Raw genomic sequence first — 72,089 nt, 5'->3', positions numbered from 1 at the left:
TTCCAGAATCTATAATCTTCCATCAAACCTGTATACCGAGTTCTTAAATTGCTTCAATTCTAACATTTGAAATTGATTATTATAGAATCCAATTACAGAATTAAAAATTTCCTTTTTGTATAGTTTATCCATGTTTCCTCTATTACTGAATTTTTTTTTACTTTTTACTTAAAATTTATTTATGCAATGGAGCTGTTACAAACAATGACATGATGAAGTTTAGTAACAAATGAGGAAAACTAGAAAAGACCATCCTGCGTAGGTATTCCAGACCAGGAAAGACAAACATGGATGGTATGTACACATTTATAAATGGATATTGGCCATAAAAGATAATCATGCTACAATCTACAGACCCAGAGAAGCTTAAGGGCTTTATGAATATAACTGTGAAGGGGAAATAGAATAGATATAGTGGGTAGATGGTAGTAGATGTCTGAATTAGGGATTAGGAACAGAAACAGGAGAGATCAGATGGGCAGAGGGCAGAAGATAGTAGTGGGTGAGACAACAGGAACATGAGAGCATCTCCGGACCAAGCTAGAAAAATAGTGAAATGAAATCTTTCAGGATTCTATGAAGGTGACCTAGGCTAAGAGTAGTAGCAATTAAGAATATGAAGCCTGAACTGGCCATCTTCTGTAACCAGGTAAGGCTTCCAATGGAGAATTTGGTACATGAACCCAGCTTCAAAATCTTCATCCTACAAGATGGGGTGGAGTGGAGAAATCTTCACTTATATCTTGACCTCAGTTTCCCCAAACATTAGGCAGAACATGGAGCATCCTGCCAAAGATGGGAAGGAAGAATTGTAAGGGTCAAAGGAGTCAAAGACATCACAAGGAAATCCACAAAACCAACTAACCTGGGTCCATAGGGGTTCACAAATTGCCAACAAGGTTGCCTGTATGGCCATGAACTAGGACCTCTGCACATAAGTAAGAATTTATTACTGACAGAGTTTATTACTGCAGGAATTTAGAGGCAAGAGCTGGTGCAGAGGCCATGTTCCCCATAGCATACACAACTTGCATTCTTGTAGAACCGAGGACCTCCATCCCAGGAGTGGCACCACACATGATGGGCTGGGAACTCTCCCTTCAGTCACTAATTAAAAAATGCCCTCCAGGCTTGTGTACAGTCCAACAGTATGGAGGCATTTTCTCAAATGAGGTTTCTTCCTTTCAGATGACTTTAGCTTGTGGCAAGCTGATATCAAACTAACCAGCACAACTATAATCATCTCCTTTTAGCATAATTGCCACTTTAAGGGCACTGTCTGTAGATATAGTCACGTTCTGGCAATAATAGGGGCTGGGACTTCAATGTAAGAGGTTTTCATTTTTGAGGAAGGAGTGTGGGTGCAATCCAGTATTTCCCACAGAAAGTTCAGGGCACACGACTTTTGAAAACACTCTTGACCTATCCATCACCAGAAAAAGCAAACTGGAAATATTTTGCCTCTTTTGTTTTGATATTGATTTAATTCTGTGTGCATGCATATGTGCAGGAATGGTATAGTATTCATGTGGAGGTCAAAAGGCAAGTCCTGGGGGAGCTACTTTCCATTGTCTGAGTTCCAAAGTCTGAACTCAGGTTGTCAGGCTTTGGTGTCAACTGTCTCTACCCACTGATTCATCTTGTCAGTCCATACACTGTAACTCTGACTGGCTGAGTTTCCTCCTCAATCTGACTGTTCCCATATATTAGAAAGCTAAATGACACAAGGTAGAGACTTCTATCTTTCTTTGACTGCCCATTCTTTTATTTCCTTGAGCAAATATGACCAGTCTCTTGGATCCCTCACAGAAGCCAACTCTCCAAACACAATCACCATTTCCCAACATCCTTCGCAGCTTGAAGCTATGTGTAGTCATGTGAATAACGTGATTCTGACACCTGGAGCTTATGAGTTACTTCCTTCTTGCTTCTGCCCTTCCTAGAGGCTAAACTACTCTGTAGTATGATGTGTTTGTCTCCATTATATGGGACAAGGAAGGTACGTTTAGAGGATGATGTAAGCACAAGATACAAGGTACACAGCTCTTTTTAAAGATGTTACAGAGCTAGTCTTCATACTCTCCATTTGACTTTTTGCTCAACAAACAGAGAAACTTCTATGTTGGGGTGGGCCAACTTAAAGCCCTGGATCTGGACCTGGGTGGTAGCTGATTTGGTTAGCCTGACAGTTCTTCCATGCTCACACCAAGGTGAGGGAGCAGTTCCCCCATGCTGCCCAGGCAAGGGGCAGAACCCCACTCCTGAAGGTTGCAGTTGGTGAAGAATGGGCCAGCTCACTGGCTCTCATGACCTTGGGACAGGGTCAGCTCAGCATAGCCCTTTGACATCAGCATGGCCTCAGGTGGCAGCCCAGACTAAGGGACATCTGCGTCGCCTTTGGTAGTAACATGGGCCATGGACATTGTTGCAGACCCTTACCCCCACCACGGCTACAGGGCCATGGACCCAGACATGACCCTTGGCAGCAGCCTGAGGCAGGACCTCACCATGGCCTCAGATGGCATCACAGGCTATTCACATCAGACTGACTCTCCAGTTCTGCCTCTATTCACTGTGCACACGTTCTTCTGTTTCTTTTTCTCTTCCATCTCTCCAGCACTTACTTGCTCTTCTTAGTAGTGTCCAGGGACTCTTGGTATCTTCCATGTAGTACCAGGCAGAGTCCTCTATAGTGTGCTCTGCCCCACCTCACCACACTGGTTATGAGCCACCATGTGGGTGGTGGGAAGAACACCTGGTGCTCTTAACTGCTGAGCCATCCCTTTAGCCCTTCAGTTCATTTATTTTTATTTTTATTTTTATTTTTTAAATAGTCTCTTAAACATCTACCACGCCTGCCTCTCTATCTCATGACTACTGAGATTGTAGGAGGGTTCTGACATGCCTAGAGTGCTGGACTTGGAAACTGGGGCTTTCTGTATGTTAGGCAGGCACTATATCAGTTGAACTATAGCCCTGAACTCTGTTATGTTTGCGTTGCCAAGGCTGGGCCTAACAATGGGGACATTCCAAGAGTTACCCTTTGAAGAACTCTGAAGCAAAGTCCTCATCATTTATCTCTCTGACTTACCCAGATGAACTCCTCCCAGTATTCCCACAGTGGGGAAGCTTCCCAGGCTCCTCCTAGCTTGGCAGGACTTCTTAAGGTGCTGATTTGGACATTGGTCTGGATGGCATCCAGCCTACCAGATGTCTGGTTGGGGCAATTAGAGAAGATCTGATGGGACTGACACAGGGCCAATGTTTTGGCTCCTTCCTGGGAAGGCTGATAAGCTGTGTAGAGTGTTACCCTCCTACTGTGGGGGTCTTTGCAATGGTCGTGCCCTGTGTTTGGGTTAGTGTAGCTTCTGTCCTGAGGGCCAGCAGTGACCAGACTCAGTTCTGGGAATCTTATTGAATGAGCATGTGGGGAATGGAACCTGATTTCCCTCTCTGTGCCTGCCTCACGTTTTATTTCCTGGGGCCCCTTTCCACATTGACCTTTATTTTGTTCATAGAAAGAAGAATGATAGACAGCAAGACAGGTTGGTGGTGGGCTTTTGCAACCCAAAACCGAGGCCAGGCATGCAGGTGCGCACCCAACACTTGGGAGGTAAATAGAGGTCAGGAGATCGCTGCCAGTTTGAGGCCTGGGCTGTGTAGCACCAGCCTGTCTCCAAATTAACAAACATGGTGAATGAATAAATAACCAAACCAGAAAAGGAAGAGAAGGAGGAGGAGCAACAGCAAGGTGTGTGCAGCAGGAGTTCGTTAGCCAACTGCTTGTGCTCAGAGTGAAGTGGCCCACAAAGATCCTGTGAATTACACCACATTGTTGTTATTCATTTCTCCATTGTTGGATACACAATGAACTTTTATTTTAGCCATAAGGTATGAAGGTATGTCATATGTCAATGGATGCAATCAGAGCCAATACATTAAGTGAATTAATCCAACTACAGAAAGATGAATACTGCATGTTTTCTCATATCTGTGACTCCTAGACTATATATAATGTACTATATATAATATATATATGTACATATTATATAGGTATATATGGCATAAAAGTAGAAGAAAATTGCCTAGGGAAAAGTCTGGTGAGTACCAGAGGAAGAATTTTTCTTCCAAGATTTCCCATCTGACAACTTGTCAGTCTACTTTGCAGGAAAAAAACAAGACAATGGTGTGTCAATGATAGGTTGAGACCAGATCTTGAGCAGACTGCTTATTTATTCACATGTTTTGCCTGCTAGTTAGACCTGAATCTCATGTTAGGGCTCTGAAGATAGACTCGAGGACAAATTGTCCCTTTGTTTATTTCTCTTCTTCATAAGGCCACACTGAGTAGATCTTTTCTTTCTGCTTTTAATTAGTATTTGTCTCAATGTAAAAAAGTTTTATATAATTTATTATATTTTATATATACTATTGCTTCACCTATATGTATATGATATTAATCATCATTCAAGAAATTCTCTTCAGAGGCTAAAGGAGAATCTTGGATCCCATAAAACTGGAGTTATAGATGGTTGTGAATCACCATGTAGACACTAGGAGCAGTACCTAGGTCTTCTACAAGAGCAATACATGTATGGCTTTTAAACTCTGATTCATCTCACTAGCCCCTCTTACTTATCTGTTTTTAATCTTTGTGGTGTGTGTGTGTGTGTGTGAGAGAGAGAGAGAGAAAGAGAGAGAGAGAGAGAAAGAGAGAGAGAGAGAGAGGGAGAGAGAGAGAGAGATAGCACTCATGTGCTGTGATATGTGTGGAGGACAACCATGGGTATAGATCCTCACCTTCCTCCTTGAAACAGCCTCTCTTGTTACTACCCAGCATATATACTATTATTACCCAGCATATATATACCATTATGTGCACTAGGTTTTCTGGCCCTTGAGCTCCCAGGGATATTGCTATCTCTACCTATCTCAACTCACAGTAGGACTACAGTGATAATACTTGTATGCACATCTGTATCCAGCTTTACTTTGGTTCTGGAAATTTGAACTCAAGTTCTCACCCTTGAGTGGCAACTAGTTTCCTCACTGAGCCATTTCCCAACTGCCCCTTACATGTCTCTGTTAATGGGAAGGTTGGGGGTAGGTAGCTGTGTTGGCTAGTTTCATGTTAGCTTGGACAAAGATAGAGACAGCTTGGAAGAGGGAAATGCATTCAGCAGACTGTCCTGTGAGCAAGTCTGTGGCGCATTTTCTTGAATGGTGATTAATTTCACTGGGATGATGTCCTGAGTACTAGAATAAAAGCAGGTTGAGCAAGGCATGAGGAGCAAGTCAGTAAACAGCACTCTTCCATGGCCTCTATATCAGCTACTGCCTCTAAACTCCTTCCTTGAGTCCTTGCCCTGACTTCTCACAGTGACAGACTATAAGTTAAAATAAACTCTTTCCTCCTTGAGTTGCTTTTGATCATATGTGTTTGATTACAGCAACAGAAACCTTAACTAAGGCAATAGCCAAACCTATCCTGTTGGGAATGTTACAGCTTATTCTTACCCTTAACTCCACTTTTTGTGCAGTGGAATCAAAGCTAGGGTCTCTCAAGTCAGTCCCAGATCCCAGTGGCTGCCCCATCCTTATCCACACATTAGCTAGATGACCTTGCCTTACAGGAGTCAAATAAGACAATCCTTTTGAAAGTCCTTTCAGAATGAAATACCTTTGTTTGGTTTGATTCCTCAATTGGGATAGACGTGAGTGTTTCCCAGATGCAAAGTACCTTGCATTCAGCCACCTGTGCAACTGAACTTTGTCCTGATCAGGATTTGCGCTAATATCTTGTATTCCATGTTCAGAATTACTCCTTGCTCAGAATTGTCCCACTCCACAATCTTCTCTTAAAACTGCAAAAGTTAGACTCCAGAGAATCAAATAACCCTATTAAAAATAGGGTACAGAGCTAAACAAAGAATTTTCAAGTGAGGAATATGGAATGGCCAAGAAGCACCTAAAGAAATGTTCAACATCCTTAGTCATCAGGGAAATGCAAATCAAAATAACCCTGAGATTCCATCTCATACCAGTCAGAATGGCTAAGATCAAAAACACAGATGACAGCAGATGCTGGCGAGGATGTGGAGAAAGAGGAACACTCCTCCATTGTTGGTGGGATTACAAGCCTGTACAACCACTCTGGAAATCAGTCTGCGGTTCCTCAGAAAATTGGACATAGTTCTACCGAAGGATCCCACAATACCTCTCCTGGGCATATATCCAGAAGATGTCCCAACCAGTAAGAAGGACACATGCTCCACTATGTTCATAGCAGCCTTATTTATAATAGCCAGAAGCTGGAAAGAACCCAGATGCCCCTCAACAGAGGAATGGATACAGAAAATGTAGTACATTTACACAATGGAGTACTACACAGCTATTAAAAATGATAAATTCATGAAATTCTTAGGCAAGTGGATGGAACTAGAAAATATCATCCTGAGTGAGGTAACCCAATCACAAAAGAACACACATGGTATGCACTCACTGATAAGTGGATATTAGCCAAGAAGTTTGGAATACCCAAAATACAATTCACAAACCACATGAAGCTCAAGAAAGAAGACCAAAGTGTGGATGCTTCGGTCCTTCTTTGAAGGGGGAACAAAATACCCATGGGAGGGGTTACAGAGACAACATGTGAAGCAGAGACTGAAGGAATCACCATCCAGAGACTGCCCCACTTGGGTTTCCATCCCATAAACAACCACCAAAAACAGACACTATTGTGGATGCCAACAAGAGCCTTCTGACAGAAACCTGATATAGCTGTCTTCTGAGAGGCTCTGCCAGTGCCTGAAAATTACAGAAGTGGATGCTCTCAGCCAATTGGACTGAGCACAGGGTCCCCAATGGAGGAGCTAGAGAAAGTACTCAAGGAGCTGAAGGGGTTTGCAGCCCCATAGAAAGAACAACAATATCAGCCAACCAGACCCCCCCCCCCCCGCCAGAGCTTCCAGGGACTAAACCACCAACCAAAGAGTACACATGGAGGGACCCATGGCTCCAGCCGAATATGTAGCAGAGGATGACCTTATCTGGCATCATTGGGAGGAGGGGCCCTTGATCCTGTGAAGGATCGATGCCCCAGTGTAGGGGAATTCGAGGGTGGGGAGGAGGGAGTGGTTGGGTGGGTGGGGGAGCACCCTCATAGGGGGAAGAGGAATGGGATAGAGGGTTTCTGGGGGGTGGGACCATGAAACGGGATAACATTTTAAATGTAAATAAAATATCCAATTAAAAACTGTAAAACTTGTAAAGCCACTATAGAAATATGTATGGAGCCTTCTCAAAAACTAAAAAATGGACTATCATATGACCCAGCTATATCACTCCTGGGCATATACCCAAAAGACTCTAAATCTGAAAACAGAGATACTTACAATCCCATATTTATTGTTTCACATTTTTCACAATAGCCAAGGTGTAGATCAGCTTAGACATCCATCAGCAGATGAGTGGATAAAGAAAATATGCTCAACAAACATGGTGGACTTCTATCCACTCATAAAGAAAAATGAAACCAGGATATTTGATAGAACAGAAAATGATTACAATAAGTGAGGAAATCCAAGTTCAGAAGACCAAGTGAGGTATGTTTTCTCTCATATATGGTTGCTAAAATATATTCTTATTTATGTGTACATATGTACATGTATGTGTATAGGTCATGAAGGTAGAATGAAATCTGTGTCGACAGAGAGAAAGAGAATAGAAGTATTAAATGATGGGTGAGGGGACAAATGAGGATAAAGGTTACTTGTGACATGAAAGCTGCAGGGTGATTGGGAGAGTGAAAAAGATGTTCAACAATAAGTAACAAAGTAAGTCTGGGGGTGTCACACCCAAACCCTTTATTTTGTATAAAAAATTAAAAACCTTAAAATCAAGTTCAAAAAAAGAAGAAATCTTTAATCAATCTAAATTATACAAAATAAATAAAACTATAGATTTTTATCTCCCGGGATTATTCATCAGATGGACAACCTGTTACCTACCTGGATTCTCAACACAAAAGAGCTCTAGACACTCTTTCTTCTCCAGTTACTGCTGAAGGAAACTAGGAGCATGCAAGTTCAGAAAATTGGTGAAATGTCATCTTACATCTTATCTTATGTTAAGCTACTGTCTTAGTTTGCTTTCCATAGCTCTGATAAACGACATGACAGGACCAAAAGCAATCTGGAAAGGAAAGGGTTTATTTCAGCTTTCATCTTGCAAGCCCTCATGGAGGAAAATCAGTAGAAGAACTCACAGAAGGAACCTGGAGGCAAGAAGTAAAGCAAAGGCCACAGGGAAATGGGATTGACTAACTTGTTTCCACGGCTTGCTCTGCCTGCTTTTTTTTTTTTTAATATACCACTCAGGAACAGCTTCCCAGGAGTGGGACCATCCACAGTGGGATGGGCCCTTCCCAGCCAATTAATAAAAATAGAAAGGTTTCTCAAACTTGCCAACATGAAATGGAAATGTCTGGTTTCTTTGGACACTCAGTTGTGTCATGTGATGTATTTCTGGAAACTGTCTTATGAAAGGATACATTTTGCTGAAGCAGGCACATAGGAGGATGTTTCGCTGAGAACAGACATGGTGTTTTTCTGAAAGCATCCTGGAAAAGGGGCACTTGCTCTTTTGCTAGAGCAGATGTTTGAAAGAACACATGATATTTGGGGAGGGTAGAAATATAACCCAACAGACAGTGAACTACAGTTTGTGGTATTGGTTCACCTTGCCACTCTTTGCTGGTTATCATTCACTGTGACTTCTTATCGAGAAATGCTACCGAAGGACTTCTGGTGGTGTTCTGGCAGCTTCTGGCCAAAGACTTGAGCCAATTGACAGAGACTCATGGTTTCTTTTATGAATGGTGTTTGTGAGTGAGTTGAGCTACCACTGCTGATTCATGTGAACCGAATTGCTAATATCCTGACAATGCAGATTAGATTTGCTACAATGAACTATTTCTAAACAGGCCTACATCCTCCTTTGCCCTATTACCCTTTCCTTTCCATTACCTCTGGTGGATGGTGAGCTACAAGGGAGCTTAAAGCACGTAAGCACCCTTATTAAAAGTAGGTTTTAACCAACCAAAGAGCACACATGGTGGGACTCATGGCTCCAGCTGCATATACAGCAGAGGATGGCCTAGTTGGACATCAATGGGAGGAGAGGCCCTTAGTCCTGTGAAGGCTCTATATCCTAGTGTGGGGTTATGCCAGGACCAGGAAGCAAGAGTGGGTGGGTTGAGGAGCAGGGGGAGTGGGGAGGGGATAGGTGAAGGGTGTTTTTTGGAGGGGAAACCAGGAAAGGGGATAACATTTGAAATGTAAATAAAGAAATTATCCAATAAAAAGTAGATTTAAAAAAATATAACCTTACACCTACAGGCCAATTGTATGGAGGTATTTTTTCAATTGAAATGTACTATTCCTAGATGGTTCTAGCTTGTATGCAGTTACAAAAACATTAACCATCGCTGCCACCATTGACTGTTTTTCCAAGTATGTGTGTGTGTGTGTGTGTGTGTGTGTGCGCGCGAGAGAGAGAGTAATAGTGTGCAGATGCACACTCCCATTCATAAAGACTAGTGGGGGATGTCAGAGCACTTGCTCTATTATTCCCTGAAAACAGTCTCTCACTAAAGCTAGGGTTATGCTGGCAGCCTGCAAGTTTCAGTGATCTTTCTGACACCACTCCACCTCCCACAGTGATGGGATTATAGACATGCATGCAACCACACCTCGCTTTTTAACATAAGCTCTAGGGAATCCATCTCAGGTCTTCTTGCTTGTTCAGCAAGTACCTTCACCCCCCCCCAACTGAACCATCTGCCCAGCCAATAGTCCTTAATTTTACAAAAGTAATACATGTTGTATTGCAATATTATGTCACTTTTCCTAATGAACAAATCTCCTGTTCGTCCTCTGTCCACATATGTGCCACATTTAACTTTTTTTTCCTTATGGCAAGTTGTTTGATGTAAGATAATTGACAAACTCCTTGCTGTCTCTGTAACCCAGTGGACCGTGTTTCTTCTGACAAAGACAACAATCAGTGAAAATCAGCTTGCTGAGTTTTCTTTCTTTACCTCTTGTCTGAGAATGCATCTTGACTTCCATTAATCCAGAACAGTGGCCCCACAGATGATTTCAATCATCTCCTTCGTGATGACAGCCTGGCAGGTGCGGCTGAACATCAACATCAATTTGGTAATCATATCAGAAGGGCGCTTGCTGGCGTTGTTCACAGCCATCATCCTGGCACTTGTGCTCATTGCGGCAGACTCCTTCAGGTAGCAGTAGATATCATTGCTCAGATTGTATTTCTGGTAATTCTGCAGCACATCAGCATCCATGTCATCATAAATGTTCATGCTCTCAGCAGTTGCAATGATATTGATTGATAAATGGGCTTCTCTTCCGTCTTATTGGAGATAACAGACTTGAACTGCTTAAAAATGATAAAGCCTTCATCAAACACATATCCAGAATTTAACAATCCAAGGACAATGGCTGATGAGTCTCTGAAAGTAGGGGCTTTTGCCCCACATCTTGGAATAATACCCAAAACTGGTCAGAGGGAGTCCCATAAAATATGCCCCTGATTTTTTTCACCAATCTAACAAGCATAACTTTTTTTCCATCAGCCGTGATAGTAGCCACCAAAAACTGGATAGTAGTGCCACAAATCCCTGGATCTGAGGACATACTAATACAGAATTGTGTGTTTCTTCTTATCCTCATACTCCTTACTATCAGCCTACTTTCTCATACAGAATCAAGGAACCTGTTTCATCCGCTTCAGCCAGCTCCATCTCCCATTCAGCATGGATATATTTCTCAGCTAGCACAGTCGTCATAGACTTGGTAGTTTTCTGGATGTTTCTGATGCACTTCAGTCTCCTGGTAATATTTTTATAAGTTCCAATGGTTCAAACTTAGAGCCATTACTGCTGCAAGGCACAGGCCAATAGCCCTTCCTATGAGAACATGGTGGAACCTTAAAGGTCAGGCAATAGAGCCTCATTACACATGCGCAGAAGTTCCCACCTCATTGACCCTCTTAGCTTGTGTACTTAACTTTTAATTTTTAATTGTTTCCATGTTTCTAAATAACACAAATATACAGTTATCTTTTCATTCATTAGCATGGGACTATTGCCATCTTAAAGTAGAAGGTGAGGATTTAGTCTACTTAAAACCTCATCCATACAACTATAGAGTTATGCCACAATGCAAAGCTATCATATTGAGATAGTGGAAATACATTCACTACTGACCCAAGGAGTTAAGCTATGATCACATTTTCCTTAATGTTCAATGACATGTTTCAAGGAATTTGAGGTTATGTATTTCTTTTTCTTCCTTTGCATACTGTGACCAATCTAATATCTTCAAATCATCATGCCTCCAGCAACACATGATCACGAGGTTCTTAAGCCCTTCTGACCCAATAATGATTGGTGGCCTTAGTCAGAAAATCTGCTCACAAGCATAATATTGAAACAGAGTGTAAAGGGTGCTATGTTAGTTTTCTATGTCTTCCATAGCAGAGTACTATCATATGAACTTTGGATCTTTTTATAAAACATATGTTTCTACAGGTTTATTTCTTTTTATATTGTGCATATGAGTGTTTTACTTGCATGTGCATATGTGCATCACATGTATACAGTGCCTATAGAGGCCAAAATAAGGCATAGATCCCATAGAACTAGCCTTAGAGAGAGTTGTGAGGCACCATGTGGGTGCTAAGGACCAAACCCAGCTCCTCTGTAAGAACGGTTAGTGCTCTAAACTACTGAGCCATCTCTCCAGGTCCAGAAAATCCATTTATCATCTTTACTGTTCTGTAGATGTGAACTCAGTCTGGGGACAGTGTGGCTTGGATGGTTTCTATGCTTTGAGTGTCACAATGTCTATGACATGATAACTGCATTTATATCTAGGACTTAGGAATGGATTTGCTTTCATGCCTGTTCAGTTGTTCAAGCAATTCACTCGCTTACCTTTATAGGACAGAGGTCTTCATTTCCTCACTGGATGCTAGCCAGAGGGCAATCTTTGCTCCTGCAGTCTGCCCTCATTCCTTTCTCACAGTTTTCATATCACCTCTCCCTCCAGCAAAAGGGGATGTAATGGCTGGGACTTGCTCTCACATTTCACGTCTGACATTTCTTTTTCATTTTCCTCTCTCTCTCTCTCTCTCTCTCTCTCTCTCTCTCTCTCTCTCTAGCTCTCTACCTACAGCCAAGAGAATTTCTGTGATTCCAATTGGTCTGCTCAGATTGCTCAGGATCAGCCTGCCTGTCTTGAGGTCTATAAACTGTTGAATTTTGAAAAGTCCTCCTTACTACACAGCAGCATGTTTAGAGAATCCAGAGACTATGGCCTGAATATCTTTGGTGGATATTCTGCCTACAAAAGATCCATCCAAGAAAATGAGTTGTTCTAAGCCAAAGTCTAGAAGGAGGGGAAACATGAAATTCTGGGCAGTTCACAATGATGGGGGCATGTATGAAAATTGGGTTGGAGTGGCAGGTGTTGGGCCAGGTAATAATGGGTGCTCACTCTTTCAACTTTCCAGTGTTCTTTTTGGGTTCTTTTGGGTACACTATATCAGAATGTTACATTACAGCCTTGTCATAAGCTGGTTATTAAATATGTGTCCTTCCAACCTGATTCTCTTCTTCAACATGGCCTGCTTTGCTACCAGCCTTCAGCCTTTCCCTTTACAGTTATCTCACTGCTCATTGTACTAGCAAGGAAGAATCTTTGCAACTAGAGGATTTGCCATCTGGACTGCCATATGTAATCCCATAAATCCTATTCTAATTGTCCTACAACACTGCTTTCTTCATGCCGTTATGCTGTTCATTGGATCCTGATGCCTTTCCTTTGACCATGGAACTCAAATCAAATGTGTGTGGACATGTACACACACACATACACACACATATCCATGGGCACATGGAAGTCAGAGGAAGACATCATTCAGTGACCATCTCCACACAAACCCCTTAAATCAAACTCCTCTCTCCCTTTCCCTCTCCCTCCCCCTCTCTCCCCCCTCCCTTCCTATCAACTTTCCTTTTTCTTCCTCCTCTTCTACCTCCTCCTCCTATTTTGAGAAAGGGTCTCACTATATAGCTTTGCCTGACGTGGAACTCACTAAGTAGACCAGGCTAACCTCAAACTCACAAAGATCACTGCTTCCTGAATGAGGGGATTAAGGACTCAGGGGCCACCACACCCAGGATCAAACCAAATTCTCAAGCCATTGCCAAAAAGACCAAGTGTGACTCTAACAGGCCATGCTAACCTTCTCTCATACTCTGTCCTAGGCAACTGTGCTTCTTTGTCTTTTCAGCTTATGTTGCTGGGGTTTTTTTGTTTGTTTGTTTGGTTGGTTGGTTGGTTGGTTGGTTGGTTTTTGCCTCCTTTGTTAATAAAAATGTCCATTCCCTTTTATTTTATATGTTCAAACTGTCAAGCTTTCAGTCACAGTCTTCCTCAGGATCCCAACTCACAATGTTCCTTCATTCCATTTTTTTTAAGCTTATAAAAACTTTTCTGTTGATAAGCCAAGGTCTTTCTGTGTGCCCAAGTTAGCTTTGAACTCACCATTCTGCCATAGCCTCATCAGTGATGGGTTTACTGGTGCATGACTTCACAGTAGGCCTTTGTCCATTTCCTGTCTTTCCAGAGCTTAAGATGCAGGTCTTTAACACAGTTAACTTCAACTTCCTCTCTTCCTCCTCCTCCTCCTCCTCCTCCTCCTCCTCCTCCTCCTCCCCCTTCCTTCCCCTTCTCCTCTCCCTCCTCCTCTTCCTTTTCTTCCCCCTCCTCCTCTTCCTCCCCCTCCTCTTCTTCCCCCTCCTCTTCCTCTTCCTCCTCTTCCTCCTCCTCTTCTTCTGCTTCCTCCTCTTCTTCCCCTTCCTCCTCCCCTCCCTCTTCTTCCTCCTTCTATAAGCTACAGAAAATCATATCTTTATCAGTCTCTTTTCTTATTCTCTCATATATTACATATATCTCTCCCACTCACCTCCCTTCTCCCCTAGATCCACCCCCTCCACCTCCCCTCAGAAAAGAGCAGGCCTCCCAGGGACATCACCTATACACAGCATAACAAGCTACAGTAAGATCAGGCACATACCATCACATCAAAGCCTAGACAAGGCAACCCAGTAGGAGAAAAAAGGTCCCAAAAGCAAGCAAAAGGGTCAGAGACAGCCCCCACTCCCACTGTTAGGATTCCTACAAGAATACCAAGCATCCACACCATAGTGCAGATGACATAAGTCAGACCTCTACAGGCTCTCTAATTTCTGCGATCCCCAATGAGTGTCTGTCAGCTGACTCTGTGAGCCATGTTCTCCTGGTGTCTTTGACCCCTGAGGTTCATCAGATCCTTCTGCTGCCTCCTCCCCAGGTCTCCCAGGGCTCTGTCTAATGTTTGGCTGTGGTACTCTGCATCTGCTCCATTCTGTTGCTGGATAAAGTCTCTCTGATAATGATTATGTTGGGGCTTTGGTCCCAGCACACACTGGAAACAGGACAAACTATAGGTCTGACATTCTGTGACTGGGTTGGTGTTTCATTTTCTCCCCTTGAAGCCTTGCCTGGTTACAGAATATGGCCTGTTCAGGATCCATGTCTCCCATTATTAGGAGTCTTTGCTAGGGTTACTCTAGTAGATTCCATGGCGGTTTCACCTCACCCCTGAAAGGCCTCCCAATTCCAGTCTAATCTCCCAGTATTTTCTCCATCCTCCCCCACTACACCTAGTCCCTCCTGTTCCCTGGAATACAGTAACTTCTATCCACTTCTCCCTCCATCATGACCCCTCGTTTTAGTTGAATAAAAGCTCCACTTTCATCTTTTCAACTGCATTATAATTTATTTGAAGACAGGCCACATGTCCTACTAGATATTTGATAAGCTTTTCAACTTCTATCCAGGTGTCAAATATTCTATTTTCAAAGGATAGAAATATAGAAGATGCATGTATATTTCTGTCCCACCCACAAATCAGTAATATGAGCTGAAAATAAAGCATGGGGAACTGTCCCTTGCTGTCATTTTGGTTCAGGGTTATAAAATATGTATCCGTGGCTTTTACCAATTTTTACCAATTCCTTCACATATATCTCCAAGTGAATGAATGTATGTACTTCTCCGAACATTTTCTAGCTTTTCCCACTGGCCAAAGTTTTGCCACTTGGCCAAACATGCAGATGTTGTGAGCAGTGCTGTTGTTTCATTCAACTCTTACATACTCTTCACTGGGCAATGGAAGAAGAAGAAACCTATCCTTTGAAAAATGTACCAAACCCTTCCCTATAACATTTTACAAATAAGAGATTGAATTTAGTTCACAGCTCATTTGGTTGAAAGAGTTTGGGTCCAAATCATGATCTCCTTAAGGTTCTAACTAGAGGGCTTTAGAGACTCAAAAACCCGAGTCTTTCTTTGAATCTAAGCAGAAAACTATTACTGGAAATGCTGACAGTTGATAAGTTTGAGACATATGGTGCTATTCTATTTCTCCAAAACGAGAATGGTAGTTTTAGAAGAAAATTGATAGTGTAAGTAAATCTAACACTTGAAAGAATTTAATTAAATTCCCCCATCTTTAGTGTAAACAGCAGACAGAGTCTATCCTTCTGGTGAAGACAGGTAATGGAATTCCCCCCATGGCAAATGGCTGTTACACTGGACCAGCTCCTGCTGAAAAGGCAGGAGTGATGTCCATGCAAGATAGCCTGTAGTCAACAACAGATAAAGACTCTCCAATTCTGAGTGGGGAATTTATCACAAAAGGGCACTAACATGCCAGCCTCCTAGGAGGACTGAGCATCCATCCCTCTAATCTGGAACACAGTAGCCCATAAGTTCCACAGTGAAAGGGAAAGAAAGGCCTCTGCATCACCAGACTGGCAAACAATATTATACTTGAAGTCACAGAGTGGAGGTAAAGAATGTCAGCATGGAGAGTACAGAGTTTACTTGAAACCATTTCCCAACAATTCTAACCTTTAGTGGGCTAACTACTGATTCAGAGCTCTAGAAGCCTGGTTGGTAAATTGAATATGTTTTCTACCACTGTTTTTTCTAACAACTAAAGTTCACACAGAAGTAGACACTAGATGGTACAGCCCTTGAAATTCAGTTGCAACACTCAGCATCATGGCTTTGACATGGAAACTGTTGTCAACAGTTTTAGAAACCCAAGTGTAAGTGAAAGGATTTCCGACTGAGGATGGGTGGGAATGGATGGGACTTTATGAAGCAGGGGACAAGGCAGATGGAAAGATGCTCTGCATCTAGACAAAGATAGGAATCCATCACATTCTCTGTGTCTCTTCCTGGGAAGGCCAGGCTGATTCCATGACAGGCTTCAAATTGGCAGTTAAAGAGACTAGGCCTAAAACTCTGTTTCCAAGAACTGAGCAAGTCCAGGCAAGGCCAGGCCTCAGAAGCTGCCTGGCTATCTGGCCTGAGGCAAGGACAATGGGTCAGCAGCAGTTTCCAGACTTCCTCAGCTACTTCCTTAGTAACAGTTTCCAGACCTCCCCAAGCAAGTTTTCAGCCCTCATACTGCAGTAATGGAATGTCCACAGAGATGGACCTAGCAGATTAACATAGAGGTCACCTACCCCAGAATTCCCTAATGTGCTTTAAATCAGGCCTGCAAGCTCACTTGATTGTCTCTCTATCTTGTAATGGGAGACCCCATCATGCTGGACTTCTGCAGAATAAAACACTCTTTGGAATTACCTACTATTTGAGTCGGGGATATCATTCTTCAGCGACTTCCCTTCTGCCAACTCATGCCTGTAATGCCACCTGCAACTATGTAAAGGTGGCTGCATCCTTCAACTTCTTTGCTTCTGTGCTGTATCCATGACCTTCCCTCTGCTGGAAATAACCTTTGGCTCCCTGCTTCCTGTTTGCCTTAGAGTTTTCCCTGTCCCTTACTACTATGGTGACCTCTATGAACTTTTGCAGGGAAAGATCTGGATTGGAAGGACATTGAGACGGAGATATCAGTGTCACAAACAGATAGATAATAACATGGTGAAGGCCTTTAGACTCCCCACTGAAAACCCTCTAGTGTCTGTAATTACAGCTTGTACTTTGGGATCACATCCGTATACATTTAATTTCTTCTCCAGAGAGATGTTTTCCTGATAGCAGGAACACATTTTTATTTCCTTATTTATCTCTGTCTCCTAGCTCAGGGACTATCACATAATAGTTGTCCAACAAATCTTGACTAAGTGAAAGAAATAATTCAGTATCTTTAGTTTAAGGAACATAATGAATGTGATACAAAGCTGTGGACCTGAAGGTGATTGCTTTATAATTCAATTTCAGCCCAGTAGCCATATACTTGATTTGCCTTTTGAAATAGTATGCTTGCCTCTGTTTTCACTATCATTACCCATGATTCTTTCTTTCCATCTTTCTTAGAAAGTTTTGTCTTGGTAGTAGTATCACATGTCTTTAAACCCAGCACCTGGGAGGTGGAGACAGGTGAATCTCTGAATTTCAGGACAGCCTGGTTTACAACGTCAGTTGCAGGACAGTCAGAGCTACACAGGGGAATCCTGCCTCAAAACAAAAACAAAAACTAAAAAAAAAAAAAAAAAAAAAAAAAAAAAAAAAAAAAGGAGGAGGAGGGGAGAGAGAGAGAGCCATTTCTTAAATGAAGGCATCTGCCTTATTTATTATTATGGGGAGAGGAGTGCCTGTCACATGCTTGTAGAGGCCAGATGACAACTAGTCTCATGATTTTCTACTTCACAGTTCTTATTTATATATATTCTATTCTTTCTCCAATGACTGACACTCTCTCTCTCTCTCTCTCTCTCTCTCTCTCTCTGTGTGTGTGTGTGTGTGTGTGTATACAGAACTCAGGTCCAGAAGCAAATATCAACTGATGAGCTATTTTCCCAGTCTTGGATAGGTGTCCCCTCCCCTCCCCTCCCCTCCCCTCCCCTCCCCTCCCCTCCCCTCCCCTCCCCTCCCCTCCCCTCCCCTCCCCTCCCCTCCCCTCCCCTTCCCTTCCCTTCCCTTCCCTTCCCTTCTCTCCTCACACAAGATGGGTGAGGCTCTCTCTCTCTCTCTCTCTCTCTCTGTGTATGTCTGTCTGTCTGTCTGTCTGTGTGATGTTGTGTATGTGGGTGGTACATGCTTCTGCAAGTTCAAACACAAGTGCATGTAGAGACCCAAAATAGATCTCAAATGTCTCTCCTTGATCACCTCTGCTTTTATTTTTTTGAGACAAGTTCTTTCTGTGAACCTGTAACTTATGATTCTGCTAGGCTGGCTGGCCAAGGAGTTTCAGGGATGTTTCACCCTCTCCTGAACCCCTCCTATCTGTCACTACGGCATGTGATTCATTCTTGGCTTTTTATTTTGGGCATTTTATGTGAGTCCTTTTGTGTGGATTCTGTGGATTTGAACTTGACTCCTTGTGCTTGATTCAGCGGGCACTTTTACAACGGAACCACCTCCCCATCCCCATGACTACCCATTTCCTTGGGGCAGGTAAATGGAAAGCATAAGTTTTCTTTGTGTGCATTATACACAGTAGGCAATCAATAAGCATATGTTGAGCTAATACCTTGTGTATGGCTCTTTGCAATTGACAAAGCGTCTTACAGTGTTTCAGTGTGACAAGAAAACCAAGTGTTATTCCTCTGTCCACTCTGTTCTTTAGTTAAAGAAAACAAATAATCCTAAAGCTGGAAGCTTAGCTCATTACCAAACAATGGGCAACAACTGGGCTGAATGCTCTGGGAGCCTCCCTGCTTCTAATGCTGAGAGTGTTTGCTTCTTCCCTTTGTTTCCCTTCCATAGGCCAATCAGCTTCTCCCTGCAGGGAGCTCCTTCTTGAAGAAAGTCCCCACTGGGTTCATTGATATAAACCACCTCATGGAATGCTTCAGACGTGGAGCAGTAACAGCTGCTGGACTTGATTATCCCAAGGAAATTCTGAGCTGGGACTTCAGTAATGTGCGTGTGACTCCTTTCTGCTTTTCTGAGCTAACACAGAAAGTAAGCTTTCTCCGGAGTCAGCTCAGAGCCCAGATCAAATTACACACATCTGAATCCACGTTGCCTACATGTTAGTCAATCACATAATCGCTAGGGGGAAAAATCCTGTGCATTTTGGAGCATATATTATGCGTCTTCAATGTCCATTCAAATACATTACCACATTCGGATCATCCATCAGTGCCCCCAGGGGCAGCAAGAGGCAATTTTATTCCCAGGTGCCAGAAGGAAAACATGTTCAGAGTGATTAAATACATTACCCAGAGTTAGATAGTTACCATTTTCTTGGTTGTGATTTTTTTTTTTTGAAGCCTGGAGACTAAGTAGTCCAGACTTAAAAGAACAAAGAACATTTATTAGTAGTCACAATGAATATGTACTGTGGGTCAGCACATCAAACATGCAACAAAGAGGGAAAAGCTTCCATAGTCAACTGACAAAGGAAGTTGTATGCTTCATTTATTTGGTCAATAAATAAAACTCGTTTTTTTTTTACCACATTAGTCCCTGGCAGGCTTCTATGACAGGCAAGTTACACTCTAGTCAGTTAGAACACTGAAAAGGGGCAAGTCTATTGTACCGAGGACGCTTTGTTAACCACTGAGCAAGAACTACTCACATATACCACAAAGAAGTTCACTTTTCAAACACCGAGGAAGATTCTGTTGTTCGTTGACACAGCATTTAATTTCCCTGGATCTTGGTTTCAACATCTATTAAACAGGATACATGGTATCAACTTCTCAGAGTGGCTATGGGTGTTAATCCTGTACAGTAGGTAAATAAACACCTGAAAGGAGGGGAAATTGAATATTGTTTTCAAATTCTGTTGTGCTGAAATAACGAATGTTCCATACGCCCAAACCATAACAATGAGGATAAGTTGGGTATAATACGAAACTCTTTGTAGGTCTCACTATGTAACTGAAATAGGCCTGAACTCAATGTATATCACAGGCTCTCCTCAAATTTGTGAATCTCCTGCCTCAGCCTGCTAAGTGCTGGTGTTATGGATGTATGCCAACATTCACAGCTTGATAACTCTTATTAAGCTAGTAATTCAAATTCAACAAGACTGGAAGTCATAAGTATGCCAAGTAAGTACTGTTGCTTTTCCAAGACGCCTCCCTTGGGAGATGCTGTATTTAGATTCATGATGCTTAAAAACATCTCCAGAAATAAAATTTACTTTCAGAACCAATTACAAAGTCCTAAAAAAAAAACAAAAACAAAAACAGCAACAACAACAACAAAAAAACCCCACCAAAACCAAACCAAAACAAAACCCAAAAAACAAAAACCAATTTCATGTCTTAATGATTGCACTTCAGTTTTCATTCAAAATGTATGGACCAGCCCAACCACTCATTCATTTGACTAGGCTTTAAATGTGGTCTGGCTATTCCCAAACCCCTAGTCTATTGTGATGTGAAGCCAGTGCGAATGAATGCACTGGAGCCAGGTCATGGAAGGAAGAAAAATCTCTCTTATACTTCAGAGACTATACACATGCTTGTGTTCTTTAATAGCAATTGTTAAGTCAATATGCTATGTTTTCAATGCTATTTTTATTAATGCTTTAAGTTAGTATATGAGATTATATTTTTTGATGTGACATTCTCATGCCTATATCATTATACTTTATTCTATTTTAGGTATTTTTTCTTATGTATGTGTATGGTGTGCAACCTATGTGTACATACGTGTATGTGTGTGAAAGCCAGAGATTGACATTGGGTGTTGTCTTCAATTATACTCCACTTTATTTTTTGAGACAGGGGCTCTCCCTGAACCCAAAACTGTGTGGTCCCAGCTATTATAGCTAGCTAATGTGTCGCAGGGATTCCTTGTCTCTGCTTTTGTGCTGGTAGGGATTATAGGCAGCTGCTCAGCCTCTTTAATTTTTAAGTGGGTTCTGCGGATCTAAACTCTGGCTTTCGCATTTGTATTGTTAGCATTTTATTTTTTTAAATTTATTTTTAATTTTTCTTGTTTTCTTTTTTCATTATCTTTTTAAATAGGTATTTTCTTTATTTACATTTCAAATGTTATCCCCTTACCTAGTTTCCCCTCCTAAAACCCCTCTTCTCTTCCCCTCCCCCTGCTCACCAACCTTCCCACCTCTGCTTCCCTGTCCTGGCACTCCCCTACACTCAGGCATAGAGCCTTCGCAGGACCAAGAGCATCTCCTCCCATTGATGACCAATTAGGCCATCCTCTGCTACATATGTAGCTAGAGCCATGAGTCCCACCACTCATTGGTTGGTGGTTTAGTCCAAGGGAGCACTGGGGGTACTGGCTAGTTCATATTTTTGTTCCTCCTGTGGGGCTGCAAACCCCTTCAGCTCCTTGGGTCCTTTCTCAAGCTCTTCCATTGGGGACCCTGTACTCAGTCCAATGGATGGCTGTGAACATCTGCATCTGTATTTGTCAGGCACCGGCAGAGCCTCTCAGGAGAAAGCTATATCAGGCTCCTGTCAGCAAGCACTTGTTGGCATCTGCAATAGTGTCTGGGTTTGGTGGTTGTTTATGGGATGGATCCCTAGGTGGGGCAGTCTCTGGATGGTCATTCTTTCAGTCTCAGCTCCGAACTTGGTCTCTGTAACTCCTTCCATGGGTATTACGCTGATATGGGTTCCTTCTGTTTCTACTTTCTTCCACCATGAAGGGATGTTTAACTTTGTCAAAGTCTTTGTCTATGTCTATTGAGATGACCCCATGGTTTCTGTGTTTAAGTCTATTTATTATTGCTGTTACATTGATTGGTTTGTGTGTATTAAAATAACCTTCCATATCTGAGATGAAAAACACAGTCATGGTGCATGAGATTCATGACTTCTTGAACTCAGTTGGCAAGTATTTTATTGAGAATTGTTTTTTCTGTTAGGTTCATCTGAGAAATTAATCTGTAGGGTTTTTTCTTGTGTCCTTACCTGGTTTTGGAATAAATTTGTTGGTATTTCCTCTCTTTCTACTTTGAGGACTAGTAAGAGGAATTTTAGTGTTAGCTCTTCCTTGAAGGTTTTGTAGAATCAAGGGAGTCTGTCTAATCCTGATCTTTTTTTGTGATAGTAAACAACATTTACTATTGTTTCAATCTCAATGCTTATTATATATCTGTTTAAGTTACCTTAATTTAATTTTAATTTTATTCTTGTTTTTAAAATAGAAGTTTTCAAAATATTTTCTAATGATCTGCTTGATTTCATTGGAATCTCTTATAACAAAATCCTCTTTCTCATCTCTATATCTATTAATTTGGGCCTTCTCTCTTTTGCTTAGTCTGTCTAGGTGTTTTTCAATCTTGTTTAAAATAACTAGCTCTGTCTTGATTGATTCTATGCATTGTTCTATCAATCTCTAATTCACAAAGTTATGCTCAAATTTTTATTATTTCTCGCTGTATACTGTTTGGGGGGTTAATTTTTTATTATTCTAAGTTGTTTGAAGTGTATCATTAGGTTATGTATTTAAGATAGCTCAGGTTTTTAAATGTAAACTGTTATATCTATAAGCTTTCCTCTTAAAATTGGTTTAGTTCTATTCAAAAGAATCTGATAAGTTGTAGTCTCATTTTCATTTGAGTCTAGGAAAATTTCAAACACCCTTACTATTTTTTCAGTGACCAATCTGTCACTTAAGACTGTAGTACTGTAGCTGTCTCGAGTGAGGCTATGCCAGTGCCTGGCAAATACAAAAGTGGATGCTCACAGTCATCTATTGGACAGAACACAGGGCCCTCTAGAACACAGGGCCCTCAATGAAGGAGCTAGAGAAAGTACCCAAGGAGCTGAAGGGGTCTGCAACCCTATAAGAGGAACAACAATATGAACTAACCAGTACCCACCCAGAGCTGTGTCTCTAGGTGCATATGTAGCAGAAGATGGCCTAGTCGGCCATCATTGGGAAGAGAGGTCCTTGGTCTTGCGAAGATTATATGCCCCAGTACAAGGGAATGCCAGGGCCAGGAAGCAGGAGTGGGTGGGTTGGGGAGCAGGGCGGGGGGAGGGTATAGGGGGCTTTGGGGATAGCATTTGAAATGTAAAGGAAGAAAATATTTAATAAAAAATAGACTGTAGTGGTCATTCTCTACATATTTTGTGTAGTTTCTATAGTCCCCCTCCACCCCAGTTTGAATGTCTTTATCCCAATTCAATGCTTATGTTGAAAGTTAATTCCAAAGCAACGGTGTTTGGAAGAAGAGCCAAATAGAAGATGATAATGTTTTGAATGTTCAACCACCTTATTATTTTGTTTCAATACTATGCCTTACCTATATCATTTCAAATGCATGAGGAAATATCTGCTTGGTATATTCTGAAAAAAGTTGCTCCTTCAAAGGGTCTGTAGAACTATACTTGTGATATAAATTGTCAAATATGCTTGGAAACTCACAGCTCACTATCAAAGTCTGATCTTGTTCATTTCCCAATACCCTTGTCACTGAAGCATATTGTTAAACATTTTATTCCCTGAAAAACTGTTAGAAAGGTTCTTTAGTGCAGGTTTTATCTACATCTTTCTCATTACAGAGTGAAGTCAAACACCTTTTGCCGTGTTTAAGTACATGTCCATTTTCATCAAATGGTGATTTTTAAAAGGGAAGTCAGAGGATCCTTATAGGAATCAGTTTTTTTCCTTCTACCACGTGGGTTTAGGGCCTAGAATTCATGTCATGCTTGGCAACCAACACCTTTAACTGAGTCATATCACTAGCTCTCAATTTTTTTTAAAGTGAGGAAGTATAGGAAACCTTTCTCTAATGCAGCAGGAGTGGGTGGGTTGGAGAGCAGGGTGGGGAGAGGATATAGGGGACTTTGGGGATAGCACTTGAAATTTAAATGAAGAAAATATCTAATAAAAAAGAAAAAAAAGAAAAAAGAAACATATATGGTATGCACCCACCCCCAAGAGTAAGGAATATTTGAAAGAGCGAGGAAAAGGAATGTAAGAGCCAGAGGCGGTGGATAACTACAAGGAAACAGACAGTACTTTTTTTTATTACATATTTTCCTCAATTACATTTCCAATGCTATCCCCAAAGTCCCCCATACCCTCCCCCCCACTTCCCTACCCACTCATTCCCATTTTTTTTTGGCCCTGGCGTTCCCCTGTATTGGGGCATATACAGTTTGTGTCAGACAGTACTTTTGACAACATTCCTAAAACATATGCAAGTCTAAGTCAGTCCAAAAACCAACATGGAGAGGGAAACTGTACATACAATCCCACACTAACTGTGGAGAGATTGTCAACTGTTAACTGTTGGAAGAGAGAGAGACAGTTTTCTTTAAGAGTGTCACTCTTGATCAGTCAACCATAAGCCAGTGAAAAATCCAAGAGTATTTGAACATCATAAATTGGTCTTGACAAGAGCCACCATGGGGTAGAGAAGCAAGGAGAGCACCCTGAGCTCTGGGCCAAGAAAGCATGGCCCAGAGGGTTGACTAAATGGAGGTAAGAGCAACCAAGATGGAACACAGAAATTAGTAAGTAATAACTCAGAGTTATCAGTGGGGGGTAGATTCTAACAGCATGGAGTATAGGCAGTTGTCCAGCTATTGTGCTGCTTGGGGCATATTAAAATATAAAGGTTGTGTGTGTTTCATCCAGAAACATAAACCACTGAGGCAGGTAACAACTCCGTGCAGGGATTTATTAAAGAATTATCGTTACAAGGAGTGACCAAGACCAGCCGGGGACACCAGGAGAAGTTCCCTGTCGTCCCTCTCTCAAAGAAGTGAAGAACAGCCAAAATGCAAGGACAAGAAGTGTTGCAAAGCTAGCTATGCAAGCCCGCCATCACTGTCCGTTGGGTGGTATTTATACACCTTCCAAACATTAAAATGTTCTCCCGTGGGGAAAAAAAATTGGTCTTGAATGGATTAAAGAAGGCCATGAAGTTGGATGGGTAGGGAAGGTTGGTGGATCTCAGAAAAGCTGGGAGAGGGGTGAATGTGACGAAAACACATCGCACAAAAGTATTAAAGAACTAGTGAAATAAATTTCAAAAAATGATGTGTCAACTTGAAAAATACAAATATCAAAGTTTAATATTTCCAGATTCTAAAACTTAGTAAAATCTGTAATAGTCAAGATAATATCTCATACATTTTACATTGCTTAGAATTATTTATAGTACATTGCTGTGGTGGCAAATAATGAATATTTGTTAAACTATAGCAAACAGATTTTTACTCCTGATGTCTTATATAAAATATTAGTAAATTTTAAACAAATTAATCTTTAAAAAAAATCTCTTAAACATTCTCATTTTAAATATTTTATTATAGTTATATTATATATTATATTTAATATTTTAATACTATAACATTTTAATGTTTAATTTTTCATATTTAGATTTTTATGTTCTTAGCCTTTTCTTGTTCTTTGTAGTCAGGGTTATATTAGAGACAATATGCATAATGTATCTTCCTTTCTTTTTTTGGTCTTAATAATATGTTACTTAAAATTAGTCATTATCACTTTCATGAGTTTAGTCATATGAGAGCATAAAAATGCAAAAGCAGAAAGATTGTTTGGAAGGTAGACAAGGTTAAACTATTTAGAAAACAGACCTTTTGGGCCTGAGAAAATGGCTTATGGGTTTTTAAGATGCTCAACACTCGAGAATGAGAACTCGAGTTCAGGTGCATGGTGCCCCACATAAAGGCTGGGCACAGCAGCACACATTTTAAATCTCTGCACAGGGTGGCAGGGCTGAGATCCATACATACCTGGAATTCTGTGACTAGGCAATTTAGACTAATTGACTAACTGTAGGCTCAGTGAGAGAGGCTGCATCAAAGCATAAGATTTAAAAAGGCACCAAACATCAACCTCTGGCATGCACACAGGAATGGGTTGAATTTTGACAATGCACAGTAGAAAGCCAACAAAAAGAAGTAAGTTGTTAACAGAATAGGATTTCAGAGAGATGGCTCAGTGGTCAAGAGCACTGGCTGCTCTTTCAGAGGTCCTGAGTTCAATTTCCAGAAACCACATGGTGGCTCAAAACCATAATGGGATCTGAGATGCCCTCCTTTGGTGTGCATGAAGACAGCTACAGTGTACTCATATACATAAAATAAATATATAACTAAATAAACAAAATAGGCTTTCTTCATGAAAGCTTAAAAGGAAAGATTGGAGACATCTAAACCATTTAGGGGGCTAATTATAATTTTTAAGAACAATGTTACAGAAGTGTTTTCTGAACATGCACACATATAGTATGGCACACATACAAGGAGAAGAGCTGAGAAATAGTGAGGAAATGATTTGCAAAACTTAGTAGTTCTTTACTATGGCAACTGAGGATGAAGGAAGCCTTGGAGGTGATATCCTAAGTTCTATTTTCAATACATGGAAGGGAACATAAAAATGGAGTGGTGAAGACTGTGAACAGTAAAAGGAAAAATCTAAATATGAAGGTAGAATGAGTATCTCTTTTGTAAAATACTTGGAACCAGAAGTACTTGAGAATTCTGAGTATTTTTGGACTTTGGAATATTTATACCGGCACAGTGAGACACCTGGGAGGCACAATCCAACTCCAGACAGGAAATTAATTTGTTTCATGTACATCTTCTACACAGAGCCTGAAGGGGAATTTATACATTTTTAGTGTACCTGCATTTTGACCACAACTCTAGCGTAGAGCCAGGTATGGTGACATTGAAAAAGGTCTGGCTTGTGAGTGTTTCAGAATTTCAATATGTTCAACTTGTAGCAAGTTTGAGGCATGCTTGGGTTCCACAAACACACATGGTTCTCAAAGCTGTCTTCTTTATTTTATTCATGTCATCCACGTTGGAATAAACTGTAGCACTTAATCCATACAAATACCATGATTGCTGTGAACATTACAGGACCATGTAGAAGATAATCAGATGTTTAGGTTCCAGACTCTCCATAACTGAGGTCATATATAATCTAAAATTCCTTAAGCCATGGCAATCTCCCTAAGGTACCTCCACTGAAAGGCAGCAACCCAACCTTATTCACATTGATATCATTACAGCCACAAGCAAGTGTGTCTTTGTTACAAAATTCAGGAAATGTATCTTTTTTTATTGTTGTAAGTACTTTAAAAAATATAGAAAACGCTGTCTTAGTTAAAATAGACATCACTTGCAAGTCTGTTTCTGAATGAGCAGTTAGCTTCCTGTTACATATGCAAAGTTTGGAGCTTTCTTCTGCTGCTTGAAAGCATTCGAAATCAGCAACTGTGTGTCAGCTTTTTAAATTGCGAAATGCAAAATTTATTGTTCTGCAAGATATTTTGGGATGATCAATAAATCTTGATGTTCCTCCATCAGAAATAAAATATAGAAAATAGAACTAAAAAAGAAAAAAAAAACAAAAATAGGTATTTTTAATTTAATCTTCTGCTGACACCTAGTGCCAGAATTCTGCATATTCCGCTAACTTCCCCACACAAGGTGGGCAACTATAAGGCTTTAAATTTGTCATTAATATGAAATTAAAACAATGATGTGTTTTTATTGAATAATCCTATCTGGAGCTGGCTACATGGCTGAGGGGGACAAAGGCACTTGGCTGGCAAGCCTAATGACTTGAGGTCCATCCTCCATGTAAAACTTAATAGTTTGATGAATATCTGTACTTTTAGAATTCTTAAACCCGGATGGCAGATGCAGACAGGAGAATCCGTCAAAAGCAAATTAGCCAGCTAGCCTGGAGTACACAGCACAGTACCAACAGCAAGAGAGGCCTTATGTCAAGACCAAGATGTATGGAGACCTAATTTCTCCCTTCCTTCCTACCTTCCTTCCTTCCTTCCTTCCTTTTGTTTTTTTGTTTTGTTTTTGTTTTTGTTTTTTTGAGGCAGGGTTTCTCTGTGTAGCCCTGGCTGTCCTGGAACTCACTCTGTAGACCAGGATGGCCTCGAACTCAGAAATCTGCCTGTCTTTCTCTGCCTCTCATGTGACGGGATTAAAGGTGCACCACTACTGCCTGGTGAGTCCTAATTTCTTGATGTTGTCATCCACACAAGCGCTATAGTATGCCTGCACCCACACAACACATATATGACACACATATAGATACACACACACCATTTTAAAACAACAACCTACTATTATACTACCATATCTTTATATCAGTTTTCTAACATTATCCCTCATCTTAAATATCAACCAATAAAAGCAATTAGATAGCCATCCTTTTGAATGTCCAAGAATTCAAACTTCAGAATTACTTCTATTCTTAGTTTGGTTACATGCTATGGACATTCCTCTGAATTCATAGAGTCCTAAGTCACGATTACATCCTGCAAGTTTTGAGGCAGTTAAAGGTTAAAATCTCCTTGGAAGTCCGGTTGACCGGGACTGGAGTCCACACCACTTCTATAACCATACTTTTCAACCTTTGAAGAACCCCCAAACTCATAGTAAGTGCTCATACTAAACAAAAGCAGTTTAGCCTTCCATGTAATTATCATAAATCTAGCCTAACAAGAAAGGAGGATTATGTAGAAGGGGTTGGGGCAGACAACTTCTAAAGAATGAGGCTTGATCGGTATATACATTATGGAAATAGGGTTTGAAGGATGTAGTAATTAAATCATGTAGTCAGTAGAAACGTTCAAGAGGATTATATTTGTAATTGGTCATGTTATAGTCATAGAGGCAAAAAGAGAAATGAAGAGAAACTAAGCTAGTAGTTCTCCACCTTCCCAGCACTGTGACTCTTTAGTACAGTTCCTCATGTTGTGCTGACCCCCAACCATAACATTATTTTCATTGCTACTTCATGACTGTAATTTTACTACTGTTATCAATCGTATTGTAAATATTTTTGGAGATAGAGGTTTGCCCATGCGGTTGCATGGCAACCCATGGGTTGAGAACCAGTACTCTGAGGTTCACAAAATGAGTGTACCAGCTCTTGGCTCTACCTTAACTGCTGGTGCTGTTTCCTCATCTCTAACCTCGAGATAATGATAATATCAATTGCCTTGTGATGTTGCGGAAAGGACCAAAATGTTCCACAAAACTTTACATGGCTAGCGCCCAATAGACCTAACTGCCATTTGTAATAATAATATTGAAAATAATGAAGCACGTCCCTCTTTCCACCCATGTAGGCAAATGCTATCTCAGTAGTAAGAGGAGGATTTTTTTGTTCCTGTTTTTGTTTTTGATTTTTTGGGGGGATTTTGGCTTTTGTTTTGTTTTGATTTTATTGTTGTTGTTGTTATTATTAGAAAGGTCCCAGAGAAATTTGGAAGGTAAACATGACCATTACCAGCATCTTAACACAAGGTACCACAGACCCAAGGTCAAGTATCCTATGGCAGGGTCATGGTGGCAAGTTCCCTGAAGGGCATATGAAATCCTTCCAAATAACTAACCTTGCTCAAGGTCATAGAAAGAGAATAAGAAAATACAAATTATTTGTTATTGTTTCACTTGAACTTAGGTCCTGTTCTCCACTGAAACAGAACTGGCTGCAGTGAAATGAGGTGGTGACAGAATACAGTATAGGCTCTGGGGTCAAAGTGAACTGAGTTGCAATTCAGGCTCCACCCAGGACAAATTGTTCGACTTTATACATGCACCATGCTCTGAGCACTCACTCCTTGGTTCATAAAGTTGGAAGTTCTGGGAGGATATACTTCTTAAGGACATTAGAAGAATTAAACACAATGAGTGCCAATCACTTTACAAATGCCTAGTATCTGATCTGTTATCATTAGATGATTTTAATTAATATCACTAAATCATGCTACTTGCTACCACATCCAATCTGGCCTTTATATTTGAAGTATCCTGCAGTGTCAAATGAGTTGTAATAATCATTTTTTAGTATGTGTGTGTTGTATATGTTTGCAGTTCATACACCTGTGTGTGTGTGTGTGTGTGTGTGTGTGTGTGTGTGTGTGTATGTGTGTGTGTGTGTGATAAGGCCACAGGAAGAGACTTGGTATCCTGTTCTATTGCTGTTTGCCTTATTGCACAGAAACAGCTTCTCTCACTGAACATGGAACAGGCTTGCGGCCAGCAAGTCCGGGTATCTTTCTGTCCCTCCCCCAAGCAGTACTAATGTATGGATACAGATGCCCACAAAGCTGCACCCTGCCTTTCATATGGCTTGGGGATTTGACTTCAGGTTCTCCTACTTGCACAACCAGTGCTGTTAACAATTGGGTAAACTCCCCGAGCCCTGAATTATGTAAGTGCTGGATGTCTTTAGTTTTAGAATGCTCAAACTTGCCCATTATCACCATGTGTTAAGCACCTACCAAATGCCAGGTATTTGGGGGGGGGAGTGCCATTTGACCTTTATACTTATAGAAATGGAAGCTCAGAGAAGGTAAGTAATTTCTTCTCAAGCAACACCATGAATTGTTGATCCTGGGCCAGTGCTGTAGCCCACCAACCTATTGCTTAATGTAATATATTCTGTGACCTTTGAGAAGATGTCATTTATGACTTCCTATAGTAACCAGGGGAAAGGTCAAAACCTTATTATTACACAAGGTATTTTTCTTTTTGTCTCTCTCTAGTTCCGATTAACCTTTCTCGTCTTCCTTACTTGTGGTCCAAAGAACCTCCTCAAGAACTCTCTGGCCATATCCCCATCATAGGACTTGACTTGCCAGGCTGCTCTGTTACATTTTGAATGTATTGTGTCTTCCTAACAATGCTAACAAAATGCTCAGCACAGCGTAGGGATTCAGAGGATACATGTGTGGTGAATTAACCAATTAATGAATATTGGCTACGGAGGGTACAGATTTAAAAGTTCCACCTTACACTAGACCAAAAAAAAAAAAAAGTTCAAGTTGTATTTAGGTACATTTGTGTTTAATGATACCTGAGTTTTGAGGAATTAATTTTCCAACTTGGCAAACAATGTCCGTGTTGATATGTGAATATTTGTCTGACCAGGCTGGGATTGTGGATATGTGATAATCAGCCTCTTTCATGAAATCCCAGATGTTGGGTGATAGGAAGGCAGGGTTGAATGGGATTAAATAGCAATTCTGGTTGTAGGAAAGAAGTCCTACCAGGTTCATCAGTAGGAACTATGTTTTTAGTGCTTTGTACAAACATGATATTTCAGTAAACAAAAAAGCTCCTCTCAAAAGTTTATAATTCCATTCTTCGTTAAATAGTATGTGTGTGTGTGTGTGTGTTTTCATGCATGTGGATGGTGCATCATCATTAAAATTAATTACCATAGAAACAATTTGCAAACTGATGGTAAACTACTAATGATTTTTCTGTTAATAATGGGACTACACATTTATTTCATCTATTGCAAAGACTATTAATCTTTATAATAAGAAAAAGATAAGAAAATATAGACCAATGAATAAGGCCAGTAAGCAGGATTCCAAGGGGAAGATTTGGGGATTTGAGAAGCTAGTTGGAGCTACAAGGACCTTTGGCCAATCTAAATGGTCTGCTGGGGGTGGGGCTCCTGAAGCCCTGAGGTGAATGAGGCTGGAGGTGAATCGGGAAGACACTGTTGACTCATTCATCCTAGGATCTCAGCAAACTGAGACCAGGAAGAAGGTAGGCCTTGGGACAAAGCTTTTCCTCTGGACCTTGAAGTAAGTTAGTTCTCACAGTTAAAAGCTGTAAGGACATCAACTGACAGCGGTGTGGACCTGAAAGAACAGGAGAGTTAACAGATGTGAGCCGCTAGTGCCTCGAGCACACTGTTGAAGACTTTAAACATCTGCCAGGATGATTTTTAAAAACTGAAACTATTTAACCTGTGATTTACATATTTGACAAACAATGTGTAAACTTTTTTCATACCGTGATTTTTAAAAAGCTTGTGCTATGCAGGGCAGTGGTGGTGCACGCCTTTAATCCCAGCACTTGGGAGGCATAGGCAGGCAGATTTCTGAGTTCAAGGCCAGCTTGGTCTACAGAGTGAGTTCCAGGACAGCCAGAGCTATACAGAGAAACCCTGTCTCGAAAAACAAACAAACAAACAAAAAACAAAAAACAAAAAAAAAAACAAAAAAAAAACAAAAACATTTGTGCTATTGAGAATGAGTCCTGTGCAGTAGCTTTATGGGAGAGGAGATGTGTACAGAATTAAAACAAAAAATCTAAATCTCAAAGCATAGGTTTTGATGTCTCCAATGGAGATGAAGTGTATGATTAAAGCAGTTTACCTCCTTTGACTAGTTACTGTTGCAAGACAGTACACTATTGATTCAACAATAGTGCCCCTTGATTCAACATACAATTGTGGAAGAACAACTTGGCAATATTTCCACAAAGAATTTTATGTGCAAATACCCTTTGTTTCCGCTCTTGAACAACTAGAAAATCGCCCAGAAGATTAACTAGCAATGACATTTGCATGAGCCATTCAGTGCAAGGGACTGGAAACAAAGATTGTCCTTCAGTGGGAAGGTGGTCTACTTGGTACAGCAGCAGAGTAAATAAGAAACTTAAAAGAAAAAAGAAACTTACATACTCTGAAAAGGGGACAAGGTGTTTTAAGTGCAAAGTATTAAGGTGCAGAATAGTGTAAATATTAATTTAATTAAAAAATACATATCTAAGAAGTGGATTCACAGACACACTAGCATATAAAAATTGTTTTGCCCTGAAACAAAACACAAGGAGCTTTTAGCTTTCTACACCAGAGAATTGCTTAATCACCACTTCATCAGAAAACAATCTCCCAACCATTTAGGGACTGGTCTGTCCAATTTAACCACACTCCAACCTTCTGCCTGCCTCCCCGGGGCAACCCTATACTTACTTCTGTGTCATTTGGACCCATTAGGCCTTTAATATTTTCTTCCCTAACATTTTTCCACTTTTTATTTTTATTAGCAGTTTTTAAAAAATAGTGTCTTGTATGTTCGAAGCTGGCTTCAAACTCATCTATGTAGCTCGAGATGACCTTGAACTTCTGATTTTCCCACCCCCACCCCCGTTTCCACTTCCCAAGTACTGGCATTACAGGCTTGGCTCACTACCCCTGGTTGTATGAGGTGCTGCTGATCCTGAGCTACATCCACAGCACCATTACATTGTCATACGAACATCAAATGTGTGCGTTGAAGCTTTGTAATGTTCAAGGGGATTGTGCACTGTCTGTCACCTCTAATACTTCACTTCATTCCCATGTCAAACTCTTATCTCCCTTTACAGGTGAGGAGCTCCAGGCTCAGAGCCACCAACTCTCTTAAGGTCGTACAACTAGATGGCTGCAGAGCCACAATTTGAATGTACCTTTCAGAGCACAGATTCTCAACTGCTAGGACAACCCCTTTTAAACTGTCTTTATACCCTCCCTGCCTATTGAGAGTATGCTGGTGAACAACTGGGGCCTCATCAGATAATGCATGAGAAATACTTTTCTAAGTATAGAGCTGTCCAGAGAGGCAGGCAGAAGGCTGGAGCTTGTTTAAATTGGACAGGCCAGCCCCTACTTGGTTGGGAGATTGTTTTTTGATGAAGTGGTGATTAACAATCTTATTTAGTTCCTCCTTTCAAAACATGATAAACATTAGGGCCCACAAGGTGGCTCAGGGGGAAGAACATTTGTTGACAAGCATGGCAATCAGTGTTGGATCTCAGGAATCCAAGGTGGAAGAAGAAAACCGATTTTCCTAAGCTCCTTGGACCTCCATTCACACACACAGACTATGCATGTATAACTACACAATAATAATAATAATATAAAAAATTAAAAGATTATGATTACCTCCTTATCTACAATAATTTTTCAAATTGTTTTTTAAAAGGCCTTCACATTTTTATTCTTTGTGTACAAAGACTAGCATGATCGGTTCCACTTGGTAGATAGTCAAATAATCCATTCAAGTTCTCTTAGTTCAACTTAATGAAGCCTATGACCTTCTCGTACTGACGGAAGCACTGAATTCACATGTTCAGACCCAGCAAGAGTGAGAACCCTGGCCGAACTTCCGTGTGTGACTTCAGTAGAGCTGCTGGTGACCCATCTTGCCTTCAGACGCCCACGAGGAAAAAGGTTCAAATTGTTTTAAAAACTAAAATCATTTGGAAAATGAAAGTCTACTCAAAATACTCTGAACCCATAATTAATGGCTTTGTGTCCACGTCAAAGGCTGTATCGTACTCATATATTTTACAAAATTAGAGCAACTATGTATTTGTTCACCACTGGCCTCTTTCAGCCCTCCATAGGCCAGCCTTTCAAACCAACATATGAAAATGTTCTCTTGGGCCTATAAATTACGCAGTATTCTGTTTTAAAGCCTACCCAGCTCTTAAGAATTACCTGAAATAAATTGGAATTGAAGTAGTTTCCAAATCTAACTTTTTAATGAGTGGTGGAATTCATTAGCCAATACCCTTCCTGATAAGATTTGAAAGCATCTTCAGACTGAGTCTAACATTCATCCATCCAGTAGGACTCTACTGTTTGGAAGAGGATGTTTCCGTACACATAAAAGCAAAGCACTTTCTCCTCAACAAGGCCAAAGCAGAGACATTAGAGTTGCCAACTGGTGAGATGGCCTCAGAAAAGGCAGTGCTTTGAAAGTTTCGTGAATGAGCACAGCCTCGCTTTGGTTGCTCACTGCTAGCTGGATCAGAAGAGGAATTTCCACACTCAGTTATAAGCATGGCTGGTGAAGGGCTGTGGATTCCACCAGACAGTCTGGAGACAGCCAGACTGGAAGAAGGGCTCCAAATCTGGCAACAGCAAGTGTGGAAGGAACAGTGACCTATGGGGGAGGACTCAGACCTCACAGGTCAAAGCTCTTCCAGCAGAGGGCAGTGCCTTTGGCTATCGGGCAGGACCTGGGCTAGCTGGAGACAGACACTTCACTGGAGAGACTGCACCAGCTTGAGACCAAGGAGAAAAGTGAACTAGTCTGTCCTTTGACTTCTGTAAGTGACACTGGGGACTACTGACCAGGGACAGTGGGATTTTACACTTCTGTGATTCGCCTACCTTCTAATGACTAACACTTTGGAATGAGTAATAAATAGATCTCTTTCTCCAGCTTGGTCATTAGGGCTTTCAAATAAGGAAATGTGGAGTCACTTTAAGTAGGCTGGCCAGAGATTCTCTCAGGTTTCTGAGTGTGCTCGAATAAAGAGGGGGTGAAAAGCCCCAAATACTGCCCGGTCGTGTGGCCCATGGATAAAGTTCACAAATAGAAAATTAGCATCAACAATTTTCTCTAAAAATAGAAGTTAGAGTTATTATTTGCTTTTGAATTTCAAGGCTATGAACGAAGGCCTTTAAAACAAGGCTTCACTGTGCAACAGCCAGGTGGGCAGTTTGTTATGCGTTGCAGATGATAAAAAGACGAAATGAAATTATTCCACAGGCCTAACCATTTGCAATCACCTTTCGATATCGGTTACCATTTCTGCTGTGTAGTAGTTGGAAATAGTTGGAACAAAACTGAATAGTCCACCATAAAGTCTACTTGCACTGCTGATCCCTTTGAGCCTTGTGATATATTTTTTTAAAGTTTCATATTTGCTGAGGGAGGTGAGGCAAATGTGCCAACTGATAAAGTACAGAGTGCCATACATGACTAAAACAGCACCTTCAAAAATCAAGAGCCCACACCAACTCTAAGGGTCCTTTGCATACTTTGCTTCGGAAACATATCAAGTGGAAAGAAATAATAGCTAAGAGAATTAACTTCCTAAACTGTTTTATTTTCCCAGTAACTTCCAGCCGAGGGATATCTGGTGTTCTCAGCACTTAGATTATTGGCTGGCGGTCTCGGGCCAGGGAGGGAATCAGGTCCTCAGAAGCAGCTGCTCGACACCTAGAAGCCTAGGGACTTGGGCGGGCCCGGGGTCGAGCCATATGGCCGACCGCTCAGGGCGTGAAGGCTGGAGCTGAAGGTTTCCCCGAAGCGCCCTTTCTCAAGGCCATTGCCCCGACCTGTAACCCGGCCGGGCGGCCCGGCTCGCTCGCTCTCTCGGCGCTCGGCAGGGCGCGGCCCTAGCGCCACCCGGCTCGCCCCGAAGAAGAGGTGGGACTTTCCCCACCGGAAGTGAACGCGTCCAGTCTCGGGGAATTGGGGCACCTCAGCCAGTGTGTCAGGGAAACCCTTCCGGGTTTATATTGGGGGTGGGGGGTGGGGGGTGGGGGGTAGGGGAGGAAAAAAAAAAAGAGGTGGGTTCAACCGGAGTCCCTGCGGCCACCGCCGCCGCCACCGCCGCCGCCGGTCCGCCCCCGCCCCTTCCCCGTCCTTCCGCTAGCAGCAGGGCCCGGGCGGCCCGGTGGCCATGGCCTTGGCTTGACTTAGCCTCCCGGGCGGCTGGGAGCGTGTGGCCAGGACAGCAGGGTAAGCGGCGGCAGAGGTGGCGGCTGCGGGCGCCAGCGTGGAGGTCAGGCAACACCTAACGCGCGTCCCCTTCTTCCCTCTTCCCCGTTCCCCTCCCCCCCCCCCCCCGTTACAGGTCACACGAGCTCCGCGGGACCCTGGGGGCCCAGAGACCCCGCCCCAGCGATAGCGAGCGAGCGAGCGCGCGCGCGCGCGCGGCGGGGCCCGGAGGCTTCGGGCCGGCTCGGCAGGCAGCGGCGCCGGCAGGAAGCGGGGACCCCGGGCCCCTTTGTGTGTGTGTGCGCGCAGGGCGGGGGGGAGGGGTGGCGGGCAGCCCCCGGCCGCCAGGCCCCCGCCCCTTCCCGCGTGGGGGTGCGCCGCGGCTCCCCCCAACCGTCGCTCGGACGCTCGCCGGCGCGCCCTCCTCCCCACGCCCCCCAGGCCGCCCTGGGTTCCTATAGGAAGGGCATCAGCATCCCATCCCCACCCACCCGACGACACTTGGCTCTTTTCCCCTCCCCCTCCTGGAACTTCCTCCTCGTCCCCGGTCGGGCCCTCCGCCTCTCTCCGCACTCTCCTCCCCAGTTCGCACATTTCCGCCCACCTTCCGCCTGGCCTTGCCGCAGCGCAGCTAGCGGGGTGTTATTTTTTCCCCCCCTTGGGTAAGGAGTTGGTGAAGGTGAGACTCATGAGGGAATACAAGGTAGTGGTGTTAGGGAGCGGAGGGGTTGGCAAATCTGCCCTCACCGTGCAGTTTGTCACCGGGACTTTCATTGAGAAATATGACCCCACCATTGAAGATTTCTACCGCAAAGAGATCGAAGTGGACTCTTCCCCGTCAGTACTGGAAATCCTGGACACCGCAGGAACCGAGCAGTTTGCCTCCATGAGAGATCTGTACATCAAGAACGGCCAAGGTTTCATCCTGGTGTATAGTTTGGTTAATCAACAGTCTTTTCAGGTAATCAAACCAAGTCTTGTAATTTCTTTGAAGGGGGTGTGGTAATCCTACATGTACTTCTCATTTGCTTGAGCTGTGCGTTAATGAGCGTGTTTGGCTTTTGAAAGTTTGGCATGGTATGGAAAAGCCCTGGATTGTTTCTGTAGAGAGTGCTAAAGTAACAGACATCGACAAATATTTTAAAGTTATTTTTAAGGAAAAGAAAAGTGAAAAGGAAATAGGTCAGCCTGAGTATTTTTAGCCCTACGGTACAACCTGAAGTTGTTTATTCACTTCAACAAGTATCGATTAACGTGTTCACAAAACCTTCCGTAGATAACCTCAAGTGCGGAGCACGGTGGGCTGGGCGAAATTGTTTGAAGTCCATTCTCTCGTACACTGAGCTAAAACCTGTGTGCCTGCTTTTCCTTCCCCCTGCTCTCCTAGCTCCTAAGGTCCTCAGCTTGAAGCCTAAATCTCAGTGGTGCAAAATGCGGGCTAGGCCTGCTTTCTTGGCATTTTTCTTAGGGGAATGCAGCCGAAAGGGGAAGTTGCTGCTCTAAAAGACTAGTACCTAGGATTCCTAACCCACAGAAAGCAAGGATGACTCTCCTTTTCTCCCGTCGAGCCATATCGTTTCTGCCATCGTAGCCTATACTTACAGAAAAATATGTGGGACTGGGAACGCAGATTTCTTAGCCCAGTGGGGTAGCCAACCTGGATCTGGTCCAGTTGCTTCAGAAAATCCCTCCATCCCTCACCGGGAACTAGACTGAAGTTAACGTTATTTTAAGAGATGCACTAATTGTTGCTATTTATTCCTTGAAAATAAATGACCTTATATTGACCCGTTATATTGACCTCCATTGATTTAGGAAACGGATTTTTTTTCTGCATTTAAAGGTATGCACTTAATGTTGCTTACTTAAGAAATATTAAGTGCCTTAGCCAGAGTAATGTGCTAGTTTCACATTCTTTGGGAGTTGAAGTTAAAGTGCTATGTATGAATTTTTCTGGTAACCTTATACAACAACTTCAAGAACTTCTTTGTAAAGAGTATAAGTTCTGGGCAAATGACTCCAAAGAACATGCTAGGTAGACTCACATTCCAAACAAAAGTAGCATAAAGCATTTCCCCCAGAAGTGCTGAGGGTATTATTTGACAGGTATTTTCCTTCTAAGGGATCCTCGAAAGATTTGTTTTTCATTCAGCAGACTCTTCTGGTCTTTTCAAAGGTGTTTCATACCATTTCCACTGTATCCTCTTCTGTTATAGCCATAAGTACGGAGTATGGAACTCTGACATTATTTCAGCAGAGACTCGGGTTCCTTTGAGGCAAAAGTTGGTGTGCTTAGGTACACTTGTTGTTCCATAAGGAAACCCAGAAAAGCAGCTTAACAGTTCAGACAAGATTGAATTGGTATATTTGACCTGTGTATGAATGTTTTGTTTACTGTAATTAGTCAAATATATATATATTTATATATAAGGCAACTCTTTAAGTTACAGGACACATACAGGAAAAAAAAAAGCAATGCTGGCTAACCCTATAAAATTCCTATATCAAAACCATTCTCTGCGGAAATTGATGTTACTGAAACATAGCTAATGCTGTGATCTTTAGTAATGAACTACAGTTATTCCCATGCAATATATGTGTGGACAAATCAGAAGGCAAGCAAACATGGAAGAAGCCATGTCTGACTTCTCACCCAGACCCCTGATGCCTTGACCTTCTTGGGCTGAGTTCACTGTTACCACAGTTGTTTGCTATTACAACGCTAAGCACTTAGTAACCAATGTAAAATGAGATATTTATGTCTATGAATCTTAAAACTGGATTTCTAAGCATCGAGTGGTGTCTGTCTCTGTCTCTTTCTGCCTCTCTCTCTCTCTCTCCCTCTCCCTCTCTCCTTTTCCCCTTGTCTTTAAACCACTTTCCCTTAAGCCCTCTTGTTAAATGACTAGGAGTTCCATCCATGCTGCAGTCCTGTGCTGGGATAACAGGTGGTACAAGGAATGGTGACAACAGGCAGGTTTAGGGGGCTGGCCAAACATGTGTATGTTCATATTTGGGGACATGATTCTTTAATCGAAGTAGACTGAAGGTGGGGGTGGGGTTAGAGGAGTCTTAAGGTTGGTGCACAGCTTGAGTTTTATATTTCTGATGCAAAAGGCACAGCTAGTGCAACCCATCTCGTTCCCATGTCACCAGGGGAAAATGCTACTGTTGTCTTTATTTCCAGATGTGACTTTAGCTTTGTAGAGTCACCAAGTAGTGATTTTTCTGATTTTGAAAGGTGTCAGCTGTGGTAATGCAAAAGTCTAATTGTGTTCTTTCCCTTTGTGATTGCTTCACTAGGATATCAAGCCAATGAGAGATCAGATTGTGAGAGTGAAGAGATACGAGAAAGTCCCACTCATCCTAGTGGGAAACAAAGTGGATCTGGAACCAGAGAGAGAGGTTATGTCTTCCGAAGGCAGAGCTCTGGCTCAAGAATGGGGCTGTCCTTTCATGGAAACGTCAGCAAAAAGTAAATCAATGGTGGATGAACTTTTTGCTGAGATCGTCAGGCAAATGAACTATTCATCCCTGCCCGAGAAGCAAGATCAGTGTTGTACAACTTGTGTTGTCCAGTAAAAAAGAAAACCTCAGCCATGGCCATACCGAGCAGGTTAGTGGTGGGACTCTATGGACCAAGGGCTCTTTTGGTTTTGATCAAGTATAAAATTAAAAAGCTGGTTGATGGTAATACACTCATACATTTGATACCACCTTAAATTTCTGTATTTTTAAAATAACATTTTTTTTCTCAGCATAAAACCATCTCAATTCAGTGCAGAAAAGTTTTTAATATGCAGATAAGCAGAACAAAGGTAAGAAATGGTGTGTATTGCCATTGATGAGACTTACATTTTGAAGGAGCGACTTTGTAGTTTTTCTTCTCAGCCTTACTTGATAACATTTGGAGGGATGCTTCAATCCACAGTACATCTTTCCCCTGGTTAGCCCTCTTAATGTCCAAGATGCACAGGCGAGCATTCAATAATAATTTCACAGGATGATGAATGATTTTATGGTACGGCTTAGTATTTTTATATTCTGGGCAAGAGAGCCACTATAATTGAAATGACCAATTTTCTAATCACTCAAGTATTTGGTTGAACAGAATGATTATTTAATCAAGTTCATCTGTACCTTGCCCTCGGGGAACTGAAGTGACCTCTGGTAATAACCAAGTACCTTCACTTCCTTCTGATGACGTGAAAAGCTGGTTAAACCCTCTGCGATGGGTCTGAAGACCCCATCGGGAGCACAGAGATCATTTCTCCTTGGCTTAATAAATAATGGAATTGAGAACAACCACGAGCCTTCACACCTTCCATCAAATGATAGTATGTTTTTAAAATGAGATTTCAAGAAAATAAGGGTCTGTAAAACTTTGAGCTATTGAGCATTTAGCATGAGATGATTGTATGCATATCTTGATCTTTTCAGCTGGAATGTAATCCGATAATAGTCTCAGAGACTAACACTTAGATAATAATATAAACAACCAATACTGTGGAAGATTAAGAAAACCACAGTGAATGCCAGAGTAGGAAGACAGTATCAGGATGAAAGTGACCTCTTTGAGCCAGGGCTGACCTCCAGACTAGAAGCAGCTTTGCCAATGGCAACAGGCATTTCAGATCATAGACATGATTCCTAACCAAAGGTCTGGCTTTATTTGTGCTGCCTAGAGAAAGGACGCAGGGTCCCTAATTTATCTTTCTAGACAAGGACTCTTGTCAGGTAGTGTCATCTTTGAAAATGAAGGATGACAACAGTGCTTTATTCAAAATGGTTTTGCTCATCATCCTTTACCATCTGAGAACATTGATGCAAACTCATTTACTCTGTCTACCTACATCTGTTGTTTTATAAAGCCAATGCTGGGACTGTAGTTTAGCTTATATATTGCTGATAGTGTCACCCATGCAGTGTAGTTTTTGAGGTAGGAGCAGGTTTATGTGATATGTAGATGACAATTGAGTCCTACATTCTTGATCCCATAATCTGTCTTTTAAATCATAAACCAATTTCAGGTTTGAACAAGTTTTGTATGCTGATAGTATCTTTACCATTAAATTCTGCTTCTCTCACACTGATAATTGAGCAGATGACATAAATATATGTACTTTGAGTTTTATCATCCTTATACAAATTAACCAAATCCCATAAAATGTTTCTTCTTGACATTAATATAGGAAAGGAGGATAAAAGCAAACTTAGTCTCCTACACCCAGAGAGTAGGCTTTTCCTCCTGTTGGGAATTGGATTGTTTCTACAGCTTTTTTACAAGTAGTTTTCATTATCAATGAGGTCTTGAGCTTGTTTCTCCTTGTATACTCTCATGATTTCAGTTTTTCCATTACTTACAGGGATATATGTGTGCATGGGATGGATTAAATATATCAAGACAACTGTATTCATGCTTCTTGTTGATTAACATACTAAACTTAGATATAATTAATGCCAGAAATTACATATTTTATTAGGTGACTTTGTAGAACGTGTAGCTTTTGCTTGATATTTTTGTTGTTGTTCTTGTAAACAAAGCATCAGGCTGAAGGTGTAGCACCTGAAATAAAATACTTAATCAGTCAGATTTCTGAAGGATCTTTTAGAACAGTGTGCACCATATACAGATTTTTTTTTTTCTAAGCCCAAATCAGATAGAAGTTATAGGTATGTGGGTCTGTAACCTGAGGCTAGTGGAGTTTGTGCTCGTCCTTCCTCACTGTCACCTGAACAGTATGTGATAGATTGTGAGTCTCTATGAGTCATGGAGCCCTGAAGGCTGTCAGTTCCAGATCTAAACTGACGATCAAACTTCGACTAGTAAAGGTGACTTGAGAAGGGTTTGTCTGGCGTCTTAGAAAAGGACTTTGTATGAAGTTTGAAATAATAGTACTTAAGACAGAAAGACCATGGTTGCTGCTGATCATTGGCTGTGTTTAAGTGAGGGGGACATTTATTAGTGTTCTGAGAATGGCTCCTGGGAATTCCTCACGTTTCTTTCCTAACACTCTTTAATTTGGGTCACTACTCTGTTGCCCAACACCTGCTTCAGGGCCTGGCTTGGGATTGTTTCTTCCCCTTTTACCCTCCTACTGGCAGTCATTTTACTGTAAATTAGGAAGTGTGGCAGATTTTTTAGAGCCAGCCACCATCCTGATTTCCTTAGTGGCCAGAAGTGGCTTCTTTCTTGCAAGTGCTTTGTAGAACTGTGACTGGGCAGCCATAGTTTCATAAAAATCTAGCTCTGTGTTCTTCCCCTTGTTTTAGTTCCCAAGTCAGTAGCTCCTATATCTGGCGGCTGTTATTTCAATCGACAGTGTACTGTTTGAGTGTAATGCTATTGAGAAGAATGGCTGTTTCCTTAATAACCAACTATAAAAGAAGAAGATCAGAGCAGTGTGGGAATTGAGAGGAAGGAAAGAACAGAAATTCTCAGTACTCTGGGCTTTTGTTGTTGAGAGCTGTCCTCTGTTTAGGACTATAAATGTTGAGCAACATACGTGGTAGCTACCCAGTAGGTCTGATATTATGTTCCGATCCTCCACTTATGATAAAATTTATTTTCTCTAGAGATCGACAGAAGTCCCCATGGGCATGGGATTGGAATGGCCCCTGGTTAAGAACCAGTGAGTTAAGTAGCCTGGGAACTGGGTACCATTTGAGTCAAGCCTTGAAACATGGGTGTGGTGCTGAGGCAGGGAAGGTAGGGGGTATTTTTGTTTTTGTTTTTTTCTAAACAGAAAGAATTTGAAGATGAGTCATAATAAAACCGTTAAATGTTCTATCCATTTCCCCCAAAGAAGGAAGATATGCATTAAAGTTATCCCTTATGTGATAATTGGGTCTAACCTTTTCACAAATGGAGTTTTTAAAAATGATGTTTGAGGCAGTCCTATGTTTCAGTCCAGTATTAATGAATGTTACAAGGGAAAAAATTTACAAAAGAGAGAATGGTGTCCTTTGCTATGGCCTGAAGGTCTGTAAATTTTTCTAATGTTTTCCTCAGCATGTTATGGATGGAATAGGTTCTCCCAAGTAGAGTAAATGGTTCATATGGGTACCAAACACCAGGAAGCAAAATGAAAGAACAAAGGTCATTATTTATGTCAGCCCCAGTTCATTATATATGTCAGCCTGAAGAAAAAGGAGAGATTCTTGATTCAAGACTAGCACGTCATTTCATGTGGCAGCAGAATGCCCGGGATGGTAACAAAGGCTCCTGGAAGGCTAAGACATCTATGAATGGGATTTTATTCTAGCTGGACTTATTATTTCTTAGATGGAGTAGGATGGATTAGAATTTTCAAGGCTGGCTGGCTCTCTCTCTCTCTCTCTCTTAATACAAAATGTGGACCGAGAACAGTTTCTGAATTTTTTTTCCTGTTTTTTCCCCACTAGATATGATAGTTCAGCAAATGTGCAATGAAAATCCTCAAGATGAAATCACATTATGTACCATAAAATGCTGGCATTTTCATATCCAAGTTAGACAGTACTGTGTGAGTAGAAGCCTGGGCTGGATGTGTGTTGTAGAAAGTGGAGTGCCCTTAGGTGCATCTGTCTTTCGTCCTGCCTTATTAGTATGCACTTTAAGTGGAGAGACAGTCCCCTATTTATCCTTGGGTGCCAGAGAGGAGAGGAGGATGTGACCTAGGGAGAAGCATGCATTGGAGCAGAGGACCTGAGGGTCTATAGCAGACCTGAAGTGCAAGTGACAGACAGCTGCTTGCCTTTCCTAACACCCTTGATTCTTACCAGCCCTTCTCTGACTCCCACAAGGTTATCAGTTTGACACTTCAGGGTAAATTGGGGCACCAATTAGACCTGCACTGGGTGTGGATGTGTCTCAGTAGAAAGACTCCCTCCGTGTATCTTTTCCCTCTTTAATTGCTTCCTCCAACCTCAAGAGTAGGCTTTTATTGTAGAATGAATTGCATGTGCGATGATCAGTTTTACTCCATTACCTCTCTGGCTTAGAATGAACCATCAGTAGAATTAACAAAAATTGCATCATGGAGTTGGAGAAGGGCCACTGAGGAAGCATTCTAGTCTTCCTACTGGAACAGTTCGCCTCCTGGGATTGCTTCTCGTTGGAGTTGGACAAGTCAGAAGATAATGTAACTAAGAGAAATTGAAGTTCTGTCAGTTGTTGGAAAATGCATCCAATCAAAACCATATGCACAAATGCCTTGGATTAGCCACAGTATTGGGAATATCAGTTTCAGAAAGTACTACTTTCAGTTGTGGGGAACAGTGTTTTACTTGGTCTGATTCAAAGTTAGCAATTAGAATCACATCGTTGGCCACACACTATTACCATGTCACTGGACATGGTGACAGTATTTGAGATGTTAGAATTGAATTCATCATGTTAAACACTTGACAGTCTAGCTCTAGGCCATAAGAAAAATATAAGTCCTTCCCTTTGACTCTGGGTTCATCGTATACATCGAGCATGTTTGCTTCTCTTCCAGAATGGTTCTACCTCCATTCAAGACATCTCTGACATGGATTCATCTTTTGCTCTCTGTGTTTAATGGGAGAGAATGAGTACTTTTAATGATTTAGTCATCCTATTCCAGTGCCTTTAATAAGCTTCATACAAATTAAGATAAATGAAGCAACATAGGTAACAGCAGCACCAACAAAATACCTTGCCTCTTCACATAGCAGCGCGTCAATAGCACTAATACTGAGCTCAAATATGGAAATGCCAAGTACAAATATAAGGAGAAGTTCATCTTTTAGGAACGCTCCTTGCTTAAATCTCCAGAATTTCATCTGTTTCAAACTAGAAAGAAAGAAAGAAAGAAAGAAAGAAAGAAAGAAAGAAAGAGAGAGAGAGAGAGAGAGAGAGAGAGAGAGAGAAAGAGAAAGAAAGAGAGAGAGAGAAAGAAAGAAAGAGAGAGAGAGAAAGGAAGGAAGAAAGGAAGGAAGGAAGGAGCTGGTTGCACATCTATATTTGCTAAAAAGATAGAAATTATGGTAGTGTTTAAAATTGTAAAAGCTATTAACTCTAAAAAGACATTCACAAACTGCTAAGCCCCTCACAGTTCTTTGTTAACTTCCCAGGCAGTCTGCTGCCTCATGAAATGATGTGTTTTGTCCTGAATCAAGAATCTCCCATTTTCTGCAGGCTGGCATAAATAATGATCTTTGTTCTTTCAGGTCTGTGTTTGGTACTTTGGTGTACTAGCTGGCTCTCTTGGGAGATCCATTTTCATTTACTGAGAGAAAGTTTGAACTATTGTTTGTTTCTAATTTTTAGTCTCATAATTTTGTTAGAAAAATATTAAAAACCAAATAGTTTAGTGCAAATGTGAGTACAAGCTGGCAGAAGTACGATTTGTTGGCTGGCTGACAGTGTAAGCATTACCTTATGATGTGTATGGCAGGAAAGCAGCAGGTCCCAGCTTTGCAGCAAGCATGGCTCAGTGTGGTGGCCTGAGAAGGAAAACGTGCTCAGCTGACGGCCTGCCTTCAAGGATTCGCCAGTGGGTTTCTCGCAAATGAATGAGGGTGTTAAGAAATTGAACATTTTCCTATCACTGGAGAGCAAGACATGTACACGTTCCATCTCGAATATTACTAATATGAGACACTGTCCTTTTCGCTTAATGAAAGAGGTTGCTTCAGGATCCATTGCTGCAGAGAATAATAATTTATTGCTGTCTTAAAAAGTGGCCCTTATTATTTTGTTTAAAAGTATGTTCAATGTTAATATTGTGGAGTGTGACTCAGAATTTACTGGCGTACCATCGTCAGGCATGTGGATAGAGGAAATGGTACTCAGGGCTTTTGGGTAAAAGTGATGGATATGTAAGTTTATTTACTATAGACTGTGATTAGAAAGCCGGTTTGTAGTAAGTAAGTACTTTATCACTTTAATGTTACAGAAAGCCGTCACATTTTATAAATTCAATAGGATATTATAGTCATATATGAAAAATTCAAGCTCTTGTATATTTATTTTGGAAATTATTAATTAGAATTTATAGCAGGCTGTTTAAAATTAATTGGGGAAAGTCTAATAGGAGCTAGTGAAAATTCTAGTATTATAGATATAAATAACATAATACTGTTTTGGTTTAAAAGGTAAATACAGGGCTGGAGAGATGGCTCAGTGGTTAAGAGCTCCGACTGTTCTTCCAAAGGTCTTGAGTTTAAATCTCAGCAACCACATGGTGGCTCACAACCATCCGTAACGAGATCTGATGCCCTCTTCTGGTGTGTCTGAAGACAGCTACAGTGTACTTACATATAGTAAATAAATAAGTTTTTAAAAAAAGGTATATACATTCTAAGCTTGAAAAGTCTCTACATATGGAGTGTCCTTAGTGTGGATATTAAAGAATTGATGATATGATCCTAGTGGCCTAAAAATCAATAAGTAAGGAAATGAAAGCAATTGCTGACATTATATACTCATTTATGAAGTACTTTCACACACTGTCTTATAGACTAGAGATAGCAAGTCAGTGAGGGAAGCATTTTTCTTGCTGTTTTAATGATAAGGAAACTGGACTTGGTCAACCTTAGTCTAATACTTAGCTTTCCGCATTAAGACTTAGTTTTAACTAGACAAAGCTTTTATGATAGTTTTTAAAGATGAAGATTTTTGTAATATGTTTAGGTGGCAGGATTTCAATAATGATGAGTGGGAAGTTCTTTCAGAGTAATGATGGCTATGTTGCAGCTAATGGGAACACATTCTCTCAGGCTCTTTGAACACTAATACAAGTGTAGCTGTCAAATGAAATTAAAATGACGTGTTTATAGACATTGCTAGAGCCTGTTGAGATCTTAGACTGACTTCACTTGGCATGCTTTCATAGTTGCTTTTCTTTAGTTTCTGGCTATATGATAACATTTTTTATCTTCTACATTAAACAAACACAATTTCATTCCTCTAGAAGCCAATTTGTGACTCAGCACAGCTGAAGGACATAATGTTTGTCTGAATGATAGATTTTTCTCCTCCATTATTAGATGGAAGGCAGAAATCTGTCAGCTTTAAGGACAGAAACTGAGGCGTCTATAACAGGAGAAGTTCTTGTGATTGCAAGGGTGCCCATAAAAAAGAGCAGATTAGCATAGGGCATGTGCAGTGTCTACACTCTGAATAATTCTGCATTCCCACAAAACTAAGCTCTGGAAAATGTAGTATACTAACAAGGTAACTCATAGTGACCATTGAAGACTACCACCATTTCCAGTTACCATAGGGACAGATCCAGTTCAGAGTGAAGCGCCATTTGCCCCAGCTTCTCTATGGTAAGATCATTTCAATCAGTATGACTGTTTTGAATACCACATATGTGTAAATGGCAAGTGTCATAATATTATAGCACACGTGGTAACAGAGACAGTGTATTCTCTCTGGTTCAGTCTTACTACAGTTCTGCTTCTGATGACTTTTCTGGACCTGTGCAGTAATTTACTTTGTTACTTAAGCTGATGGCGAGAACACAGTGAAATTCCACCGAGATCCCATGATCACACACTAGTGACCTGCAGTATGCATCCATTCACTTATCCATCCATCTATTATCTGTCTGTCTGTCTGTCCATCCATACATCCATATATCCATCATCTATCTATTTATATCCATCCATCTATCATCTATCTATCCATCCATCCATCCGTGTGTGTGTGTGTGTGTGTGTGTGTGTGTGTGTGTGTGTGTGTGTGTATGTATATGTATATATATGCATATGTGTGTAAATATATATATATGCATTCCTTTGGGTTTGTTGTTGTAAGGTTATTTGTTAATGTTCTACTGTATATTTGTAGGTTTTCCTGAAATGTCTTTGGTCTTACTTGCAGATTACAAACTCAGAGGAAATTTGCACAGATGCTGCTTTGGAGAACTTTACAACCTGGGTTGCAGAACTGAGCCTTGGTAAACCTGTCTCTATCACAGCATGTTGCCATACATCTAATGAAGTGCATAAGGTCTTTGGCCCTCAAGATCCACGGACCTTCACAGTAATGCTTAGCACGTTTACCATACATTTAAATCTGTTCTTTATCAATCCGTCCTTTTATAGCTTTTTAAGTTCTTATTGATGGCTAATATGAAAGGGTTAATTTTAATGTTAGTTGATTTCGTTAATCAGTTTCTCAACTTGTATTTATTACTCAAACTCAGTATTACCTACTCAATGCCTTTTAAAAGAAAGATATAATGGAGAAAAAAAATTGAGCCTTAAACAAATGGTTACTTCTGTATATTACCTCGTACCAATGCTTCATCCTATTTGTAAAATCTTTCTCCTTTAAATGGTTGGTTAATACTTTGAGACTTTGTTTACGTGTGGCAGTGTTGTAAAAAGAAACTAAAGATCACATTTTACCTGTATCGATGGACTATCCCTTTTCTTCAAGTGCAGTTTTGGTAATTAACGAGTTGTGAACGTTACAGGTGATATTGGAGGTTGGCTGTACAACATTTACTTGAAGTTGAAGAGTTAAGTATTTGATTCCATTAGGCCTTCACATGTGTTAATCTCATTTACAGCATTAAATTGCAGCAGTAACATTTTTCTTTCTGTGAAGTTCTAAACTTAGTTATGACCTACTTAGCAATGCCTTTGAAAAGGGATATTGTGTCCATGGTAAATTAATTGTATACCTAAACAGAGATAGCTCAGCTTTGCCCATCAGGCTTGTCATTGACATCTGGTAGACTTCTGCACATGTAAAACTGAATTCAGATAAAACCATGTACAATTTCTAGTTCTTAATATTTGTCTTTCTGACTAATAGTTTAAAGCAATATTTGTTAATGTTTTCTTGCACTATCACAACTGCTTTTTAGTTCTTTTTCAAGAAGCATGTTCGTAGTAGAGACAGATCTGTGTAACAGGAGGGAAAGCAGCGCCGAGCCTCTGGCTGGCTGTGTTTTATTTTTGCAAATGTGCTTTCTAATAGCCATTGCCTTCCATGTTGTTTACCTAATCAGCACATTTTGTCTGAATACTTGAACATTTTACCAATAACGCAGGTATAGAAAAAGAAAAAATACTTACAATGAGTAATCTTTTTGTTCACTTTTAACATCATGATGACGAATCCTTTTTTCTAGCAATTATTTTTCAATTGTGAAAGTTTGACAGTATTTTGTTTGGGGTTTTATTTGGTTTTATTTGTGTGCTTTTAATTTGCAGAAGTTAGTAACTGCAGCTCACCTACTGCACCAAAGCTCTCGATTTTAGGAGCCCAGCTTTAGTCATTTGAACATGCTTCTAAATAAAACAAAACCAAAACTATGCTTTTGATCTATAATAATAGCTCAATAACTTTGTCAAAAAAAGCTCTATTATATGCAGTGATGGTTTGTGGAAGGGTGTGGCAAGTTTAAATTTGTATTGTGTGTGGTGTTCAAATAAAGTGAAATCTACATTCATGTGACTTATTGGTCAGCATGGCCATTAATTAATGAGTAGAAACTGATTAAACTTTGATTTCCTTTTTTTAAATCGTGTTGCATTTGATTCCTGATCAGATTCCCTCAAAGCGAGCTCGTGTTCTTACATTTGGGATTTGACGGTGAGAGGCAACTGAAATGTTTGTTCCTTATTTACAAACTGTGTGAAATAAATACTTAATTTGAGTTTGCACTTTAAAACCCAACGCTCCTTCAGAGTAGCTTAAGTGCTTGTGGCTCATCATTATTAGCCCTGTGAAATTCTAAAGGAATCAAATAATTCATGATGGCTTCAATTTTCTGCAGATTGATTTTTATACAGTTTTTTCCCCATGGCTATCCTTCTGTCCTTCCCTTCTTCGCCTTCTGTCACCTCGCTCTCTATCACAGCGTTCATTGTCATTGACCTCAGCAGCAAATTTCACTCGGATTCACTTAGGATCACAGGAATCAGGGGAAAGGGATTTGAAAGGTGGTTTCTCCAGCACATTTTAAGAAAAGGGACCAAAAGTTATTTTAGCTTCCTCAATAGATTGCATGTTGCTTATTAGGATAAGAAATGAATATTAAATGCAATATATGTCTTGTCTTTATTATGGCATCTGTTTAGGAGTTGTTCAAATCACTGCAGTAGGGCTCTGCAAATAAAGTCATGTAACCTATTATGATGGATCTAATGTACTGTAACTTTATCAGTGAACAGTAAAATCTCGAATAACAAGTACAAACATTGAACAATTACCTATGAAGATTTGTAAAAGTAAATTTTTTCCAATAGATTTCATTCTTGTCATTTTGTAAGACGACCCTGCAGTCCACCTGTTTGTAACTTTTTTAATAAAATAGATATCTGTATTATGGAGGCTTGTCTCTTTAATTATTTCATTATTGGCATATTACATCTTGTTCTAGATTTGCTAACTTAAATTTTTAAGCAGGAAGTCATTAAACACATGATTATATATTATAGTACATAAACAGAAATTAAAGATTCATTTACTTGATTCCTTAGTTGCTATTTCGACATTGTATGAGGAATACTAAAATATGCCCTAAATTAAAATGCTTAGTCGATTAGACTAACTCAGAAATGAATACTAATTAGTTTAAAATGCATATACTTAGTCCATATGCAGAAAATGGCCAAAATACAAATTTGTTGACTGGAAACTATGTAATAATAAATTTGGACAATATTAACATTTAATTAAATGTTGATATATCAAATTAAGAAAATTCAAACCAGTTATCATTTGGCTTTTGGGGTGGTGTTTTGGTTTTGGTTTAATGCTTTGAATTGAACTTTGAGCCTTGTACCTGCAGGTTACCACATTGTCTTATCCATTTGAAGGTTTTGCTAGTTGGTTAATTCATTGTCCAGCCTAGTACTTTTAACTTGAACCGAGTAGGTGTTTTAACCTTACATCTTAAACTTAAGATCAGCTTTTTAAAATGGACAGGCCTGTGGACTCCATTTGGAAGAAATTACAGATGTGTATTCCTGTGTCACAACATACAGGAAATATCCTGTTTACTACTGTTAATCTCCAGTTTTGTGTTGGGGTCCAGCCATCCCATATATGATGTATTAGATATGGTCCTGCAGTCTTTGAGGGTTGTCCAACTTTTCTCTGCCCAAAGCAATAGAATCCCTTCATCCAGTAAGGCCCACATTTCTAACCTTTCTGTTACTACAGAAAGAAGATGGGATGGTACAAGACAAAACTAAAGAAAAGTAGCCAGATGAGCCAGAACTAGCATCAGTTATCAGAAGGGGACTATATCTCAGGTCACCTTTAGCTCCTCCATAAGGTTCTGAGACATCCTTCTTACCTAAGAAGAAGATTTCATCTAATATTTATGTTCCTTTGAGATAGAGTTTATTAGGGGCAAGATCTAAAGCTATAAAATTCAGGACTGAGAAGAGGACAGTTTTTCATTTAGAGTGGATGAAACTAAGGATGACTTAACTGCATAAAGGAAAAATCAAATACCCACAAACCTGATTCTTTTGGACACAAATTCATCATTGGATAGAATCAAACAGGTACTATTCAAATTATAAATCCTGCTGGGTCTAGAGCGATGTATCCGCAGTTAAAGGGTGCTTAACTGGGGGAAGAAATCAGTCTGAGGATAGCCTACACCCTCTTCTGTTGTTTGTAGGCCCCAGAAGTCTGCATGCATTCAGGCAAGCATTCACATACATTAAAGTTTTGTTTTTCTTTTTTAAAGAAACTTCGAGGAAGCAAGGTGAATAAAAAAAAAAATGGCAGTTTTAACTCTCTGACAGTCCATATGCAATAAAGTACTAAAGGGTCTTATTTAATGTGTATATGATACTGCTAAGAGTTTATGTAAGACACAAGCTATTTTCATTATAGCTATTTTTCATTGGAAATGCAATGTCTTAAATCAAGGATTTGGCAGCCTTTGACTGCCAGGCAGAATCCAGCCCCGTTAGTGCCAAAAGAACTGAAGTTTGATATAGCAACTGAATCCAGAATCCATAGCAAAGCTCAGCTGCAACCCCCACCCCTAGTTTGTGCTTCAAGTTACAGTTTGCATGGAGAATCAGAAGTGCAGCTGATCCTACTCACATCCTTCTTCAGGAAAGAGCCCCACTTCCATGATTTTCACATACTTGTAATAGCCCAGGTTACCCTGCTCAGAAATGCCATCGTTTCTACCTTTGAATTTAAATTTAAGCTTTTTCCTTGGAGTGTGAGCTCTGGAGACTTTGACTTAAGTCACATGTTTATCCTTGGCACTTATCAGTAGTTGGTGATGAATATCCAACAAATGTTTTACAAATATGTGTGTACATAGGTGTTTGCCCCTTAGGACTCCCCTCTCCCAGCACCCATACCTTACCAGTTGGGTGTAACGGGAAATGGGTTTTCTTCATCTTTGGTAGTGCTGGATTTTTTGTTTGTTTTGCTTTTGGGTTCTGTTTCTAATAGTGATTTTAAAATCACTCCCAAGGTAACAGTATAGTGTAAGGAGATAAAGTTAGGCACCATATGAATGTATTGGCAAGCCTGAAGTCCATGATCAACTCCTCTGATTCAAGGGTCAAAATTATAATCAGTGGATTTTAGGCATCACAGAATGAGATAAATGTCTGACATTGTAAATCTGGCTATGAACCCATTGTTAGAGAGCTCACGGGCCCCATGGGGATCCTGCTACTATATTCTTATACATTATAATAATATCTATTAGTCTGCTAAATAAATGGGCATAGTATCAAACTTCCTTCCAAAGTTGCATCTCTCTACTGTAGATGAGTGAGCTCTCAGACCTTGAGACGATTCTTTGTGCAGTGGATAGTGGTTCGCGTAGAAACGTGCAAACTGGTCAAAGTGCAGAAAATGAGGCTTAGTGGCGTGCTCAGCCACAAATGGGACTTTACACCACCACTTCTCAAGCCTCGGGAACCATCCCAGAAGATAGGGTGGACAAAATACCAAGGTCAGAGGTGAGGATCAGAGTCAAAATCTGCCATTAAGTCACTCTAGTATGGAGTGGAAGAGGGAAGTCACAGCCACCTTTCCTTAGGAGCTCTTGACAGTTTATGGCTTCTGGAGGAGGGAAAGTCAGTTTTGGTTAAGGGTATGGATCTTTGTAGATTGACCAGGGTGGCCCTTCACTCGTGATTATATGGGCTGCACAAATTGGCATTGATGGGTTTTATTTAAGGTGGCAGAGAGGTGGCAGAGAGGTAGGTGTAGATCTGGAAGGAGCTGGAGGTGTGAACGGGGAGTAAATGGTACGTGGGGTCAAAATACATTGTAGGAAATTCTCAGTTGTTTCTTAAAAAGTGTATAATCACGAAAGCCCCTGTTGCACATCCTTGGGGTTCCTTTCCTTGGGGTTCCTTTGTGAGAAGTCCCAAAGCCTCTCTGCACCTGACTTGCACTCAGTTCTTAGGCAAGCCTGAGAAAAATGTTCCCATTGAGAGCTGCAAACTGTCAAATACGTCCCTTTTAATGTGGCAACAATTTCCACTTTCCCTCTAACACAGAAAACGATTCCCCACCTAGACAGCTCCGGTCAGCTCTTCTGCCTTTCCTTTGTCCCTGCCTCCATGTTCTCCTTGTGTTTGCCAACTAGCTTGACCTTCATTTAACTCAGCAACTCAGCACACCACTGCCACCCGGCCCTCCCTCTTCTGTATGAATCAGTTGAATGAGTAATGTAGCTTCTGGAAGCAAGGTTTGTTTTTCCTTTGCCTGATGCAGGCCCTAACTAACACTCCACCCCCAACTCCTTTCCCAGCAATAGTTTTTAAAAGTTTGATGCTCCTCGTTTGTCCGTCAAGCAGCCTCTGTCCTGGGAATATGAGTATAGGTTCCCATATTGGTGATCTGTACAGTCTGTCATCCAAGCAGTCTCCCAGATGCTCCAGAAAGTCCATCGGGAACTGCATCCCGAGCTTCTAGGTACCTCTTCCTCACGCAGCAAACACTGCAGAATGTCCTGGGTTCAGGTTAAAGCCCCTGCAGGCTGTTACAATGTTTAAAAGGTGGGGTGGTGGGGTGGTGGGAGGACATAAGTTCATGCTAAACTTTTCTCAGGTCCTAAAAGTCGGCAGATGTAATTATTATCTCAAAAAATAAAATTTAAAAAGTATTTGAGGTTGAAATTGCAAATTTCCTCTTTGCATGAAGGACTAATGAGAAATACTAATGGAATACCTAGTAACCGAAGGAATTCATAATTATGATGATTCTGAGCAAAATCACGTGGGCACTTGATTTATTTTTAAAGGTGAGCAGATGTGAATTCCATAGATGAGAAATAGAAATACCCCTGAGAGTTTGAACCCTTTATAGGAGGAGAGTACAGTTCCCTGTTGTCTTTCTTTTGGACAGGCTGGCTCTTTTTAGAAAACAAAAATAAACAAAAACAAACAAAACAAAACAAAAACAACTTTAAGTATTGAAAGAGAATTCCCTAACATATCTCTAAGCATGTTTTAGTACTTTGTTCCAGTCCCAAAACATACAAAAGTCACAGGGAGGGCACTTAAAATACTGGGCTCTATCTGCTAATTGTTGGCCAGTTGATTCTAAATACATGCTTGAGTCTCTCTGGTGGCTGGAGCCCAGCCATTGCCAACTCCTGAGCCACAGATCTTTAAAATCTCCATCTCGGTAAAGATAACAGTTACCTTCACCTAGGAATGGAAACCTCGCCCAGAAAAATCATTTGCTTGTTACCGTGGAGTTGCTGGGTGTAGACTTGAGCTATTTTAGACAAACCCGGACCTCTAAGCTCAGTGTCTTGGTTTACCATTCATTGAGCTTCAAAGGATGTGCGAAACATGGTGGTATAAGTTAAGTTTAAATGGTATGGGATATGGATGTATGTTCTGATAGAGCTTGCATTCAAGCCTGGGGACTTGGCTTCCAAACAACTGTCATGGTGAGGCAATGTGATGTACCAGATGTTAGGGAGTCCAGGGAAAAGATTTGATTTCCTTGTGTGTGTGTGTGTGTGTGTGTGTGTGTGTGTGTGTGTGTGTGTGTGTGTGTGTGTGTGAAAATGTGAACAAAGATGCCCCGAAAATCCCTGGTAGGCTTGGGGAATGACAGTGAGTAGATCACGGCTCTGGCTGCAAAGCGTGACAAGCTAGAAGAGGAGGCTACAAGGCTTCAACAGTCTGGACTAGAGCCTGCTCCAATCCGGTAGACGACATAGAGCAAGTACTTTAACTGGACACCATTAGAGAAGATGGTGGTGATATACTGAGGTGGCCTGAGCCAGGGACTCGAGTCCCAATTATGCCCCCATCTCTTTGTCCAGCTTAGCTATCTTTCTTGTCTCTGGAATCCAGGTTTCACATTTCAGTATGGCCTGTCCGTCTCAGCTCACCTCCATGACTTCTCTCAGGACCAAAGCCTGGGTGGCATCTTTGCTACGTCTCCTGTCCTCATATAAGCGATTCCTGTATCATGCAATACCCTCTCCCCAGCTTCTTTCCTGAAGAGGACTTTTGGCAAGTACACAATGAGTACTTAACTACAGTATTTCCTATTTACCTGAGCACACCCCAGTCAGCTCCACAAGACCGTCAGCTTCTCTGAGACAAGAAAGGGGTCCTTTAAAAAAAAACAAACAAAAACAAAACAAAACCCAGCGTGACATTAGATACAGACTTAATGATTCAGTAAGTACTGAATGATTAAATATATTTCAGATGGAGACCTCACAGAACCCAGTGTAATTGTTGATGATGGCATGAAGTGATGTGTTAGTTTCTTTGTTGTGGCACAACAGCTTAAAGGAGGAAGCGCTTATGTTTGCTCAGTTTCCTCATGATGGGGAGGCAGGCAGTAGGCGTGGCAGACAGGTGCTCACACTGGGTCCACATAAGAAAGCAGGAATAGGGCATCACAAAGACTCAGTTCCATTTCTCTTTTCCATGAAGTTGGGCCCAAGCTCCTAGGATAGTGCTCCCTGCATTCATTCAGGGTGGCTCCTCCCTGCTTAATTTAAGCTCTTTGGAAATGCCCCTGTAGACATACCCTCCCAGGTGTGTTTCTGTGGTGAATTTAATCCAGGCAAGCTGATGATACATGCCATCCCAGGGTTGAAGGAGAAAGCTGTGGCTTTTAGTCTGGACAATGACCCTAGATTGTTTTGTTTCTATGGAGGTACCTTTGCTCTGTCTCTGTTTCTTTTGAAAAAGGGTGGGTAGAGGGGCTCGTCATGGAGTCCAGGTTGGCTGCAAACCCTACATCCTTCTCTCTCAGCTAAACCAATACTGGAGTTTAACCCATGAGCCACCTCTCACACCCCTTCACCTGCAAGCATCCTTGCTTTCCCTCTTGATAAATTGTAATCCTTTCTGTGAGGCAACCAGACTAATCTTTTACAAATGTAAATGCAACTCTGGCCTGATTTGCCCAGGTCAAGAGCTCCCTGGAGACTGCTTGCTTATCAGTTTCAAATTTGGTTCAAACTTCCTAGCAGGATCTGTCCCCTGCTGGTTTTCTACCCCTCTACCCTTGATGCCCTGTTCCCTCCAATAGCAAATGACTATAGCTTCTTGAATACTTGCTCTCTGTCCTCAAAGTCCTTTCTCCTTCTTTGCTGGTCTCACTTAGACACTGAATTTACTTGCCTAGCTAGCTGCCTTTGATACACTGTAGGGCTATGTCTCATGGAATAGCAACTTCTTGGAGTAAGCACAGGATTAAAATCAACTAGTGGACAATGGTAGTGGGACTTCTGTACCGAACGAGGAAGCTACTGGCATAGGTAGGAGTAAGAGTGTGTGTTGTAATTTTAACCTAGGGCATGTTGAACTCTTGACAGGTAAGGAGGTCTGTAGTCTTCTCCAGGCACAAGCTTCTTTTGTCTTCCATCTCTCCATGGATTGACACTCTTTTTTTTTTTTCCATTTTTTATTAGGTATTTAACTCATTTACATTTCCAATGCTATACCAAAAGTCCCCCATATCCACCCACCCCCACTCCCCTGCCCACCCACTCCCCCTTTTTGGCCCTGGTGTTCCCCCGTACTGGGGCATATAAAGTTTGCAAGTCCAATGAGCCTCTCTTTCCAGTGATGGCCGACTAGGCCATCTTTTGATATATATGCAGCTAGAGTCAAGAGCTCCGGGGTACTGGTTAGTTCATAATGTTGTTCCACCTATAGGGTTGCAGATCCCTTTAGCTCCTTGGCTACTTTCTCTAGCTCCTCCATTGGGAGCCCTATGATCCATCCATTAGCTGACTGTGAGCATCCACTTCTGTGTTTGCTAGGCCCCGGCATAGTCTCACAAGAGACAGCTACATCTGGGTCCTTTCAATAAAATCTTGCTAGTGTATGCAATGGTGTCAGCGTTTGGATGCTGATTATGGGGTGGATCCCTGGATATGGCAGTCTCTACATGGTCCATCCTTTCATCTCAGCTCCAAACTTTGTCTCTGTAACTCCTTCCATGGGTGTTTTGTTCCCAAATCTAAGGAGGGGCATAGTGTCCACACTTCAGTCTTCATTCTTCTTGAGTTTCATGTGTTTAGCAAATTATATCTTATATCTTGGTTATCCTAGGTTTGGGGCTAATATCCACTTATCAGTGAATACATATTGTGTGAGTTTCTTTGTGAATGTGTTACCTCACTCAGGATGATGCCCTCCAGGTCCATCCATTTGGCTAGGAATTTCATAAATTCATTCTTTTTAATAGCTGAAAGAGGAACACTCCTCCATTGTTGGTGGGAGTGCAGGCTTGTACAACCACTCTGGAAATCAGTCTGGCGGTTCCTCAGAAAACTGGACATAGTACTACCGGAGGATCCAGCAATACCTCTCCTGGGCATATATCCAGAAGATGCCCCAACTGGTAAGAAGGACACATGCTCCACTATGTTCATAGCAGCCTTATTTATAATAGCCAGAAGCTGGAAAGAACCTAGATGCCCCTCAACAGAGGAATGGATACAGAAAATGTGGTACATCTACACAATGGAGTACTACTCAGCTATTAAAAAGAATGAATTTATGAAATTCCTAGCCAAATGGATTGACACTCTTAAAGCAGAGCCAACCACTATTTTCAGTCCAGCCAGATAGCTGTCAGCCTCCCAGTACCCATCAGTGCAAATCTAGCTGCACATGGCAGTGCACACTAACAGTTGCAGACAATTAGATGGCTGAGACAGAGAGCGCTTGAACAAAGGACAGCACAGACACTGTCCCAAACAGCAACTATAGCAACTATGCAAATTCACACCCGATGGAGAAAAGAAAGTCAGCCAAGCTAAATTTCTAGTCTCTGACTGGAAATGTAGACTGCACTAGGGCAAAATAGACTGGTTTTTCTCTATCACCCTGAAGTGCAGAAGTTGTAGCCCAAGGAAATTGAAGCTAGTATATGCTTCCTCATCCCTGCAGCCCATATAGCAAAAGGGGATGAATTCCAGTCCTCACCTTCTGCCCAATCCAAGCAAATCTCTATGCGCCTTCATCTGGTCCCGAGCAAAGGAATACTCTATCTTTTCCTTTAGGTGTGTATGTCAAAGAAGAACTGCCTTTTGCTGTCAGAAACGGAATTAACAACTTCTGTTTTCTATGAAGGCTTTCTTGGGAGCATTAGACACAAATATATCCATTCCCCTTCAGCAAATCTATTTCTGATATATTATTTTCCACTTTTTAATACCAAGAGGTATAATGGAATGGAAGCAGAGATCACTCACCCTATAGAGGACAGTCCTGGTACATATATACAAATATATTCATTCTGCTGGTTATTGCTTCAGCGTAAATGAAGGTCCCTTCTTCCCTCCCTTCCTCCCTCCCTCCTCCCCCTCCCCCCTCCCCCTTTCCCATCCCTTCCCTTCCCTTCCCTTCCCTTCCCTTCCCTCCCCTTCTCCTTCCCTTCCCTTTTCCTTCCTTCCTTCCTTCCTTCCTTCCTTCCTTCCTTCCTTCCTTCCTTTCTCCCATCTTAATTTCTTCATTTCTTCCTTTCTTCCTTTTTTGTTTTCAGGATTTATTTAATTTTTTTGTCCCTCAATGCTGGGAATGGAGCCAAAGGAATCACTCCCTCTTACTAAGGAAGGGCTCTTGCGCACAACTACACCCCCAGGCTAAAACTGCTTTCTTTCATTCAAGAAGACTCACAGAGGTCATGTGCAGTGGGAGGACTCCACATGTGACGTGCAAGCAGAAGGATGACTGAGCAGTAAGGAGGAAGAAGGTGATAAGAGCAAAGTCTAATGTCTCTAAAACTGTCATAGGGAAAATGCCTAGTTTGTATGCTAACCAAAAGTGGATTTCAGCAGCTCTGGAGAGGTGGCTTAGCAAAGCAGCTACATTTGATTCCCAGCACCCATGCCTGATGTAAGTCCAGGTCTAGGATCTGAAATCCTCTTCTGAATTCTGACGACACTTGCATGAGTGTACATACCCACCTCACAGAAGTGTACAAATACTCATAATTTAAAACAATAAAAATGAATCCACAAATTAAATTTTAGGGCCCAGCGACTTTTGCTCAGTGGGCAAAGGCACTTGGTGCTGAGCTTAACTACCTGAGTCCAAACCTCATACGGTGGAAGGAGAGGACTGACTCCCAAGGTCTGTCCTCTGACCTCCGCACACGAACCATGGAACCCTCCCATGCATGCACTCTGACACAGAAATGAATGAATAAAAATTTAAATGGATTTAAAAGGAAAAAAGGCCAGCAAGATGACTCATCAGATAAAGGCACTTGGCAGTAAGATGGCTGACCTGAATTTGATCCCCGGAACCTTAAAGCCATGGCTTCAAGTTGTTCTCTGAACTCCACACATACATCACGGACTTCACACACAAATACACACACAGAAACAGATACTGTCACACATACACACAATAAATAAATAAGTAAATAAATAAATAAATAAATGTTATAAAATCTAAAAAGATTGTATATATATATATATATATCCACAATTATATGCTATATATAGTTTTATATGTAAATGTATATGTGATTACATATGTTTTATGTAGCAATTTAAATTGTTTTCTTGGGTAGGAACTGTGTAAATAAGTACATAGGCATACTGTCTGAAATGAAAACATCCTTTGGATAACTGAATTAACAAAAATAGTTAGAAGACATTTCTTGCCGTTAGTAGATATGTACTAGAAAAGCAGTACTCATATTTTCCTGGTAGGACTATATACTGAATAGAAATTAGTCCAAAAATATGGGGCACAATGAAGGAGCTAGAGAAAGTACCCAGGGAGCTGAAGGGGACTGAAACCACATAGGAGGAACAACAATATGAACTACCAGTACCCCCAGAGCTCCCAGGGACTAAACCACCAACGAGTACACATGGTGGGACTCATGGCTCTAGCTGGATATGTAGCTGAGTATGGCCTAGTTGGTCATCAATGGGAGGAGAGGCTCTAGGCCCTGTGAAGGTTCTATGCCCAAGTATAGGGGAATGCCAGGACTGGGAATGGGAGTGGGTGGGTTGGGGAGCAGGGAGAGGGGGGAGAGGATATGGAATTTTCAGAGGGGAAACTAGGAAAGGGGATAACATTTGAAATGTAAATAAAGAAAATATCTAATAAAAATGAAATTAAAAAAGAAATTAGTCCAAAAATAAAGGACTGTTTAATAATATGGGTCTGAAAAAATGTTTAAATTTTTACATACTTGATTGTATAATTCCATTTTGAAAATTATGTAGTAGTAAAGCAAAGATTCTCACAATCATATGTGTTTAATGATATTTATTGAGACACTTGTGCTGGTTATCTTTATTTTTTTCAACTTGACATATGCTAGAGTCTTTGGGAAAGACTGTCAATTGAGGAAATGCCTGTATACAATTAGCTTATAGTCAGTCTATAGGCAAACCTGTGGAGCACTTTTGAAAATTATTTTTATTAGCATGTCTTTTTGTATAAAGCAACACAACTTATGACTTTTTGTTGAAGTATGTTATATATTTTGACTAAATTCACTCCCTGTCACCCTCTTCTGTTTCTTTCCCTGTCTACATCCCAAACACTATCCTTTCTACTTTGAAGTCGTATAGGGAAGAGCATATGTTATTTGTGGAGGGTAAATGAACATATATGTACATATATGCACATATATGCTCTAGATTGCAGATACAGCAAAAAAAAAATCTGTCTGACTTATTTTCTAACCAGAACAAAAAGATTTTGACAAAAAAAAAACACTATTAGGAGTAACAGTAACTTCTTAGAACAATCCATAACTGGTGGATTAATTACTTTTCTGGTGTTGTGCTAAAACACCCTGACCAAGGCAACCTGTGGAAGGAAAATTTATTTTGGCTTAGAATTCCAGAAGGGTGAGAGTCTTTGATGGCAGAAGACATAGAACCAAGCAGCAGACATGGGAGCATAAAGAGAAAGCCAAGAACTCACATCTTGAAATACAACAAGGAAGTGGAGACAGCAAACTGGAAATGGCCCGAGTGTATCATCTCCAAGTGTACCCATACTTCCTCCAGCAAGCTGTATCCCCCTCCCCTCTGGAAATGACACCAACTGGTGACCAAGTGGTCAACTGCTGGGGATGCTAATTGGGGGGCATTTCTCATTCAAGCCACTCCAGTGGGTATTCTTATTAAAGACTGAAGGCACATACATTGAGGGCAAGTCCCAAGACTGTAGATTTCAGTATACTCTTCTGTTGCAATTCAGTAGCACTGTGAATCCTGGGGGCCTAAACTTGATGATCCAACTAATATACCAGAAAGCCCTTTCTGCCTAGAATAAGTAGCAGAGACTCGTAAGTTCTGGCTCCACATGGTGGACTTGCCCCTTCCTATGAAATGTGAAGAGGACCCCTTGGACATGCATTTCTTTCTTTTGGGCAGACACCATGCTTTATTGGCCCTTTGCTTCCTCTCAGCTCACTGAAGGGAGACTCCCAACATAAACATTTTTCTGGATGCTTTTAGGGGGAATCTCATGTGTGCTCATGAATAAATATTGACAATTTGTTTATACATTGCTTTTGTGTCTTCTCTTTTTCCTATTCTTCTGGTCCAGCTTATATCCTCTGAGGGCTGTTGGGTGATCTAAGCATAGCTATATTTCCCAGGCATAGTTGACACTTGAATTGTATAGTGTTGCATTTGGAAAATATTGTGCTACATTGACTGAGAATCAGCTACTTCCACTGGCTGCTGCAATCCACAGTGGAGACCACAGCCACCCCTAAGATCCTGGTAATAGTGTTTTCTAGATATGACAAAAGAGGGTTGGCTATTGTGAATTAAACTGTGCTCAGAGAAAATACACATTGTAGCCTTGCCACCTTGTAGCCAAGGACAATTATGAAGGGCGCACAATTCACATGACATGGTTAGCTGAGAAAATAAAGATACTGAAATCCAGCCAGTGTCTCCCTGCCCTGTAGTATAGTTACAATGTTGAATCTGTCCCAGAGGAAGTGATGGCTACTCATTTTAAGTTCACCTACCTTAAAGGCATTGCCCAGCTAAGCTTTGGGGATACCTAGGATAGGTATCATAGGGACCATTTAGATTAGCAATGACTCTGCCTGTTTCATGTGATGCCCTGAAACAATGTGAACTTTTTAAAGTCCACACCACAATGAGAACTCCATCACTTTATTCATGGTAGTCTCCCCAGCCCCTAGCATAGAATCTCCAACAAACTCGGGGCTGAGAATGTGTTGATTGAAAATTATGAATGGAATAGTAGAGGCTCAAGGCAGACATGTATATGCTCTAAGGATAACATTTTTATACAGGAAAAACCCCTCTTTTCTTTTAACAACAACTTCTTTTGGACCTATAAGGCCAAGATACTGAACCTGTGAGGCTATGTGAAGAGAGAAATTCAAGGAAAAAAACACTAGCCTCTGCTCAGCAAGGCCTCTCCCTTCCTGTAGTGCCAAAAGCTTTCTTCCTGGGCCAAGTGTGTATACCTGTCTCTTTCTTCCTTTAGGATAAATGATCTCCCAGGAGCTCCTGAAAACTTCAATACAAATACTCTTCTGCCAGGCTTGCCTAACCTGTTTCTAGCCATGCCTGGGCATGTGTGAATGCCAACATTGACCCAGCTTCCTTTCTAGTAAAGTCCCTCTCTCCCCACAACAACACATGCGCACACAGCTACGTTGAGTACTTCCCTAACCTGGGCCAGGCACACACATGTCTGTTCACGCAGAGCAACAGCCACCCACTTCACCATTCATGTGCATGCCATCTCACAGAGCTATAGGAGCAAGCATGCAGGTGCATGTTCACAGACACGCCAAGCACATGCCCACGCAGAAACACATGCCCAGAACATCTTTCGAACACACTCATAATCAGATGTAGTCCTTTGCCAAGGAACTTGATTCCATTGTTCAGTCCTGTACTTTGGGCTGAACTCCCCACCAAACTAAATTCACACACAGGACCATGGTAATGTGGGGAAATCTAATCCACTTCAGTTATCCTGGGAGTGTATGTATGTAAGCTTGGGCCTTTCCCTCTTCTCATACCCACTCTCTTCCCTGGCTAATAGTGTGTGTGTTTCCAAGGTTCTCTGCTTTCTGGTTGAAGTTATAGTCAGAAATTTGTCATTAAATCTCAAGTATCTCTCAGTCTAGGCAGACAGATGCGCCCTGGCCTTGGTGATACATGAAATCAGAAAGCAGCTGCAAGACAAGGACGAGGTATAATGAGCTTGCTGAAAGCCAGAAAGTGCTGCTTCTCCGGTTCTGGGGGCGAGCTGTTGAAAGCAGTACCACCTTAAACTAGGCCTTGAAGGATGTGGGGATGTGGCTATGCCAGGCCAAAGGTGGTAAATTCCAGAAAGGAAGGAGGTTTGCTGAAGTTCAAATTAGGACAGAGGGATGAACACAGAAGCTGTTCAGGTGTTTGCAGCAAGGGGACTGTTACCATGGTAGGCTTGTGGAAGGTCCTGTAGCCCTGTGAAGAAGTTGGTCTTTTGTTTTAGAAAACTGGGGAAGCAAAATAGGCATTGCTGGACTTCAGGCAAGACTACAAAGTAGAAACTGCCTCTATGTGAGGCAAAGGAGAAGTCCGAGAGAAAACAGTCTTTCTCCTTGAAAGAAGAAAAGGAAGATCTGTGGAAATCCTCCAAGAAAGCAAACAGATACAGAACAAGAGAATTACGTCATGAAAAGTCCATTGACAAAGGGAATGGCCAAAGCCAGGGAGACCTGTTAGCAGCTTATACAGGAGCCCTGGCAGCAAATGATGCCAGAGTGGGTGGGGCACATGGAGCCAGAAAGAGAAAGCACTGAGATTCCAAGGGTGTGTGGGAGGCAGGCCACAGCAAGAGACAAGACTGGAAGGGAAGACCCAGGGTGGACATGGCAAGGTCTCGAGAAGCCCTGGAAGGCATTTGTATAAGACAGCTGGCATGGCATTGGCCTTTTCCCATGATGGCTGTGACTGCAGTGTAGAAGAGAGAGTTGGGAGGGGACGTAGAGAAGCAGGGCAGGAAGATGCTGCAATCATTATGCAAGACGCACTGGAGGCCTAGGTGGTGCCCGTGGAAATTGGTGCAAGAGATTCTGTACAGGGGATTGGGATGGCATTTGATGGCGAGTACATTGTGAAAGGTAAGTGTAGGCTAGTCGGTGTCACTGAGAGCTAGTGGTTGGTCACCTATCTGGCTCAATGGGATGGGGCTGAAGGGAGCACATTCCCCCAGGGAACAAGGATTCTTGTTCCTTACTCATAGGAAGAACATGGACTCCTGAGGAGACTGAAACACACTTGTCTGCCCAGAGGACATTGAGTGTCCACTGAGCTAATGTTTCTCCTCGTCCTTCCATTGCTTACATCACTGCCTTCCCAGTACAGTGAAAACCCGCTGCCTCCTAAACACAAGCTTAGGGCTCAAAAGGAAAGCGATGATGACAAAGAACTATACATACTTTCCCTTGCTTTCAGTACCAAAACCCCTTTTCAAGCAGGTGAGAAATCAGTTATTTTCCCCAATGGAAAAACAAGGCGTAGCAAGCCTCAGCTAGGTCACTTGATGGCCTGGTCATTTGATTCAGACAGGGTCACTCTGAGTGCATGCTCTATCAACTCAATTAGTGTGGCTCTGCAACTCAGCTGCGCACTCTAATCATGTGGTGAGTGGTCACTCTTTTAACACAGCTTGACTGAGGTATGATTCACGCCATACAATTTTCCCATTTAAACTGTCTAGTTTGGGGACATTCATATATTCTCAGATCGGTGCAGCCATCACCACAGTCCATGTGAGAGCACTTCGCCTCCTCCAAAAGGAATACTAACTGGTTCTCACTACACAAGTAACATCCACTCCCAGCCCTCTCTCAGTACTCACTCACTAGTTAAATTCCTGCCTGTCTGCAAGAAATGAACAAGAAGACCGATGAGCCTCAGTACCCATTCACCAACTAATTCTCCTGATGACACAAGCTTCTGAGAAAAGGAGGTCCGACTAGAACTTTCAAGGCTTGGAGCTCCCTTTATGATAGTCACAACCCGGAACCAAGATGACAAAGAGATTATCAGTGCCCTCCAAAGGGACTGCTTCCACATGCTGTCACATTTCCTAGAACGATGCCATTAAAGTTTCCTTCACCGGAATCTGGTCAGACCCTGGGTGTTAAAGAGTTTCTTCTGCAAAGGCAACGCTTTGTGGTAGAGAGGAAGTTGACAGGCAGAGAACCAGGTGGAGACAAAAGTTGGGTTTTGGCAAAATGTGTAGGGAGGGAAAATTGGCAGGGAAAAGTGTTTGCTTCTTTCAGCCCCTTTGTGCCCTCAGGCAGTTCCTCCACTTTCCTGCATTGCTAGAGAGTGAGATATGTTCTGCCTCTGCTGGTAGGGGATTCTGGGAGTGGAGACAGGAGATGGGGGTGGAGGGTGATGAGGGAGGTCAAAAAGACACATCCTGGATTTCATCATCCCACCCCAGGAGAACCCTCTGTGTTTGGCAGGACTCAGTGCCTGGAGTTTTACAGCTGAGGATGCTAAGAATGTTGCCAGCAGTATGTTCACAGCAAAACCACGTTGAATCCATTGCTAATCATGAATTCTCCATCCACTTCATATTGCTTCCAGGCCGTTTCTCCGGTGACTGGCCTTCTCAATGTATTTCAAGATAACTGCCACACCTTTGAAATGTCAGCCATTGAATTTTCAACACGTGCTTTGTAGTTTAAATATGAATGCACAAAGTGGATTTGTATATACACATTACAATTTTGACCTTGAAATGCGTTGGAGACATTATTTTCTGTAGTTACATATGAGGAAGCAATGGTGGCTGGATGATTTGTCTGGATACATACCACTGGTTTGTAGCAGTGAAAGTACTAGAACTGGGGTCTTCTGAAGATATACGTTTTCTGAGATTTATGTCATATATATATATGTATATATATATATATATATATATATAGTTAATATTCTGAGATGCATCTATTTTGTGATTGGATTTAATTTCTTTCTTTCTTTCTTTCTTTCTTTCTTTCTTTCTTTCTTTCTTTCTTTCTTTCTTTTTTTCTTTTTTGAGACAAGGTTTCTCTGTATAGCCCTGGCTGTCCTGGAACTCACTTTGTAAATCAGGGCTGGCCTCGAACTCAGAAATCCACCTGCCTCTGCCTCCCGAGTGCTGGGATTAAAGGCGTGCACCACCACGCCCAGCTGGATTTATTTTCAAATGTCTCCAATTCTAACTATTAACAAGGATAAAGAGCAGAACATATTAGCAAGACTCAGGAACCTGTTGAGCTAAAAAAAATACATTTGCAAATGTTGTTCATAAACCCTATTTAAAAAAAAACCTATCATACCAACCTCCAGTTCCCCCATTCAACTCCTCCTGGATCCTTCCTCAATGTGAACCCTATCATATTTACGTCTAGTTAAAAACATTACCAATGAGTCCAGTTAGGGCTGCCCATAACCACATGATATAGGGATAGCCACTATAACATGGCTACCCTATAAGTGGCCACAACCATAAAGAAAACCAATTCTCCATCCTTAAGTAGCCCCCAACCTGCTCCTCAGGGAAGGGCTCTAGTCCTCCCTCCATGTTCATTCTGGACTTTTTAACTGGCTTACTCTTGTGCAGGCCTTCTGCTCATAATAAACATTGCCAGGGGTTCGTGGGTACAATAACCATGCTATGTCCAGAAGACTGAATTTCACAATGTTTCATAGCATCCTCTGGCTCTTCCATCTTTTCCAACTCTCTTCTGAGATGTTCTTTAAGCAATGAGAGATGAGCACTCACAGTCATTTATTTTCAATATGCTAAGCAGTTTTGAGTCACTTTATTAATTGTTACCCATTGGGAAAAAAGGCTGATCTGATCAGTTGAGAGTAGCACAAATCTATGGGTATTAATATGAATATTTAGAGGACAGTTTGACAACATGACCATTTAGCAAGGCAATAGTGGGTTCACTGCTAGTGCCTGTGATCTCTCCAGCCTTGGGATTTTGATCAGGTTTATAACACCAAGCATAAATTTTTCCTTGGAACAACCTTCAAATCCAACCAGAAAGCAGAAATTCTTTTACTCTCAGAACAGTCATGAGACTATTACACCAGTGGACACACGTTGGCTAGCAGGTCAGTATTGTACCATGCATGACCCAGTCCTTCACTACTGATGTTTTCTCATCCCCCCTTCTGCCTCTTCCCCATGGCCTGCCTAGCATCTTCTAGCACTATGAAAGCTAGCCAGCAGGGAAGAGTTTCTTGGTCAGTTTCATTCCTTCATGTTTTATAACCAACATCTGTAATATCCTACCACTTAGATATAGTAGGCAACCAAGAGCAATGGTAATAGCCTTCATTGTTTATGGTCTTAAGGGGCTCCAGACCAATACGTTTCAGGTATATATCCCATGTCTGTGATTTGTTTTATTACCCCTTGTATTCTGGGAGCATCAATACCCACCCACCATCACAGAGCACATCTGTTCAAACCCTTATTTATTTATTTATTTATTTACTCATTTATTTACGAAACTCCATTCTTAAACATTTTTAATTAATTTACAAAATAGTGGGTCTCCATTGGGATTTTTCATACATCCTTAGTTTGGGTTAATCTGGAACGTTCTCCCTATCATCTCCCTACCCCAATATCCACTTAAACTTTTAATCCCCAATATTACCCCTTTCTCTTTTTTTCTCTTTTATTAGATGTTTTCTTTATTTACATTGCAAATTTTATCCCCTTTCTCCATTTCTCCTCAGGACCCCCCCCCCACACCCCTTTCATATAATGTATTCTTCTGTCTCTTCCTCAATAAGGCCCCTTCCCCTCCCCCTTTTATGGGCTTTGGCTTCCTGATTTCTACACATACACAGGTTCAACATACAAATCTAAAAATCTGAAACTAAGATCCATACATGAAAAAGAGCACATGATGGTTTATCTTTCTGGATCAGGTTATCTCAGTATAACATTTTCCAGTCCCATTCATTTTTCTGAAAAGATTAAAATCATATTTTTCTTTACAACTGAATGTATCTTACTGTATCTATACATTTTCATTATCTGTCACTGAGTTGATAGACACCTAGAATAATTCTATATTCTAGCCGTTGTGACTAGAAAAGCAATGTACACGAATGTGCACATGTCTATGGAGTTGACATACAGAGTCCTTTGGAGATATGCCCAGGAATATCTGGGTTACATGATGGTGGCTGCCACAGACCCTTTTGGTCCCTGTCTGCGTAGAAAGGGTCTCTGGTTGCAGGTGGACAAGGAGTCGGTGAATGAATGACAGACAGAATCACACGAGAGATTGGAGAGATTGTGTAGAATTTTCACAAAGTGTACACCAGTCTTATATAATACAGAAAACAAAGGGGTAGGATGTCATGGCACGCAAAGTGCATTGAAGTTACCTGACACAAAACAAAGGAATGACTTCAAAAGGACTTACTGGAACCAGGTAATATTTACAGTAAAGATAAAACAGCCCTGCCTAGGGTCAGCTAATGACAGGCAAGGATTTCACACCCTAGTCACAATTTGTGCTACTCCTTTGAGCCTTGTGAAAGCTAACGCCAGGGGGTTCTGCTCTAGCAGACCTTCTCATGAATAATACAATACCACAAACCCCCCTACTTCCCAGGCCTTGATAGATTCTTCCATGAGTGTAACTTGGCTGTTATTTTAAGTATCTGTGAGGAATCTCCATTTGTCAGAAGAATTCACCAACTTGATTCTAATATGCAATGTAGCCTGCTATACCTGGCTGTAGAGATGATTCCTGTCTCAGTGGAATTCCCTAACTCTTACATGGTAAACCCACCTCTTAGCTAGGCCATTGTGTATTCCCTTGTTTGGGTGAGACTGGCTACTGTCCCAAGTAAACACTCTGCAGACCAGCCCTGAGCTATTTCGGCTCTGTTCTCTGTAATGCCTAATTAGTTTCACCTTCTCTACTAGAAGTAAATTTGAATGTTACTGAATAGGTAACATTCTTACTGAATTCCAAGTCTGTTGGCTTCAAATATTTTCTGGGACATTGGAACACTGGCGAAGGCTTAGCTATGTCAGAATTCAATCTTTAAAGGCACTTATAATAAAATAATACTAAAAGAGAGCACGTGGATCCATACACCAGACTAACACAGGGATAGGGCATGAGTATATGAGTTATGAGAATGCCTGGTTCCAGGAGGTTGAGTTTCCTTGAAACTCCATGCATCATGAGTGCTTCCAGGCCTTTCGGCCTGTCAAGCAGACTTCACTGGAGTTTGCATAGCATGTGGCTATTCTAATTTATAGTCCCAACCATATTAGATGAAATTTCTCCTTTTCTGACATCCTTGCCTGCATTTCTTGTCATCTGTATTCCTGATAAAAGCTGTTCTCACTGGGATGAGGTGGCATCTCTAAGTAGGTTTAACTTGAATTTTCATGGTGGCTAGTGATGTTCAATGGTTTTTAAAATGCATATTAGATAGATATTTGTTCTCCTTTTCAGAACTCTCTGTTCAGGTGCATAACCTAGTTTTGATTAGGTTGTCTTTTTGTTCCATTTCTTAAGTTCAATTTATGCAAAGAATTGCATTGGAGTTTTGATGGTGATTGTATTAAATTAGCAAATTAGTTTAGGTAGGCTGTTAATTCTACCAATCTATTAGTACGAGAGGTCTTTCCATGATAGGTGAGTACACATTTGAAAGGTGAAGCATTATGATGTCATCAGTGCTACCCAGGTGAGAGTAATGGCTCTAGAAATATCAGTGTGACTTTTTCCTTCCATTTCTGAATAACTGTATACCTAAGTCACCAGTGGTCAGGAGCGAGGGCCATGGAAGGCAACACAGAGAACTAAGCCAGTGTTTCCTTGGAAAGCCCTGAGAGAGACCAGACAGCAAGCAGCAGATACAGGGGACTGTAATCTGTGTATTAGAAGGGGAGTGGTCATGTGTGGGCTTGTAGAGGCTGAAGAAGGTGACAATCTTTTCCATACTTGAGGGAGGGAAGCATCCCCAAAGAGCAGCCTGTTTTGCTGTGAGAATACAGCAGGATAAAGGAGTGAAGTGGAAATTTCTGGTTTCTTTGAAGACTCAGTTGTATTGTGTGATGTTTTTCTAGAAGCTGTCTTATGAGAGGGTGTTTTGCTGAAGCAGACACTTGAGAGGACATGTAATGTTTGGAAAGAGTCTAAGTAGAATGCAATAGACAGTGAGCAATACTGTTGCATTGGTTTGCCTTGTAATGCTTTGCTGGTCTTCGTTGGTCTTTGTTTGTTGCGACTTCATAGAGAAAAAAATGCCAAAGAACTTCTGGTGGTATTCTGGCTGCTTCTTGCCTCTTCTGTGGACTCCTGCTGATTAGGCGGTGCCTCATGGTTTCCTCTGGATTGAGCAACTGCTACTGATTCATGTTTGGTGTTTGCTGATTGGACTGGACTACTACTACTGATCCGTGTTTGGAATCTCCCCAAAGAACTACTTCTAAACAGTTCCACATATCCTTTGTCCTATTAACCATCTTCTCCCACTACCTCTGGTCAGTGGGCAGTTGGGAAGTTGAACCATTTGGGAGAATGAAAGAGATAGACATGGCCCCCAGTTGAGGCATAGGGCCACCCAACCATCTTCAAAATGCTTGATCCAGAATTTTTCCTAGCTAAAGGAAATGCAGGGGCAAAAATGGAGCAGAGACAGAAGGAAAGGCTGCCCAGTGACCAGTCCATGTTGGAATCCATCCTATGTGCAGGCACCAAACCCTGACACTATTAACTGATGCTATGTTGTGCTTGCAGACTGGAGCGTAGCTTGACTGTCCTCTGAGAGACTCTCCCAGCAGCTGAGTGAGACAGATGCAGATATTTACAGGCATCCATGGACGGAGGTTGTGACCCCTATGGAAGAGTTAGGGGAAGTATTGAAAGAGATGAAGGGGATGGCAACCCTATAGGAAGAAAAACAGTATCAAGTAATGTGGACCCCTGGAAGCTCCCAGGGACTAAACCACCAGCCAAAGTGCATACATAGGCTGGCATATATGTAGCAGAGAACTGCCTTGTATGGCCTCAGGGGGAGAAGGTGTGCCTAATCCTGTAGAGACTTGATGCTCCAGGGAAGGTGGATGCTGGAGGGTGTGAGGTGAGTGAGTGGGTGGATAGGTGAGAGAGCACCCTCTCAGAAAAGCAAAGGGAAGGGAGAGTAAAACTCAGGAAGGGAGGACTTGGAAGGGGATAACATTTGGAATATAAATAAATAAAATAGATTTTTTTTAAAAGAACCTTAATTAAAGTAGGTTTTGAAAAA

The 72,089-nt window shown here is 41.4% G+C and overlaps 1 protein-coding gene and 2 pseudogenes across 3 annotated transcripts; 1 reads left to right on the top strand and 2 right to left on the bottom strand.

Moving 5' to 3' along the window:
• Positions 9,974-11,059, bottom strand: Gm5387 (predicted gene 5387; annotated as a pseudogene).
• On the bottom strand, positions 33,834-34,059 carry Gm52442 (annotated as a pseudogene).
• An 802-nt stretch (positions 34,060-34,861) lies between these two features.
• Rap2c (RAP2C, member of RAS oncogene family) lies at positions 34,862-51,041 on the top strand. 3 transcript variants are annotated; one of them, XM_006541546.3, is made up of 4 exons: positions 34,862-34,963; positions 36,503-37,327; positions 39,670-39,982; positions 48,203-50,667. In XM_006541546.3, exons 2-3 carry the CDS (start codon positions 37,055-37,057, stop codon positions 39,946-39,948), a joined length of 552 nt encoding a protein of 183 aa, XP_006541609.1. In that variant the 5' UTR covers positions 34,862-34,963; positions 36,503-37,054; the 3' UTR covers positions 39,949-39,982; positions 48,203-50,667. The 3 variants fall into 3 exon arrangements, with proteins under 3 accessions (XP_006541609.1, XP_006541608.1, NP_766001.1); XM_006541545.3 differs by lacking the exon at positions 34,862-34,963 and adding an exon at positions 36,185-36,387; NM_172413.2 differs by lacking the exon at positions 34,862-34,963 and having other exon boundaries at positions 36,935-37,327; positions 48,203-51,041.
• Positions 51,042-72,089: the final 21,048 nt, after the last annotated feature.

Source organism: Mus musculus, chromosome X (assembly GCF_000001635.26).
Source record: "Mus musculus strain C57BL/6J chromosome X, GRCm38.p6 C57BL/6J".
Taxonomy (NCBI): domain Eukaryota; kingdom Metazoa; phylum Chordata; class Mammalia; order Rodentia; family Muridae; genus Mus; species Mus musculus.
The sequence above is the reverse complement of the archived record's forward strand: the minus strand, read 5'-3'. Positions and strand labels throughout refer to the sequence as shown.

Bases quoted from the DNA above. Each gene is read 5' to 3' on its own strand.
- Rap2c (NM_172413.2), top strand. From the start codon at position 37,055: ATGAGGGAATACAAGGTAGTGGTGTTAGGGAGCGGAGGGGTTGGCAAA. The intron at 37,328-39,669 runs GTAATCAAACCA...TTGCTTCACTAG, and splicing joins TTAATCAACAGTCTTTTCAG to GATATCAAGCCAATGAGAGA.